This window comes from Panthera tigris, chromosome B4 (genome assembly GCF_018350195.1).
Source record: "Panthera tigris isolate Pti1 chromosome B4, P.tigris_Pti1_mat1.1, whole genome shotgun sequence".
Classification (NCBI taxonomy): domain Eukaryota; kingdom Metazoa; phylum Chordata; class Mammalia; order Carnivora; family Felidae; genus Panthera; species Panthera tigris.
Window position 1 is genome coordinate 28,336,979 of NC_056666.1, and position 72,089 is coordinate 28,409,067.

Here is a 72,089-nt window from a genome sequence, read left to right on the forward strand (position 1 = left end):
TTGGGAGAAATTTTATAATTTTTTTATTGGTAAACGTATGCTAAATCCGCTTCAGTATTTTATTATGTTTTTTAAAATGTGAGAACTTCTGCACTACAGAATTCCCTTCACAGAGAAGTATAATGCAGTTCCAAAACATGCTAGCTACCTTTTATAAATCCAATCTAGAAGGTAGTAATTTCTAATACTTAGATGTCATAGTGGAGTATTATCATTTAAAGTGTATTGTTAGCCTTAAGAAAGCAGCCGATAGAAGAACTGAAGTTTCTTACTTATGTGGTTTCAAATGGAGTTCAGAAGATTGCCATTGAGTTCTGATTGCAGGGACTAACAGTGTTAATGCTGGGAAGGGCAGCAGAGTCGTCAGAAACAGTGTCTGTAATCGTGTTTTGAATATGTGGTGACAAATATGAAGGATAAGATATGAAGCTTTGTGTCTCCTTTGGCCTTAAGCAAGACCTGTGTGCTGTAAGTGCCATTTATCAGTATTTTCAAGGCTCTAACCCGCCTTCGTTCAGTGTGTGGCCTACAATAACTAGCATTTGTCGATTTGTTTGTTGTATCAAAATTCCAAATAAAACTTAAAACCACTGACTCTTGTCAGAGAAACCTAAACACTGGGACATTTCACCCTTTAATTCCTCAGCATCCATTTTGTGTTAATTGACTTTCAAAATTTCTCTACAGAAATGAAAGGGAAATTTTCTAATCTGCTCTATCCATGTACTTGCATTTCAGACATGGACATGCCATCATTGTTTGGCTCATAACTGTTTCCAAATGTTAGTTATTATGGACCCAGTTTATTAACAACATTAGCTGATTTTTACCTATCAGTATTATTTTATTTCTTTTAGTTTATAGATCTGTGCAACATTTTTGTACTGTACGTCTTCAAACCTGGCAGTATTAATACCCTTCTTACTGACATGTACTTTTAGTTTTAGAAAACTTTTATATTTATGTGTCTTATTTTTATATTTCTTTATTTATTACACAGTGTAGTGTATAATACTGTAGTTTGTATTAATACAATAATATATTTTAGTATGAAAATTTGGAAAGTTGATAAGATTTAAAGTAGAGATGCAATTGGTTCTCTTGCATTGAGATTTGATTTAACAGTGTTATGTTAACATTTATACTTGCCTTGGACTGTAGAACAGAATTTAAATGGGAATGTATTAGTTTTACAACTACAATCAAGTCATTTTACCTTTACCCAGTTTTTAATATAAAACTCTTAAATTTTGAAATTCACTGTGTGACTAATAGCATGATGCTCTGCAGTTTTATTAAGAGATTAGCCTAACCATAAAACTCTCATTTCCTTAGTAAGCCAAATTAGGATAACCTTATATAAACAGTGTTGGGAACAATGTTTAACATTTTGTGCCAATTTGTTCCTGTATTCATGTATGTAAGTTACAAATCTGATTCTTCATTTTTAAGTTCCTTGTTACACCATGGTCATTTTCTAGTTTTTTACCAGACTCCCCCATCTCACAATAAAATGCATCAACAAGCCTGACCTGCTGTCGTTCTTTTAATTCTTATCAAGATTTTCTTTGGAAATCTCTCTGTGAAGTGGGGTATTACACTGTCATCCTGCACTTGATTTACCTTGGGCTGAATCTGGGTAAGAAACTAAATGTTTTAGACACTCACCACTAAATCATGGGTTTCCCTTTGGCTAAGTGTTTCTGGGAAGGTCAGAGTTGGCAACTAAAGGCTTCCTCAGAGGTTGCTCCCTCTTCCTGAAACCCTTAACCACCACCACCCCCACTCTTGATCCCATGACATCTCACCCTCCGGTCACTGCAGGGAAGCCTGGGTTTAGATGCCTTTCCTCTGTACACTCCTCATCCCTTGTACCTTTCTTGCCATAGCTCTCGTGGTTATTTATATTCCTTCCCCACTAGGAAGAGGAACCGCATCTGCCAGAGTCACTCTCACATCCCCAATGCCTAGCAGAGTGCCTGGCACTAATAGGTACAACAAATTCTGTTGATTGAAAATACAATTTGCATGTTAACAGAGTTCGGCTGTGTCTTTACTACTCTTTTACTTCTGATCTAAGAACATGTATATTAAATAAGTCCAGAAATTTAGTATTTTTCTTACTCAGGTCCTATTAAACATTTGGCATCGTAAACAAACAGTAAATTATACCTTCTTTTTCTGTTGCCTGACCTGTTCTGATTTGAGTTCATTTCTAGGTATCTTTTTGATGTTTACCTTCGTGGTACATGACATAAGCATTCAAGGCCTGTGGATATGACTGCTTCCAGCATGGGTGACATGACCAATCTGAGGAGACTCTATTTTAGGACCCACTTCCCTTTTCAGGGCCCCGCATTCCTAAGTACTCATTAACATCATGGTGCTTCATTTCTTGTCACTAAAAACAGCTATCCGATAAACAAATTGACCATATAGGATTAAGAAATAGCCCTTCTTAGGAGGCATTTGTATTGCAATCACTGTAATAAGAAGCTCAAAGAAGGCGGTGCTTGGTGCATACTGATAAATGGCTAACAGAGGAATCTAGGCATTATTAACATGTGAACACTTCCCACTATTTTCTCAAACCACATAACAATAGGGCCATATGTTGTTTACTTGTGCCATGCACAGGTGCTTCACTATCAAAATTAATTTTTACAGAATACACATAAAAATCATGTGCCCATGAACACACACACACACATACATATATGTATGTATTAAGTAGCAGAATAAGGATTTAAACACAGGCCTATCTGACTCTAAATCCATGTTCTTAACAAGCCTGTGTCGTATCTTGTGTAAGAATAGTTCACGCTACATTTAAACTCAAACCTGGCCTTAAAAATTGTGAGAAGAAAATGTCAGCAAGACCAATATACATTTCAAAACATGATGAAAAAGAAAAGGAGGGGCATGAGATTTTTCAAATCTGTGTGCAAACTTAAAATTAGCCTTGAGAACCTGAAATTGTAAACTTAGATTTCTCCTCTTAAGATCAAAGGGAGGGCACATTAGGACAATCACAATATGGACTTTGTCTCTGAACCTTACGAGACAGCAGAAGCTCCCCTGCTCTCATGGATAAATACATTCCATTCAACAGCAGAGCACACGTTTTCCCCCAACGGCACATGGGATATTCATAAAGAGAAGCCATAATATGGGCCATAAACCAACGCTCAATTCAAAAGAATTGCAAATAAAATGTTTCCTTGGATTACAAAAAAATTAAACCAGGAATCTGTAACAAATATGTCTGGAAAATCCCCCCAAATTATTGGAAATCAGACCACACTTTTCCAAGTAACCCCTCAGCAAAAAAAAAAAAAAAGAAACTAACAATTATAAAATAAGATGAACTAAATAAAAATGAAAATGCACTTTATCAAAACTTGGAGTGTGCAGCAAAGCAGTACCTATAAGAAAACGTATAGCATTAAATGCTTATATTTAAAAAGAATAGAGGACTTAAGTATCTAACTACCTTAAGAACTAGGAAATGAATAAAATTAAACCCAAGCCAAGCAGAAAGGAGGCATAAAGATACAAATAAACGGCATAGGAAGCAGAAAAATAATGAATCAATGAAAAAGAAAATAAATCAGTGAAATCAGAATCAGATTCTTTGAAAGGATTAATAAAATTGATAAACTTCTAGCCAGATCAAAGAAAAAAAGACAAAATTATATCAAGAATGAGAGAGAAAATAATCTTGCAGATCCTATAGAGTAAAAGGATAAAAAGGAAATACGAACTTTATCCCAATGAATTTGACAACTATGATGAAAATGACACATGTCTGGAAAGATCAAAAATACCAAAACTCACTAAAGAAGAAATAGCCTGAACAGTCCAAGGTCGAAGAAGTTAAATTTCTAGTTAAAAATCTGCTCACAAACAAGACCCCGGGTCCAGATGTCTTCACTGGTGAATTCTACTGAACATCGAAAAACGATATTATACCAGTTCTACATAAACCCATCCAGGAAAAAAAAAAGAGAGAGAGAGAAAGAAAACACTCCCCACCTAGTCTGTGAAGCCAGCATATACCTGATGCCAAAACCAAGAAATTACAAGACACAAAAACTGCACACCAACATCTCTCATGAATATAGATGCAGCAATCTCTAACAAAATATTAGGAAATCAATTTGAACAGTGTATCAATAGGAAAATAAATCATGACCAAGTGGGATTTATCCCAGAATTGCAAGGTTGGTTGAATTGAATTCAAAATTCAATTAATGTAATTCATCATCTTCACAGAGCAAAAGGAAAGCCCATATAATCATCTTCATAGGTATAGAAGCATCTGACAAAGTTCAACACCAAGTCATAAAAATTCTCAGCAATCTAGGAACAGAAGGCAATTCCCTAAACCTGATGAAAGTCTCTTACAAAAAAACCTATAGTTGATGTCATACTCAATTATAAAAAATGCTTTCTCCTAAAATTATGAACAAGGCAAGAATGTCTTCTTCATGCTTTTATTAAACATTGCCCCGGAGGTCACACCCAGTGCAACGTGACAAGAAAAAGAAATGAAAGGCACACAACACAGGTGGGAACAAGTGTAAAACTGTGTTTGCAGACAGCTTGGTTGTCTATGTGGAAAACAAAGAATTTACAAAACAACTAGAGAAGATGAAAGCAAGGTTATAGGATATAAGCTCGTTATACAGAACTCAATAATATTCTACATAATAATGATAAAAATGGAAATTTAAATTTAAAAAACAGTATCATCAAAAAATGAAATATTTAGGGATAATTTAACAGAATTCACACACAAGAAAAGCAAAACCTGTGCCCTGAAAACTATAAAACAATCCTGAAAGAAAAGATGCAAAGAAAATGAAGATGCAAAAAAATTCCTTATTTATGAATCAGGAAACTGCAATATCATTATGCTGTCAGTCCTCCCCAAATTTATCTCGTCAGTACGATTTTAGTAAAAGTCCTATCCACATAACTGTAGAAATTGACATGCAAAAGACTTCAAGTAGGCAAAACGATTTTGAAACGGAATAAAGTTGGAGGATTTATACTATCTGATTTCTAGAGTTACTATAAAGCTATAGTAGTCAATGCAGAGTTGTATTGGCATGAGAATAGACTATCAGGAAAACAGGATTAAGAGTTGAGAAAACATCCACACATTTACAGTTAATTGGTTGTTGCCAAAGATGACAAGATAACCCATCTTTTCAAAATGTAGTGCTGGTAAATGGACTTGATCTTCATCTCCTACCATACACAGAAATTGTTTCCAAATGGAATACAGACATAAATATGAGAGCTTAAGTTGTAAATCTTGAAGAAAAATTCTTTGTGACCTTGGGTTAAGAAAAAATTTCCTAGATAAGATACAAAAAGGATGAACAAATCATAAAGAAAAGGATTGACAAACTGAACTTCATAAAAATTTTAAACTTTTGCTCTCCAAAAGATACTCTTAAGAAAATCAAAATGGAAAACCCTACTGGGAAAAAATATTTGCAAATATGTATCTTTATACTCAAGAAAAATGAAAACATACATCCAACACAAAAACCTGTATACATTGTTCATAGCAGCATTATTTATAATAGCTAAAAACTGGAAACAGCCCTATTGTCAATCAACTGATGAATAGGTAAATTCATGGTGTGTCCATACAACAAAATATTACTTGACAATAAAAGGAGTGAAGTATTGATGCGTGCTACAACATGAATGCACCTTGAAAACTTCATGCGAATGAAAGAAGCTAGTTACAAAAAAACTACATCTTCTGTTATTCCACTATATGAAACGTCCGAAACAGGCAAATAAATTAGTGGTTGTCTAGGCATGGGAGTGCGGAGAGATTGGGTAGTGACTGCTAGTGGGTGTGGGTTTCTTTTTGGGATAATGAAAGTGTTCTAAATTAGATTGTGATGATATTTACACAAGTCTATGAATATACTAAAAATTATGGAATTGTATACTTTAAATGGGTATCTTTATGGTATGTGAATTATACCTCAACAAAACTTAAAAATATATGTATATAAGTTTTGAATATATAAAGAACTAGACAACTCAATAATGAGACAACCCAGTTTTTAAGTGAGCAAAATATTTGAGAAGATAATTCTACCAGAGAAGGTGTACAGATGGGAAATAAGCACATGAAACAATGATCAACATCATTAGTGATTAGAGAAAGGCAAATTAAAACCACAATGTGCTATCAGTAGAAGACTGATAGAAGACTATCAGTAATACTGAATGTTGACCAAGATACAGAGCAACCAGAATTTCCATGCATTGGTGGTGGTGATTTTTAAAAGTACAACCACTTTTGGGGCGCCTGGGTGGCTCAGTTGGTTAAGCGTCTGACTTCAGCTCAGGTCATGATCTCACCGTTCATGAGTTCAAGCCCACGTCAGGCTCTGTGCTGACAGCTTGGAGACTGGAGCCTGCTTCAGATTCTGTGTCTCCCACTCTCTCTCTCTCTCTCTCTCTCTCTCTGTCCCCGCTCATGCTCTGTCTCTCTTTCAAAAAAAAATGTTAAAAAAATAAAAAATACAACCACTTTTAAAAATAGTCTCTCAGTGTTTTATAAAGTTAAACACATACTTAACATACCCAGAAATCCCCTCCTTAGTATTTACCCAAGATAAATGAAAACATATGTTCAAAAACTTGTATTAAGATGTTCATAGCAGTTTTAGTCATAATAGCCACACTGACAATAACCCAAATGTCTATAAAACATTGAATTAGTAACAAACTGTAGTATTTTCACACAATGGAATATCATTCCACAATAAATAACAACAAACACATGGCTGAGTCTAAAAGCAGATATGCTAAGTATAACATGATTGTGTGTTGGCTACACAGGTATATTTATAAAAATTGTAAAACTTATCCTTTCTGATGTCAACCTCAAATAACCTCCATTTCCTTTATTAGTTAAAAGATCAAAACAACAGGTAAGAAGCATTGGCTTTGTGTTCTAAGTATAAATTTCAATTGTGTGGCCATTGTCTTTGTGCAGTAACTCAATATTTCCTTCTTTTTTTAACTTAAATTTAAGTTGGCTATCATGCAGTGTAGTACTGGTTTCAGGAATAGAATCAAGTGATTCATCACTTACATACAACACCCAGTGCTCATCCCAACAAGTGCCCTCCTTAATACCCATCACCCATCTAGCCCATCCCCCATCCACCTCCCTCCATCAACCCTCAGTTTGTTCTCTAAGAGTCTCTTATGGCTTGTTTCTCTCTTTTTCCCCTTTCCCATATGTTCATCTGTTTTGTTTCTTAAATTCCACATATGAGAAATTCCACATGTGAGTGAAATCATGGTGTTTGTCTTTCTCTGCCTTATTTCACTTAGCATAATACACTCTAGCTCTATCCATGTTGCTGCAAATGGCAAGATTTTATTCTTTTTGATGGCTAAGTAATACTATAACCTCTTACCCTATCACAAAAAGACCTTTGGTTTCTCCCAGTCATATAGACATATGTTTAACTCTCAGAATGTTAGGAATCACTTCTCAGATTCTTCATTTGTAAAATGTACTTAATATACTCTGTCATGGGGATTAAATGAGAAAATGTGTACAAATGTTTTGAGCATGTGCTGCCTATAGGAGACGCTGAATAAGTAGATTTCCTCTTTTGACTATTCATCTTCACGTGCTACCTATTAATCTTTCTTAAAAGGACAACACTGATTACCTGTTTGGCCCATTTGTGTTTAACCATATTGGCTGAATGAATGAATAAATAAGGGTGTAAGAAGAGGGAAAGCAGTATAGCAGGGAGACGTTTCTCAAAGTGTGCTCTCTGGGATATTAATGAATGTGGTTTGGGGTGGGAGACAATTCCATGATAAAATAAGTTTAGGACCTGCTGAGCTGAACAAAAATTAACAGATGTGTTTACTGTATGACTTCTCAGAGCATTTAAGATGCTACTTTTGTTCTGTGACTCCAAAAAGCAGAGTCCTTATGACAGAAGATTGGTGTTTTGAGATTGGGAAACATAATTATGTAGACCACATAAAGTTTCCAGGAGGCGTGGAACATATGAGCTGATTCTAAAAGAATTGCAAAGATTTCCAGGCAGCATTTCATAAACTACAGAGGCAGGAAGGTAGAAGTCTCTTTCAGGGAAGAGCATGAAGACTGTTTATCTCCAAGGTTCTTATAAGAGCCTGACGGGTGGCAGGGCCAGGAGAGGTCGTGGAGGAGTCGCATCTCAGACTATGGTATTTGGCCTTTACATATGATGCTGTGAAGATTTCTCTACCCAGAACCAATGGGATAAATGGTGACAAAGGGAATCATTGGTTTTAATTAGAAAGGCATGCTACATGTGTAATGGTTTGCTAGGAAGAATTCCATATGCTGCAAAACCAAATGAAGCAATCTCAGGTTTTATAACCAAGGCGATTTGTTTGTCACATTACTAAATCCATAGTCATAATAAGGCTTCTGTTATGCTTAGTGTTCTAGTTTTCAGTAAGTGTCATGGGAAAGAATCTATTAAAACCCTATTAGGACGAGCAAATTATTTGGTATCAACTTCTTTCGAACAGAAGCCGTAAATCACATCCTCTCAATTTCTTGGCTCATTTTTAGCTCAGATTTGCAGCCTACACTCACATATTTGGCACAGCTGAAGTTTGTATCCTTTAAGCAAACCTGGAGCTTATTCACTTCAAGAGATACTTACCAATCGTGGATATCATCTTTCAAACAAAAAGCTGGTATATGGCATGAGGTACACAGAAGTGCCAATGTGCACACACCACTTCCTGGATAAATCAAGGTACAGCATCATTATGCATTGCTGCTGAGTTTGTACTCTTGGGAAATGCTGCTGGTTGCAGACTGGAAAATTTCCTAAACAGCACCTTTTCACTCAAATTAAATGAAAGGCTATTTTATAAGTTGAAAATATATTAATCTTCAACATTGGGAAATGGGAAAGATTGAACAAATTTTAATCCAGATATAACGTGTTCCTTTGGATTATGTCATCCCAAAGAACTTTTTTTTTCTTGTGATAAGAACTTTCAAGATTTACTCTCTTAACAAACTGATGGTTACCAGAGGGGAGGGAAGGGGGGGGAAGGGTGAAATAAGTGATGGGGATTAAGGAGTGCACTTGTCGTGATGAGCACCAGGTGATGGATGGAATTATTGAATCACTATACTGTATACATGAAACTAATATAACACTGAATGTTAACTACAATGGAATTTTAAATTAAATTAAAAATAATTTTGTAGAAAAATAATAAAGTGTTTATTCATACACCCGCACAAAGATTTACTCTCTTAGCAACCTTCAGATATGCAATACAGTACTATTAACTATAATCATAATGTTGTACATTACATCTCCATGACATTTATTTTATAACTGGAAGTTTGTACCTTTTGACCCCCTTCACTCAAAGCATCATTTTAAGTTTAAAATATACTTTTATTTTAAACCACCATTTTGAGTTTTAGTTATTTCAAATCAATGTAGGAACGATTTCAAACTCTTCTGAAGACAGTATTTGTTATGGCACTTGCAGTGAGAGAGAAGTATTTCCTGAGGGTATGATCACTTATTAAAATCTGTCTCTGTAGTTCCTCTCAGGATGCAAATAAGATTTATATCTTTCAATTTGTCTTTTGTTTTTTTCCAACTGTATTTCATACCTGTTTTAGTTTATAACCTAGTGCGCATTCTCAACACTACTCTAAATATACAACCAACCTCACTGTGTCAGACTTGAGTATAGGAATCCCTGGATATATTTATTTTTCTTTCTCTTCATTCAGTCACACTGGCTCCCTGCCCAAGGACCTTTGTTCATGCTGTATCCCCTTTATAAAATGCTATTCTTTCTCCTCCTCCCCAGGTTAAGTCTTATCATTTACAAAGAAAAATCTTCCTTTACTGTCATAACTGAGTAGTGCCCCTTGCATCACCTCTCATAGCCTTTCCCTGCTCCTTAAAACTTACCACATCTGTAATTTTTGTTTTCAGGTGATTATTTAATAGTAGCCTGATTTCCCTTAGACCCTAGTCTCCCTGAGATAAGAGATCTGGTCTGTCTCTTCTGTCATATATTACATGAAATTGCATTTAAATTATATACTTTAAAACCTTTAATGTGACTCCCAAGAATTTATCTGGTTTGGAAAAGTCCCAAAGAAAATTGAAAAGAGAACAAGAACTATCCATAAGTGGGAAAGGTTTTGCTGATTTTTAAAGAAAATTGGATCTTCTTTGGCTGGTGCAAACAAATTAGAAGATGAATCTGTCTAATCAGGTACACATACCTCTGGCACAACCATCCAAGATAAAAAGAGATGAGGTAAATCAAATCCTGAATTAAAGGAGGATTAACTATGACACAACAGAAATATAACAGAAGCAAAATTATTAAGAATCCAGCCTTAACAAATGTAGAAAATCTAGACAAAATGAATAAATTCTGGAAAAACATAAATTACAAAAAAAAAATGGCACAAGAAGAAATATTGAGTAGACCAATAATTATTAGGGAAATTAAATGAAAGATTCCAAAAAGTACCCAGACCCACAGGGTATGGCTATGGATTGAATTTTTGTATCCTCCCAAAATTCCTATGTTGAAGCCTAACCCCCTGTGTGATGGTATTTGGAGGTGGGGCCTTTGGAGAGTGATTAAGTCATGAGGGTGGAGCCTTCATGTTGGGATTAGTATCCTTATAAAAGAGACCCCCCCACCCAGAAAGCTCCCTTACTCTCTTCATGCCATGTGAGAGTACAACATGAAAATCATTGTCCATGAACCAGCAAGCAGACCTTCATCAGACAGTGAATCTATTGGCACCTTAATCCTGGGCTTCCCAGCCTCCAGCACTGTAAGAAATAAACATTTGTTGTTTATGCCACCCAGTCTATGGCATTGTAGCTATAGCAGCCTGAACTAGGCAGGTATTATGAGTGCATTCTATCAAAGCAATAGATCATCCCTCTTGTAGGCTTGATTTTGAAATTGGATAAGGAAAGCACAAGAAAAGAAACAGCTGTTTCCATTCATGAACCCTGAACAAAATATTAGCCAACAAAGTCCAATGGGTGTTGTCAATGTGGCAGCATCAAAAAAAGTTTATCTTGGAAATTTAAGCATGAGTTAGCATCAGAAAAGCACCCACGTTAAGAACTGAGGTACTAAGGACTAAAAACAAAAATATATTGTAACAATATATGTAGAAAAGTACGAGGTAACATTCAACACCTGTTAATGATTATTTTTAAACAATTCAAAAAGCTATGAATATAAAAATACTTCCTTATTTTGACAAAATCTAAACAGAAAAAAAAAATATTTAGTCAACAAAAGCATCTCACTTCATCCTTACTACTTAATATAAATCCTGGGGTACTGGCAATCATTCTGAGACCAAAAAAAAGGAAATAAGAGCTAAAAGAATTCAAAGAGAAGAAATAACACTATCTTTATTTGCACATTTGATAATCTACATAGATTATCCAACAGGACCATTAGATGAATCATAAGAGCATTTATCAATATTGCAAGGTAAAATATCAACTCACAAAAATTAATATTGTTTTTTACTTATGGTAGCCAACTTAGAAATAAGGTAGAAAATAAGGTAGAATTCACAATAGTTAGAAAGATTATAATGTACCTAGGAATTAAAATAGTAAATAACGTTAAAAAAATATTAATTGATACAAAAGAAAATCCAAGTAAATGGTGAGATATACTATGTTCATGGATGGATAAGTTAACGTTAAAATCAATTATTCTCTAATTAATCTATAAATTGAATGCCTAATAAAATTCCAACTGGATTATTTGAGGGGTTCAAAGATTCTACTATAAAACGTTGACAGAAATATTAAAGCGCGCAGTTAGAAAAGTAAGTCTTGAAAAAGAAGAACAAATCGTTGAGGAATCCATCCTATTAGACATTGACACAATCTAAAACAACAGCTATAAGACTTTGGTGGTGGTACAGGTACATGCCAATAGACAAAGGGACCATGAAAGATGGTTCAGAAACAAATGTAATTGATCCTTATTAATTGTGGATTCCATATTTATAAATTTTCCTACTCACTAAAATTTATTTATAACCCCAAAATCAATTTTCACAATGCGGTCATTTGGGAACATACGCAGAGTGGTGAAAAGTTTGAGTCACTGGACGTACATGTTCCTAGCTGAGGCAAACAAGGCAACACTCTGTCTTCTTGTTTCATATTGTAAACAAACATTTTTGTGGTTTATTCAGTGCCACATTTTTCACATTTCTGTGTATTTTTGGTGATTTCAGTGTTTAAAATGGTCCCCAGTCATAGTGCTGTCTAGTGTTCCTAAGAAAGTTGTGATACGCCTTACGAAAAAACATACATCTTTTTGGTAAATTTTTTTCAGATACGTGCGAAGGTGCTGTTGTTGGCCATGATGAGTTCAATGTTAAAGATCCAACAATACAATACAACCACAAAAAGGACAAGGAAATTTGTTAATCTGTACACCAGGCTGCTCAGGAAAGCGTTAAAGTAACATCCAGAGTGTATGATTAAGCTATGGAAGAAGGAAAGGCAGCCACATTTCTGGACTCATGCGATGACGACCCATAAAGAAAGCAGAGTAGACAGCACTGTTGTGAGGCTAAAAGCCAAAGAAATTTACTGTCACATTACCCAGAGGCAGGGAATGCTAAATCCTTCTTGGTTGGTTCTGGCTGGCTCACAAGTTTCAAAAAGCAATACGGAGTGAAAAATGTTAAACTTGCAGGAGGGGAGGTTCTGTAGATCAAGAGGCTGCAGAAGAATTTTAAAAATACCTGCAAAGTGTTATGCTGGAAAAGAGTTGTGTGTGGAAGAGCAGGTTCTCAATGCTGATGAAACTGTCCTGTTTTACCAGGATGTTGGTAAATGAACCTATAGAATGTGAGAGGCCTCCAAAGCCTCTGGCTTTAAATATTCAAAGACAGTGAATTTAATTATTTGTGAGAATATATGTTAAACAAGGTGTCTTTAAACAGAAAGACTTAGGGGAACCTAGGTGGCTCAGTCATGAGCTCACGGTTCAGGAGTTTGAGCCCCGCATCGGGCTCTGTGCTGACAGCTCAGAGCCTGGAGCCTGCTTCAGATTCTGTGTCTCCCTTGCTCTCTGCCCCTCCCCTGCTCATGCTGTCTCTCTCTCAAGAATAAATAAACATTAAAAAATTTTTGTTTAAACAGAAACACTTACAGTATAAGATTCTGTGTTGATTGGTTGAATGAAACCTTGTGATCAGAGGCTCAAAGAAACTTGACCTTGAATTCCCCCTAGGAACAGTGGTTCCCTGGCTCCCCAATTTTGTATTAATTTAGCACTATTCACTAATTTGGCAGAAGAAACTACAGCAGATTAATTAAACAGGGAGCCCATTAGGCTGAGGTGGATGTAATGCGCTGGCACCTACTTAGGCAAACCAAAACCTAAGCCTATAAATACTTCAAGGTCATGAAATTGAAATGCTAGGGACAACCAATCACAAAGAGTGAACTAGGCTTTAAGCTATAGCCAATCAAATATTTTCCATTCTTTGCTTCTGCACCTATGCCCTTCCCCTAGCTCCTATCAGTAGAGTGCCCCTACCCCCTCTGGCTTGGTGCTGCCCTATTCAAATCAATTTTTGCTCAAATAAACTTAGCCTTTTTATATGCCTTTATCTTTTAACAGTGTGTATGTGTGCACATTCAATATAGAGTAAAGTTGACACCACAAGTTAATGGGAAGAGGGCAGATTATTTAGTAGGTGGTGCTGAGAAAATTGGGTCACCAAATGGAAAAATAAAACTAAACTCCTATTTATACCATGCGTAAAAATTGATCCAGGGGAATTAAAGACCATTGAATTTTGTGGGAAAACTATAAGGCTAGTGGAAGAAAATGCAGGAAAATGTCTCTGATATAGGGGCAGAAAAGAACTTAAACAGGACCCCAAAAGAGTAAAACATAAAGTAATAAATTGAAATATTTGACTATATAGAAGTAAAGATTTCTTTATCATAAAAGACATCCTAATCAGAGTTAATTAATGTATAACAGACTAAGAAAAGATATTTTCTCTATCTAAAACTGATAAGAGATTAATATCTAGAATATGTAAGAAATCCCTGGAAATCAACAAGAAAAAAAAAAACACAGAAAATCCTATAGAAAAGTTTGGAAATGACTATGAACGGGCACTTAACAAACAGGAAATCCAAATGACTAGGAAAAATATGAAGAGATGCACAAACACACACAAAAATGCAAATGTAAACAAAAAGATAGCATTCATCTGATGAGGATAAAGTCAATTAAAGTGGATCAAATCAAATGATAGAATGTGAAAAAAAAAAAACACGAAAAATAAAAACAGGAACCCTCCTATATAGCTGATGGGATAGGAAACGAGCCCAGCCATCCTACCAATGCGTAGTGAAGTTAAGTATGCCCATATTACTGACCCAGCAGTGCAACCCCTGAATGTAAAACGCAGAGAAATTCTCACAGGGGTCTTTCCTGGTGGCGGGGAAGAAGCAGTTCTCAGTGTTGTTTGTGATACCAGGAATCTCAGAAATCTGTGTCGATCACTATGAGAATAAGTGAAATACTCTCTGTTTAGTGCTGGGCATCAGAAGCCACAAAACTGATCTGCCTACAGCAACAGGAGGAGGACTTAAAAACAGTGTTGAGCAGAAAAAAAAAAAAAAAAAAAAGAAATAGAACCAGAAATACACACAAGTTCATAGATTTTTATAAAGATGCATACATAAGGGTGCCTGGGTGGCTCAGTAGGTTAAGCGTTCGACTCTTGATTTCAGCTCAGGTCATGATCCACCATCGTGAGCTGGGAATGGAACCTGTTTGGGATTCTCTCTCTCCCTCTCCTTCACCCCTTCCCAACTCAGGCACACATTCACGTGCTCTCTCTCTCAAAAAATAAATAAATAAATAAATGAAAATTTAAAGATGCCTATATAGAGTGGCCATGAAATCTGAAAACATGAATAATAATTTATTTTTCTGCAAATCGAACCCCCTTGATTATTTTTCCTGGAGTATAATAAAGGCACAAGTTCATTTAGTATAAATAAGTCATTATAAGTATAAATAAGTCATCAGAGCCAGCACATGATGGACACAGGTGCAGAGACTGATAAAATGCCGTGGGCATTCCTTGAGATTTTGTATTGAACTATAAATTTGCTAAGGAGGGGTAACACACTGAAGCATACCATGTATTTTTGATATCAATAAATCATTTATTATGTGAGTTTAATTATGTGTCTAGACTTTATAGACACACTGTGTGCTTATGGGCATGTCAAATATAGTAGAGTGCATGTCTTTGACGAATGCAAGATTAGGAGGTAGGATTGTGAATGAAGGAAGAGAAAAGTCAAGCAATAGGCTTCGCATGGATTGATGATAAAAGCATGCCCTAAACTGAGTGCGATCGACTCAACCCTTTGTACGGGAGCCTGGAGCCCAGCTGCAGCCGGGTCTGACAGATGTGCTGAGAGTGGCCTTGCCCGATCATTAAGGGACACAAATTAGAGCCCTTTGGTCTACATGTTTTGTTCTTTGTGTGTTTGTTTTGTTTATGTTTTTGCTTTTGTTTGGTTTGTTTTTAAATGATTGTTACTGTAGACAATATTGGTTAAAAGAAAGTTGATCCTCTGTCTCTCTCTTTCATGCATCTCTCTCTCTCTCAAAAATAAATAAGCATTAAAAAAATAAAAGTAAAAAAGACCAATCCAAAAACAAAAAAAAAACGGATAACCTGGATTTCATCAAAATGAAAACTTTTGCTCTTTAAAAGACATCACTAAGAAAATACGAAGACAAGACACAAACTGGGACAAAAGACTTGCAAATCATGTATCTGATAAAGGACTGGTGCAGAAAATATCGGAAGAACTCGAAACTCACAAAACAACCCAATTTAAAAGTATAGACAATGTCTCTGAACAGATCCTTTACCAGAGGAAGAAGATGGCGAATGAACATATACAAACATGATTAACATCACTAGTCGTTAGGCAGATACAAATTAAAACCACGACAAAACGCTGAAATACCCCTGCACACTTATTTAGAATGAAGGGGGGAAACCCAGAACTTGACAACACCAAGTGGTGGCAAGGACAGGGAGCAGCTGGAAATCTCGCACGGCTGTGGGTGTGCAAGAATGGTACTTTGGAAAATAGTTTGGTGGTTTCTCATTAAGTGACACATACTCTTGCCGGTAACACCAGTGTTCTCACTCCCAGGCATTTACTCAAACGAAATGAAAACCTGTGTTCACACAAAATCCTATATGCAAGTGTTTCTAGAGGCTTTGTCGGTGATTGCCAAAAAACTGGAAACAACCCAAGTGTCTCTCAGTCGTGGAAAAGAGAAACAAACTGTGGTTCATCTGTTCAGTGAAATAGTAATCAACAAGAAAAGGGAACAACATAAATGAGTCTCAAATGCATTCCGCTAACTGAAAGAGGCCAGACTCAAAAGCCGATGATTCCATTTATATGATCTCCTGGAGGAGACAACACTGTAGGAACAGAAAGCGAATCAGTAGTTTCTGGAAGCTGGTGGTGGGGAGAAGGGGCTCAGGGAAATTTTGAGGTCCAGGAGGGGGTGATGGAATGTTCTATATCTTGATTGAGATGGTGGTTACACAACTATACACGTTATGCCAAAGCTCACAGAATTGCCCACTAAATGGGTTCATTTTACTGTATGTGAATTGAACCTCAGTTTAAAAAAAAAAGTAGGGGAGCCTGGGTGGCTCAGTCGGTTGGGCGTCCGACTTTGGCTCAGGTCATGATCTCACGGTCCGTGAGTTCGAGCCCTGCGTCGGGCTCTGTGCTGACAGCTCAGAGCCTGGAGCCTGCTTCAGATTCTGTGTCTCCCTCTCTCTCTGACCCTCCCCCGTTCATGCTCTTGTAGATGCTTAGTAGAACAAATTATCGGGCTTGAAGGGTTGTCAAATCCTGAGGCACCAAAGGGCACACCCATGTCTCCAGCAGGTCTGACTGCTGCCCTGCGCCTTCTAGTGTCCACTTCTGTGCCTGCTGAGTCCTGTTCCTCCCTGGAGCATGCGTCAAAGATGGCCGTGAGAATCTGTCCCCTTGTCTCCATAGCCCCTTCAGCCCAGTCCCTAACATGCGCACACAAGCACACACAAGAGACTGCCCTTTCTCTCTCCTCCCTCCCCCCTTCTCTGTCACCCCAGCTTTCTCCAGCAAGTCTCCAGCTCCCACCCTGCCTCAGAGGGAATCAGCACCCAGCTCCTGAAGAAAGCTTGGGGACCAAGGCCACTGTTAGTACTGTGCCCGGCCACCTTGTGGGTCAGTCAAGCTTTCGTGGGCCGACCCAAGACCCTAAATTACCAGCGAGCAGAACATTGTTTACGCCGGGAAACAACCAAATGAATAAAGACTGTTCAGAGCACACCGTGGGTCTAAGCTGAGGACTATCTGTGCAGTTTCCTTGGAACAACTTAGTCCCTTTGGGGTTTCAAACCAGGCCAGGGATGTAGGCAGGTCTAGGTGAGGGAGTCATCCCCTCCCGCCTCTGCTGGGCCCCGGGAGAGACACCCCACCCTGAGCGTCTGCCCAGACAGCCCGAGAAGCTGATGGAGCTTAAGGCCCTTTCCTTCTGCTCCTCCAGCCCTGGGGCAGCGCCCACCTCCTCCCTGGGGTGTCCAGCACCCTGGGGCCTTCCCACACTCACCGTGCACACCTCTCTCAGGAGAGTCTCATGCAAACTCTCCCATACCAAGCGGCAGAGCCTCATGAGAGTGGAGCGAGGTCTTTTCCTGGGACCTTCTCTTTACTAGGGAAAGAAGCCTTCTCTCAGGTCAAAGCCTCTCAGGTCACAACTGCAGGGGATGGGATTTGGGGGAGAGGAGGCAGGAGAGGCTTCTGATGGGCAAAGGTGTCTTCCCTTGGAGAGTGGCTTCTCTCGTATGTTCTAAATCTGGAGTGAAGGATTGTGTTTCAGCACGCTGCCATAGCTCTGTCACAGGACCCTCACCACCACCCTGCTGAGCCTCAGCGCAGTGTGAAGGACAAATGGCCCGGATGTCACTGCCCGGCTTCAGCTGCTCAGAGGTTCCCTGGGGCCTTCAGGACAAAGTGCTAATTTTTGATGCCCCTCTCTGCCCCCCACTTCTTCCCACCCCGGTGGAAGCTCCCCATTCCTCAACGGCTTCTCTGTCCCAGGTGGGGTTCACTGAGTGGCTCCCTCCTGCTCCGCCCCAGGAAGTGGGCACAACACCCCCAGGCTGGGGGGTCCCTCCACTGAACTGCCAGCTCTGAGTGGCACGTGGAAACAGTGCCACAAACCAGTGTCCTTGGATGAAAGGACCTCCTCACCGAACTGGTCTTAAAAAATAGGTCAGGGGCCGCCCAGGTGGCTCAGTGGGTTGAGCTTCACACTTGGGCTCAGGTCATGATCTCACAGTTTGTGAGTTCAAGCCCTGCATCCCGCTCGCTGATGTCAGTGTGGAGCCCGCTTTGAATCCTCTGTCCCCCTCTCTCTCTGCCCCTTTCTCTCTTTCTCTCTCTCTCTCTCTCTCAAAAATAAATAAACCTTTTTTTAAAAACTAGGTCAGGCTTGCCTGCCTGTGATGACTTATGAGTAGCCTACCTAAGGGCAGGGGGAACAGCAGAGAGACTCATGAAGGCTGAACTCGGTGCAGGCCAAACCATGAGCAACAGATGGCCCCTCATGATCCGGTCTGGAGGAACAAGTGACCTTTTAATCTCGAGTTTGTGGACACCACAGTGGAGAATCCCAAGAAACTTCCTTTCCCCTCAGATTCTCATTTAGCAGCGCAGTCCTGGGCATTTCATCCTCGTGACTGCAAACTGTTTGGGGAGGAAATCCAGAGTGCACACCTTGCTGAAAAGAAGGTCTACAGCCCTCAGGAGGGTCTGTCGGTGGGAGAAGGTTGGAGGGGTCCCGGAACATCGACCAGGGAGATACCACCACACTTAGGGTAATAAGGGCTTCACTCGTGGTGCAGCAGGTGTCCAGCTTGTCATGGGTGGCCCGTGTCACAAGATGACTTTGGCATGTCTGTGTTTGAGCTGACTCTGCCCGGCCCCCCCATGGTGGGGCATTTAGGCCAGGGCCTCAAGACTTCCCACCTGGGACAGGGCTCCTCAGTTCAAATCTCAGAGGCTTTGGGGCATACTGCTGTCCCTAGAAGCCCAGTTTGCTAAGATGGCCGAGGCTGGACCATGGTGCGATATGGTCCACTCGACACCAGAGGTTAGGGCAAGTCCAAGGAGGATATGGATGAGGAGGCACCGAGATTTGAAACTTCAAGGTGGGCACCCAGTAGGATCAGCATGACCTTCAATAAGCCACTTAACCTCTCTAGACCTCGGTGTCCTCGTTTGTATTCTGCATGGGGAAGATGACAGTCTTTATGAGGAAATGAGAAAATGTATATGAAAGCAAGTGAAATCCGTAGTATGACAGAAATATAAAGTACTTTTTGAGGTCCCTTCCAGTCCTAAGCTTTATGTTTCTGTGAAATCCAGACTCAGAAAGGCCTGTGACTTGATGACTTGGCAGAGGAGGTGTGGGCTGCATGGCAGGAGGAAGGAGCTGGGTGTCGACAGGCCATCTTCCCAAGGACGCAAGCACATGGCCATCACGAGGGGTGATGTGGCCCCATGGAGAAATGTGAGCACATCATGAAAACGACATGTGCGGTCCTCAGCATCTGAGACACCTCTTTGAGGACCTGGGGATATTTTCCTATTGACTGGTTCACCCCTAAGACCTGAATCCATCATTGATCTTTCTAGCACAGCAACATCAGAAACCAGTACGTTGTGACTGCTGGCTGCCATGAAGAGCCACAGGGTGGCCACCATGTTTGGAGCACAGGAACACATCAGACACTCTGCGTGTCCGTCTCTCACGGCAAGACCTTCACAAAGGCCACCGACCTCCAAAACTTCCCAGCACTGAGGGAGGAAGCGTCGCCATGGAGAGCCCGAGGACAAACAAGCCAAGAATGGGAGGCTCTGAGGAGGCCATCGCAGTGGTGTGTCTGAGCTCCAGCTGAGGTGGCATGGCCATCGGTCCCTCCAGCCAGGCTGTGGTTGTAGGGAGCCCGATCCAGGCAAACTCTGCTTCGAAGGACACTTTTACATCTTCAATAGCTATTCCCTCTGTGAAGACAGCAGTGAGTGGTTTCAAGTGGAAAAGAGGGACCTAAAAAGTGTTGAGGCTGAGGGTGTGGTCAACGAGGGAAGTCAGTGAAGCTCTGGACACCTGCCCATATCCCACATGCCAGGGCTGCGTGGGCGGGAAGACCCAAAAGATGCTTAGCCCCCTGGAAAGAAACTCTCCATCTTGTTTTTGTTTACATGGGCCTTTTCCCTCGAACTCTTTGAAAGAGTGGACTGAGTTCGTCCAGATTTTGACCTTTGGCGGCACATATCATAAGTTTGGTTTGTATTTCATATCTTTATGTTGAAAAGAACCGTGTGGTTATTCTTTTTTGTTCACTTTTTTCCAGCTGTGTCCCTGAGGGCTGCCTACTTTGACAGAGCCGCTGGAGGACAAAGACTAAAAGGGGAACTTGGCTGCCTGGGTTTATTTCTCCATTTCTTTCAGTCATTTCCCCTCTGGGGCAAACCTAGAAAACGGAGTGGCTGTAGCTGGTTCGGGAGCAGAGATGCCAGGGGCCCCAGGGGGTTTGCGAGCCTCTGATCTCTCAGCCTCCCTCCCTCAGTTCTGAGATTTATCCAGAAAAAGCGCTTTCCTGTCCATCTGTGGAATGATTATATAAATGTAACATTTCATCTACATCAGCTCCTGGAGGCTTTGGCATCAGATTGACTTTAATGCTGAAGGAACAGAACGCAATCCATTTAGGGGACCAGGAACATCTCAAAAATGTCCTTTCTTCCCGTTCCAGCTGCGCCATGATGACATTTACACAAAATGAGATAAGATAATAACATTTTTTGAGAACCCTGATTCTCCGGCTCTGTGCCACAGAATGAAATTAGCTCAATTTAATTACACATAACAAATGGCTGTGTTCATCTCCGTGGTGTGCAGCAATCCCCAGAGTCCTCTGTGGGCTTCCTGCCTCCACCCACCCCCATAAGACCATCTGGGGGGGCCCCGACACGTCTCCCTCAGGGCCATCCCCAAAAGGGAGCAAGCTGTGATCCAGGCGTCCTCTGCTATTTATCTTAGTAACTGTTGCTAGGACCAGCCAGCAGATTGCAATCCCCTGGAGCAGAACTGGGGCTACAGAAATAGGGTGCAGGGCTCCCGGCCCACTGCCCCAGAGCACATGGGGCTTCCATTGGGCACAGCTGCTCACCTAGTACAATGCACAGCCTTCTCATCCCTCGTGGCCAAGTCGTGGGGCAAACATGCAGCTAATGCCCCCATGTCCTCCAAAAGCCTGCCCCAGGGGCTGATAGGGTGCCTCGTGGACCCCTTCTCCTTGAGCTGCAGCCCCTCTTGGATCCCCTATCACAAAAGACATTGGGTTCTTGGGCACAATCATTCCTGACCTGTGACTTGTCTGTGAGCTCAGGGTCTCCTTACATTTACCCAGCAATATTTATCTAGCACTTTCTGGGCCAGCCCCTGATAGGTGCTAGGGATTCAGAAATATGAAGACATCATCACTGCCCTTTAAGGAGCTCAGACTCCAATCCCTCATAACAATCTCTTGCCCCACAACAATCGAGGGTTACCCTGGAGGATTTTGTTTCCCTCCTCTTCCAAATTCAGAATATCCCAAATATAAGAGCTTTCTGAGCTGCTGAGCAAAACATACAAGGCAGCCTCTGGCCTCTGGCTTTGCCCTGACGGGCACAAAGTCAGCACTTCCCAAAATGTGAGAAAAACAACAGCTAAATATAAGCTCCCAAGTAACAAAGGGTAGGTTGATGGGAATGAGACGTCCCCATGCAGCAAAAGTCAATGGCAGATAAAAGGGTGAGACCCAAGAGCTTTGAGGCTGGTTCCCAGTCCTGGCCCTGCAGGCTGGGCTGGGCAGACCGGCACAACCAGGCCGAGCAAAGCTGATGACCAGTTAGCGCCGACAGGCCTAAGTGAGGAAGGCAGTTTCTGGAATTGAAGTTATTTAGTTATAACTGATTTGTCTGTGCCCAATGACAGCAGTTTTTTTTACTAGATGACCCAAGATACACAGGATCCCTAGACAGGAAAGAAACTGCCCTCCTCTCTCCAACTGCATGGATCATTCTCTGTCTCTTTGGCTGTGAGTAAAGCTGTTTGGATAATGGTCAGGTCATTCCATATGTCTGGGACACAGCTGTAAGTGTGGGGGAGGTAGCGTGGGGGTGTGTTGCATCCTTCCAGGAGGTAGAGACTTTGGGAGTGGAGATTCCAGGAATCCAGGAAGCTAAGTGATTTCTGAAGGGGGTGTGGCTGCCTGCCAGGAGCAGACCTGAGATTCTTATGCACCAACCCTCTTCACCGCGGGCCGAACACCCCCAACAGCAAAACAGGATGCCCTGCAAAGTGCTGAGCATGGACAAGTGTTAGCCTGTCGTCCCCAACATCCTTCCCCTTACTCTGCTGAGACAGAAGGAATGTAGGTGGGGGGTGAGCACTAGGCTTGTGTGAAAGGGAAACAGGGGCCCCCTTGGCGCTGGAGGGGAAGGCAAGGGTTTGGGGGGGAGGTGAGTCGATTCTGGGCTCAGCACTCCATTTTGTCACTCCCTGGCTATCGGGCTTTAGTCCTTAGTCCCCAATCTGTGAATGGGGCTGAAATCTCCAGACATGTCAGCCTCCTCCCTGCCTTGGCCAGTTGGGAGATGGATGATGCCTGTCATCCTGTCCGGCTGGGCACCGCCCCCCCGCCCCCAGTGTCTAGCATGCTGGGAAGATGGAGGAGGAAGAGGGGAGCAGGAGGGAGCAGGCCCTGCTTCTCCACCCCCAGCCACCCCAACCCTGCAAAGCTCTCCTCCACTTGCCACTACCCTTGCCAGCCCACAAATCATAAGCCAGGGTGGTGACCCCATGAGCTCTCCAGGCTGCACACTGGGACCAGCAAGGACAACCCAAGCCAAAAAGCTCAGACATAAGGCCAAGTGCGGGAATGTGGGTGATGGGAACAGTTCGGGGGTCCTGGTAGTGGGTGCTAGTCCCCAGGCCCTCCTTCAGCCTTCCTCAGTGAACTTGGCCAAGCCATGCTCTCCCTGAGCCTCAGTTTCCTTGTCTGGACCATGGGGAGTTGGCCTTGGGGACATGGCCCATGAAAATGGCTCTGTGAGTCAGGGCTGCAGGCTTAGTGCTCTGTCTGCCTGGCCACGGGGCTGGGAGGGTTCACGTCCCTCGTAGGGTGCCCAGACCCATTCTTCTCACCTGTGAATCCTCTTTACAGTCCTTCTCAGGGCAGGGTGGCTTGCTGTGAGGCAGGCACTGTGATTCCACCTGCTTCTCAGCGGAAGCAGAGGTGCCCTCGTCCCTTTCTCTCCAAGAGCAGGTGGAATGAAGCACATTCTCTGCTACTAGACCGGGGAACAAACCAGTACCTGGAAATCACGCTGTCTGCTCTATACCCTTCTCCCCCTTTCTCCTCTTCCTTCCAGCAGCAAAGGGGAGTGCTATCAAGGGCCTGTCATTCTCATTTGTGACTGGCCAGTCTGCAGATTATGACAATCCATAGTGACCAGGTAGAATCTATTGCAATTTTAATTGTACATATCCTTTAATCAAGTATCCTACAAAAACAAATACCTAAAGATATGTGCACAAGGTTGTTTCTTGAAACATTATTTATAGTGACAATAAAAGGAAATAACGTGTATATTCTATTGGAGAGTGGTGGAAGAAATTATAGTGACCCCAACTAAGAAATCTATATTATGAGATATGCAGTTATTAAAATACACAGGTTAGAGCCACATATAGTAAATAGATTCATTATAAATTAGAAATAAGCAAATTGTAGCAAATATTGTGTGTAGGATGATCTCATTTTAAAGTATTAAAAGTGAGGGTGCGCCTGGGTAATTCAGCCGGTTAAGCGTTCAACTCTGGATTTCAGCTCAGGTCACGTTCTCACGGTTGGTGAGATCGAGCCCCGAGTAGGGCTCTGCACTGACAGTGTGGAACTTGAGTGGGATTCTTTCTTTCCCTCTCTCTCTGCCACTCCCCCACCTGGACTCTTTCTCTCTCTAAATAAACATTTTTTAAAAAATAAAAACTAAAAATTAAAAGTGGGCAGAGACACAGAAAGCTTTGCATATGTTTTAATTACTCTCAAGAAAGGCACGAAAGAATACACATCAAAATGTTACTATTAACTGGAACAATTAGTTTCAGGTTGCGGGAGTGGGGAGAGGGTGGTGCATAGGGGTTTTTCTTTACGTATCTTTGGATCACTTAATTTGTTATTAGCAAGTATTTTCAATTTAAAAAAAAATGATGTAGTACTAAGATTTATGGGAAAAAATGAGGCTGATTGCTGTCCCCTCAATCATCATTGACTCTTTCTTCCACAATAATAGATCTGTCAATATTCAGCTGGGTTTGTGGTCACTTTTCTCTGCCTTCCTGTAGCCAGGGACTGCTGGCCAATGGAGTGTGAAGAAGGGATGTTTGGAACCTCTGGGACAAGATCCCTTAAAGAAAGGGTCATGCCTCTCCTTCCTGTGTCCTGCATCCTGCTCTGGGGGCATTGACTCATTCTGGACCTGGAGGCATCCACAACCATGCCCTTGGGATGGCTGAGTAGGCAGCCTGGAGAGCCTGATTTGGGGACCATACATACTGCCCTCATGTGCCTTCATGCAGACTTTTACATCAGAGGGAAAGAAACTTGATCTTGTTTAAGCCATTGTTATTTGAGATCTCTTTTACACACAGGCAAATAAATCCTCCCTAATGTAAGAAATGGGAGGGATGCCTGGGTGGATCTCACGGTTCGTGGATTCAAGCCCCGCGTCGGACTCTGTGCTGACGGCTCGGAGCCTGAAGCCTGCTTTGGATTTTGTGTCTCCTTCTCTCTCTGCCCCTCCCCAACTCATTCTCTCTCTCTCTCTCTCTCTCTCTCTCTGAAAGATAACTAAACATTACCAAAAATTTTTTTTAAAAATTAAGTGGGAAAATTGGACTCCTAGCCTTATCATTAGTGATTCTGCCATGATGCCCACTCGGGGACACATGGGAACACATCCAGGAACTTGACACACTGGCAGAGAACAGGCCATGTTCTACAGGTGAGAGAGAAGCCTGAAGCCCAGAGCTGCTCAGAGATTCACTAAAGGGTCACACAGCTAGCAGTGGGGCACACGGGCTCAGGATGCAGGATTCTCTCTGCTGGAATACTAGTTGGCCCAGAGCTGTGCTGCCTTCAGTTCCCACTACCACAGGACCTTCCAGGAGGAAAAGCCTGGTGACCTCAGGAATGTCTGGGGGCCAAAAAGGGGCCCTGCAAGAGAGGCAGTCCTGGGCATGGATGGGCTGCTCGGTCCTCCCAGTGCGAGTCTAGGTGGGGTGGCAACTCTTTTATGCCTCCCTTCCCTTGCTTCTCTGGGCAAAGTGCAGTATTTTACCATTAATAGTTCAGTGCCTTGACCTTGGAGGTCAGACCTTCTGGAAGGAAAGGCAGTCCTGCAGTGAGTTTTGACAAAAACAGCTTTAGCTCCTCTCTTGGCTGTAATTCACCCCTGCCATGGGGAAGTCTGGGGGAAGACATGGACTCTTTCCCAAGGAAAGCTGCTAACTTGGATGCTGCAGGCAAAATATTGCTCCCTGCTCAACAGCAGCAGTGTGGGGCCCTCTGCACTATGTGGTTTCTGGATGACAGTGAAAGAAGGGAGGGGAAGCATTCTCATCCATCAAACAAACCAAGACCCAGAACCCAGAATCACCCTCCCTCATCTGTCTTAGTCAAGGAATGTGACCTCTTAACTCCAATTGCCAGCACTTTCTAACTTGGATTTTGGGGTCAAGCTTCAAGATTCTCTGGAAAGAATCTGATTAATCTAATGCCATTTGGGACCCCCAAGTCCTACATCCATCCCACATGGACTGTGGGGCTGATTGTTGAGGGCTTTCCAAGAGAAGAAAGATGAAATGTTAGATTCGATTATGGCAGACAGCCCAAGGCTCTCTCCTGGCCCTCCATGAAGAACACACACATGGCCTTCCCTCTTCTGTGACCACCGGCAGCCTTGCTGAGGGCCCTGGAGAGGCACAGTGGGATTCGGGTCTGTCCTTCCAGCCTAGAGTAAAAGTTTGATCATTTGTATCCAACTTATTTGACATTTGTGACTATTAAGAGAGGGGTAATGCTATTTATCATTGGGACATATCTATCTCTTGAAACACAAAATAATACTTTAAAGAAGATATGATGATGTTTAGTCTACTTTAAAAAAACTAAAATCTTCAAGCTACCATTTGAATATCAGCAAGTACTATGCTAATTACAAAGTGTGCTTACCTAATTATAAAAGCAAGTCTAACAAGAATTCATTAAATGTTGCATCTTGTTTTAATTGATTGAACATATTAAGACAGAACTTAAGAAATTTTTTTATTTGGTTTTATCACTGATTCAAGACAAAAATTAAGATGTTCCTCACTAACATCACTCCTCGAGACTCCATTGGAAAACTGGTGCCAGAGTATGTTTGTGGATGAGAAGGGAGGACCATATCTGGACTTTCATTACATCCCATTCTACAGGAACTGCTGTTCTGACCCCTACCCATCAATGCAGTTTGTCTTTCTGTGTGTTTATGCACTTGAATTTTAGATAGATCAGATCACAGTTAGAAAGCAAAAACCATGAGAACATGGCCCATTGCAAAACACCTGCTCAGGGTTCTTGGGTTCCAAGGTAAACCTGGAAAGTATAATCAGATTTCTTTAAGGACATTCCATTTCTCAGCTATTTTGTATTAGCTGAACGCTTTCTGTATTGGTTCCCTACATTTTACACTAAATGACCATAAATTTAATGGCTTAAAACCACAGGCATTTGTTATCTCAGTTTCTGTTGGTTCTGACTCTGGACTGAGTCCTCTGTTTCACCAGGCTGCAGTCAAGGTGGTGGCTGAGCCACATTCTCATCTGAAGGCTCAACTGGGGAAGACTCTGCTTCCAGGATCATTCAGGTTGTTGGCAGAATGCATTTCCTGTGACTGTATAGCCAACAGTTATGTGCTGGCTGTTTGCTGGAGGTCACCCTTGGGTCCTAGAGGCTGCCCACAGTTCCTTGACATGTGAGCTTCTCCAAAATGACTACAACATTCATTAATCTCATAAGGAGAGTGTCTAGCCCCAGTTTTCTAAGAGACAGTCTTATATAATCTGATCTAATCATGGGAGTGGCAGTCCATTACCTTTGTCATATTCTGTCAGAAGCACAGGTACCACTTACACTTATAGGAAGATTATTCAAGGTCAGGGACACCAGGAAGCAAGAATCACAAAGGCCACCCTAAAGTCTCCACCAGACAGTATTTAGAATTTGTTTTTGAGCAATGTCTGCAGAAATAATCCTGTAGCAGTTTGGAGAAACATTACACTAGGGAAAAAAAGGGTCAGGGTCCAGTGAGATGACATTAGTAATCCATAGCCCATGGGCTAAGCAGTAGTCTGCAAGACCCCAGAACTCACTTCCTTCCCAGCCCTGCCCAGGACAATCTGGTTTAAATGAAGATGACTGGCTTGGGTGTATTGTGTTGTTGTTTGTATTCATCTCAAGGTATTTTCTAATTTCCTTTGTGATTTCTTTTTTGATCCACTGATAGTTTAAGAGTGTGTTATTCAATTTCCATATATTTGCAGATTTGTCTATTTGCCTTCTGTAATTGAGTTTTAGTTCTATTTAATTATGAGCAGAAAAGATACTTTGCATGATTTCAATTTTTTTTTTAATTTATTGATACTTGTTTTGTCATTTCACATATGGTCTATCCTGGAGAATGTTTCATGTATACTTAAGAAAAATGTGTATTCTGCTGTTACTAGGTGGAGTGTTTTATATATACCTGTTAGATCTGGTTGGTTAATTTTGTTATTTAAGTCCTATATTTTCTTGTTGATCTTCTGTCTGGTTGCTCCTTCCATTATTGAAAATAGGATATTAAAAATCTACTGTTACTGCAGAGCTTTCTGTTTCTATCTTCAGTCTGTCAATGTTTGCCTTATATATTTTGGGACTTTGATGCTTGGTTCATATATATTTATAATTGCATATCATCTTTGTGAATTGACTTTTTTGTCTCTTACAATAGTGTTTGGCTTCACATTTACTTTGTATAATAATAGTATAGCCACCCCAACTCTCTTCTGTTTACTATTTGGATGGGATATTTTTCCCATTTTTTCATTTTCAATCCGTTTTTTCCTTTAAATATAAAATGAATACTTTGTAGATCGCATATTGTTCATGTCTATTTTGAACTATCTGACAACTTATTTTTTTATAAAAAAAGTATCTTTAATTTTAATGTGTTATCACATTTCCAATAATTATATTTTATTTTCTTTCCTCAGGGTCTTTACAATGTGAGAGTGGGGACATATTGTAATAGATGTATGACAGATTTTCACCCAGTCCTTCTTTATTGTGTAACATAATATATGCATTTCATTGGAGAGTTTTATCCATTTACACTTAAAGTACTGACAAGGAAATACTTCTGCCATTTTGCTTTCCCCTCCCCCTGTCCCCCGGATGCCTTATTGGTCTTCTCTTCTGTTAAGGCCTTTTGTGTTGACTGTTTTTTGTAATGACATGTTTCGAATCACTTCTCATTTCATTTGTGTATGTTTATATTTTATTTGTAGTTACCTTGGGAATTATTTATGGCATACTATAGTTATAACAATCTAATTCGAATTGATGTCAATTTCAATCACATACAAAACTACTCCTATACAGCCTCATCATTCCTCTTTATGTTATTGATGTCACAAATTACACTTTTATACATTGTGTCCCTGTTCTTAATAATAGTAATTCACAACAGCCACACTTTCAGTTTCATGGAGGAAGATTTTATTAATGATAAGGGAAAGGGAATATAAGGAATTAAACAATTGTAGTAAACATAAATAAGGAGAAAGAGAAAAACAAAGAGGGCTTAATACAAAAATTGAGTACTGACAACATCCAGCTTTCTGGCTGGAAAGGCCCAGCAGTGAACAGCCTGGTTGGAGTCCCTATTGAGGGTTCTGGGAGGAGTGTCCTTCTCTCAGGTGAGACTTCCAACTAGCTATTCCCGCCAGGGCAATTCATATACTACCCATGTGTGATTTATGGTTAGTCATTAAGTTTGCCTAAGTGCAGTCCCAAGCAAACTGTTTTTGTTTTTGTTTTTTCTATTTCTCTTATCATATCTCACAATCTTAGAAGCCTGGGAGTTTCCATATTTCTCTCCCCTCCCTGATCCATTCCAGGGGGCCAGCCTGGTTTGGCTCAAGGTAAGGCAAGTTAATCCTTCTTGGCAACAGGAACAGAAGGGCCAGTTTTGATCCTGAGGCCAGATATGCAGTACAAGTCAACTAAACACCTCCATGATTGTATATGTGCGGCTCTGGGCAGAAATGCATGAAAAGTCACATAAACAACTTCTATACAGATCAGTCCCTAATAACCAATTTATAATTATTTTTATGCACTTGTCTTTTAGATATAATAGAAAATTCAAAGTAGAGTTACAAACCAAAACTGCAATAATACTGGATTTTATATTTGTCCATATGTTTCCCTTTACTAGAGATCTTATCACATGAAACTACTGTCTAAAATCTTTCACTTCAATCTGAAGAACCCCTTTTAGAATTTCTTGGAGAGCAAGTGTAATAGTGATAACTCTCAGCTTTTATCTTAATTTCTTATTTTTTGCATTTTATTTTTTTTTAAATGTTTATTTATTTTTTGAGACAGAGAGAGACAGAGCATGAGCAGGGAAGGGGCAGAGAGCGAGGGAGACACAGAATGTGAAACAGGCTCCAGGCTCTGAGCTGTCAGCACAGAACCCAACGCGGGGCTCGAACTCACGAACTGTGAGATCATGACCTGAGCCAAAGTCGGACGCTTAACTGACTGAGCCACCCAGGCACCCCTATTTCTTATTTTTTGAAGGACAGTTTTACCAGATAAAGAAATTTTGGATGACAGGTGTTTGTCTTTTAGTACTTCAAACAAATCATACCATTGCTTTCTGATCTCCATGGCTTCTGATGAGAAATCACCTGAGAATCCCTTATATGTGACATGTTACATTTCTCTTGCTATTTTCAAGATTTTCCTCTTTGTCTTTGGCTGTTGATAGTTTGATTATATGCCTCCTTAGGTTTATACTATTTGGAGCTTATTGAGTGTCTTGGATTTGTAGATTCATATCTTTTCTCAAATTTGAGAAATTTTTGGTCATCATTTCTCCATACAATTATTCTACCTCTTTTGTTCTCTTCTCCTTCTGGAACTCCCATAATGCACAAGTTTGTCCACTTAATGGTGTTCCAAAAGTCCTTTATGATCTGTTCACTTTTCTTCATTCTTTTTTATCCCTGCTCCTTAGATTCAATACTTTCAATTATCTTATCTTAAAGTTCACTGATTCTTTCTTCTGCTTGCTCCAATTTGATGCTGAACCACTCTAATGAACTTTTATTTTAGTTATTGTGCTTTTCAGCTCCATAATTTCTGTTTAGTTGTGTTTTATAATTTCTCTTTGTTGATATGCTAATTTTGTTCATATATTGTTTTCTTGATTTCATTTAGCCTTTTGTCCATGTTTTCCCTTAGCATTTTATGTACATCTAATATAGTTGGCTTAAAGCCTTTTTCTAGTAATTCTGATGTGTGGGTTTACTCAGGGAGGGCTTCTGTCGATTAATTTTATTCCTTTGAATGAAACATATGTTCCTGTTTCTTTATATGCCTTAGGAATTTTTTGGTTGAAAACTAGCCATTTGACTATCATAAACTGGTAACTCTGGAAATCAGATTCTCTTTCTCCCCCTATCCCAGAGTTTGCTTTCTTTCTTTCTTTCTTTCCTTCTTTCTTGTCTTTTTTTTTTCTGGTGGTGGTTGTTGTTGAAAGCTGCAGCAATACATTTGTTTCAAAACTTTTCCAAGCTGTTTTTGCAAAGATGATATATCTTGTCATGTGTAATCACTGAAGTTTCTATTCCTTTAGCTTGTGTTTAGGTAGTGTTTGGATAGAGGTTTCCTGAAATGCTAGGAACTAAAACACACACACATACACACACACACACACACACACACACACACACATCAAAATGAGAGAACACCCACTACTTGCAGTCTTTGTGGAATGCTTTGGTCCTAGAGTTGGTCCTAGTGTCATCCCTTCACCATTTAGGTAGGCTTGCTGTGAGCCTAGGGATTAGTTCAATGTGGAAGATTAAGTTCACAAGATTTTTCTTAGCATGCATCTTCCCTGGCATAAACATGTATTTATAAATTCCCCTGTATACATGGCTACTTTTAAATGCCCTAATTTCCCCAAACATCTCACCTCAGTTTATCTTCCCAGCCTTAGATGGTCTGCTGCATGTTTCCACTCAGAATCTCATACTCCCGATGTCTGTAGGTTTGTAGCCACCTTGTAGCTTTTACAAGCAGTGCCCATTGCTTTTCCTACTTGCATTCCAAGTTCTGTGGAACAGGGATATTGCCTAGCATTAGCCTTAGCTAATTAGTCCTTCAGGTATCCCCAGACTATTTAGAACAGACATACACAGTAATTAGAAAATAAGATTCTACTCTGCTTCCTCTGGTGGGGAGAACTGGGAGCTAGGCTGCCACCTGCTTAAAACCAAAATCACCACTGTTCTGGGAAGGGTGAGGTGGGCTGAAGCAAGCATGAGTAAAAACACTGTAAAATTTCCTACCATTTTGAACATGTTTTTTTCATGATTGGGCATTATTTGGTTGCTATCAGACTTTGATCATTTTCCAGAGTTCCTACAAAGTTGTTTAAGATAGCTTGGGTTTTTGTTTTGTTTTGTTTTTATGTTTTTTAAAGAAAATGAGGACTAGGAGTTTTCTAGTATTCTACTTTGCTGGTATCAGTCTCTGCTGCATGACTCTGGACACAGATGCTGAGGACCTAAATTAGGCAGGACAGCTATCATGCAAATTGAAAGGAAGGGCTAAGTTCACTATTGAATTTAACAAATACTTATTAAGCACTTACTATATGCAAGGCACAATTGCAGGTGCTGGCACCTAGAGCAGCAATGAAAAAAAAGAAATGAAATATTTTTATACATTTATTAGTTCATATAATAAACATTTACTGAATTCCATCCATACCCCAAGCATGATAATACAGTGATAAATAATGCAAGCACTATCCATGCTCCCACAGAACTTACAATTTAAGTAGAGATTCGTTCATGCTAAATCACTGAAGTGTAAAAATTAGACATATTACTGCCAAATGACTAGAGAAGAGAAAGTACAGGGGAATTTGTCTTAAAAAATACAGGAAAGAAAGAAGGGTGAGAACAGAATGAGGAAATTAGTAGAGAAATAGCACTGTAGTGAGATGCAGGCAACTAAATAAAGAGGCAATGGCAATTCCATGTGATAAGTGACATGATGGGGAAAAATAAAGGTGTTATGGGAGTCTAAAGGCCAGGAGCAAGGAAGGCTTTGCAGGGGCAAGTATAACTAACTAGACAAGTCCTTAAAGATGAACAAGAGGCAATCACATGAGACGTGGTAAAGCTGTCCTGGCAGATAAAAAAATATGTGCAAAGACAAAGGATCAAGAGATACTGTGGTAAGCTGTAATCATCAAGACAGCATGCTATTGGCACAAAAACAGACACATAGACCAATGGAATAGAATAGAAACCCCAGAACTAGACCCACAAACGTATGGCCAACTAATCTTTGACAAAGCAGGAAAGAATATCCAATGGAAAAAAGACAGTCTCTTTAACAAATGGTGCTGGGAGAACTGGACAGCAACATGCAGAAGATTGAAACTAGACCACTTTCTCACACCATTCACAAAAATAAACTCAAAATGGATAAAGGACCTGAATGTGAGACAGGAAACCATCAAAACCCTAGAGGAGAAAGCAGGAAAAGACCTCTCTGACCTCAGCCGTAGCAATTTCTTACTTGACACATCCCCAAAGGCAAGGGAATTAAAAGCAAAAATGAGCTACTAGGACCTTATGAAGATAAAAAGCTTCTGCACAGCAAAGGAAACAACCAACAAAACTAAAAGGCAACCAACGGAATGGGAAAAGATATTTGCAAATGACATATTGGACAAAGGGCTAGTATCCAAAATCTATAAAGAGCTCACCAAACTCCACACCCGAAAAACAAATAATCCAGTGAAGAAATGGGCAGAAAACATGAATAGACACTTCTCTAAAGAAGACATCCAGATGGCCAACAGGCACATGAAAAGATGCTCAACGTCGCTCCTTATCAGGGAACTACAAATCAAAACCACACTCAGATATCACCTCACGTGAGTCAGAGTGGCCAAAATGAACAAATCAGGAGACTATAGATGCTGGAGAGGATGTGGAGAAATGGGAACCCTCTTGCACTGTTGGTGGGAATGCAAATTGGTGCAGCCATTCTGGAAAACAGTGTGGAGGTTCCTCAAAAAATTAAAAATAGACCTACCCTATGACCCAGCAATAGCACTGCTAGGAATTTACCCAAGGGATACAGGAGTTCTGATGCATAGGGGCACTTGTACCCCAATGTTTATAGCAGCACTCTCAACAATAGCCAAATTATGGAAAGAGCCTAAATGTCCATCAACTGATGAATGGATAAAGAAATTGTGGTTTATATACACAATGGAGTACTACGTGGCAATGAGAAAGAATGAAATATGGCCCTTTGTAGCAACGTGGATGGAACTGGAGAGTGTGATGCTAAGTGAAATAAGCCATACAGAGAAAGACAGATACCATATGGTTTCACTCTTATGTGGATCCTGAGAAACTTAACAGAAGTCCATGGGGGAGGGGAAGGAAAAAAAAAAAGAGGGTAGAGTGGAAGAGAGCCAAAGCATAAGAGACTCTTAAAAACTGAGAACAAACTGAGGGCTGATGGGGGGTGGGAGGGAGGGGAGGGTGGGTGATGGGTATTGAGGAGGGTACCTTTTGGGATGAGCACGGGGTGTTGTATCGAAACCAATTTGACAATAAACTTCATATATTGAAAAAAAAAAAAAAGAGATACTGTGGTATATTCAAGTAACTAAAAGAAGCCCATTTGGGCCAGCCATTTGAAGTTGTAGGTAGTAAGAGATGAGCCAGGAAATATGAGTAGGACCAAGGTCATGCAGGATATTGTAAGTCATATAAAGCAGTTTGAAATTATCATAAGCGCAATGGAAAACCACTGAAGGGTTAATAAAGGAAGTGATGTTAAAGATGGGGATTTAGAAAGATTACTTTGGCTGTCTTGCAGGTAATACACTAAAGAGGTTTGTTAGGAGCTATTGCAGTAATAAAGACGATAGATGGTGGTGATGTCAACTTGGGTAGTGAGAGGGAAAATGGAAAAAGTAAATGGAGTGATTAGGAGATTGAATACATGTTTTGGAGACTGAATTGACTGAATCAGAATTGGAAAAAAAGAAAGGGGACAAGCATGACTCCCAGGTTCCTAGCTTAAGCAACCGGTGGACGGAGGAGCTACTTACTGAAATAGTCTTCGAAGATGTTGGTGTCCTGCCCGGATCACTTTACAGGCCACTAAAGCCATCTGCCAAATACCAGAAAATGGCCCTCAGCCACACAGAATCCAGTAGCTGCCTCAGGCAGGAGGTCACACCCCCAGACCTGCAACTAATGACCAACAGGTATAGAGGTACAAAAGGCTGGCTCTTTTGTTTCAAGGTGGGACTAGTTCTGTGGGACCCTTCATGCTCCAGGGATACCTGAGAAATGAAGCCATAACTAGACCCCAGCTCTATGCTTAGGTCCTTCCTCTGGTCTGTCCTATATCTCTTACTTCCTTTCTCCTAAGAGCACTCCTTCAGTAAATCACAGTAGCCCAAATCCCTATCTCAAACTCTGCTTTTAGGAAACCCACCCTAGATAGTTGGTACAAAGAATACTCTTCAAAGCAGATTATAAAGATGAGATTCTGGAGTTGATCATTTGCCAACTAGCTGGCAATGAGGACCTCACTGTTGGTGGTAAGAGTGGCAGATTTGAAAGACCTGGCCTGATGTAGCAGTACCTTTGCTGAGGTTTTCACCTGTGGCAAGCTGAAAGGGATACAAATTGAAGGAGATGCACTGGTTTGTGCAATATCTCTGGTGCCTGAGAGGTATGGGACAGATAATAATTAAAGGGCTGTGGAATTGGTGGTTATTGCTGATCAACATTAATGGATTAAAGAGAGAAAATGACAGGTTCAGGCAATCAATTACCAATTCAAAGCAACATGTGAGAGACAGAGGCTTCCTTGGCAATGTTAAACAAACAAACAAACTAATAAACTAATAACAAAATATCTCCTTTACTCAGAAACTAATCCAGCTGTAATCCAAATTCTCAAGACTTTAAGTAAAGCAGATCTCTTACATCCGTCAGGGCCTGATACAGATTGGAAGGGACTGAGTGGGACTGAGATGTGGACTGGGTGTTTCTGGGTAAATGTGCTAGAGAACCTTCCAGTTGCCAGATTCCCCTGAACGTTTTCAATGGATAGAAGTGTCTCACTCTGAGGAGAGCAGCTTTCCCTTAACTGAACATTTTGCAGAAGCCTCAAATGAGGCAAATGCCCATCATATCATGCTTATTCTTTTAGCATATTCCTTCCTCCCTTTCTGCCTGGCCACCAGACCAATGACTAGGGCTAGGTTCAGGGTGACTAAGCGCTGGGCCTGCTAAGGGAAAAAAAGAATTATAGAACCAAAAGAATTATATACCAAGGTCGCTGTGGGATTGGGCTAACGTGTACTGGAAGGAACTAGAGGTATATGACTGAGATGCATCTCAACAGTGCTGGATCAAGAAGGGAAAACTCTAAATAAAGGCAACTTTATTGCTATGGAAATATTCTCTGTAAAATGGAATTTACATCACAGCAAGGGTTTAAGATAAATGAAGGAAGTCCTGATATGTTACTGGGATGGCTCTTAGGGGCTTAGAAAAGGCAATGCCAGAATCCTCATGACCAACCACAGAGGAAGGGATCAAAAGGCCATAGAAGTAGATGTACTAGAACAAGTCTGCAGACTAGAAAACCCACCAGCTGACTTTGTCCCTCAGAAGGTCTCAGAGGACAAGCATCTGCCAAAGTGCTAAGAAAAGCACTGTTGAGAGGGGCGCCATCACCATGAAGAAACTTTAGTTAGTATTGACTTCCTCTGCAGTCCAATGCTGGTGTAGACATGTGGTTACAGGCTGGGGTTTTCATTTAAGTTTTTATTTCAATTCCGGTAGAGTTAACATATGGCATTATATTAGTTTCAGGTGTACAATATAGCGATTCCACAATTCCATCCATCACCCAGTGCTCATCATGACAAGTGTACTCCTTAATCCCCATCTCCTATTTCCCCCATCTCCCTCACCTACTTCCCCACAGACTGGGGTTTTTGGTAGTAATGAGTATGATATTAGATTCCAGAATAACCGAGGCCAATGGCAGCACTAAGCCATCAGAAGTAATATAGATATTCTTATTGTAACGGCAGCAAGTACGGAAGGGCAACCGGAGATCCCAATCTGTACTGAGCTATGGGAATGACTAACAAAACATGATGTTCCCAGAGGCAAGGTAGATGGACAACCAACAAAGGTATTACCTAATGTATATATAAGCAAAAGAGATCAAAAATAGCTAAGCAGAAGATCGTTGACGGCCCCAGTGAAAAATCACAATCTTTTCCCCAGCTTTCAGATCTGAGCCATTTTTCAGACCTGTACCCATCAGCTAAAGGAAAGTCTGGGTCAGCAGTGATACCTGTCTTTCCTCCAAAGGGACCTATGGCCATTTACCCAGATAACTATACAGTGGGGAAAGCGGAATACCCAGACATTTTGAGAACAGTTGGGTACAGGATCTGAGTTGATGCAGATACCCTGGGTCCCGACATGCCATTATGGTCCCCTGCTACTACAGTGTTACATGAGGACCTAGTAATAAAGAGGCTGTTGGCCTACAACTGCCTCATGACAGGTCCACAAATCTTGTTTCCCGGTTTCCCAAATGTATAATGGGGGTGGATGTTAGCAGTCGACACAATTGCTAACAGTTCTGGAAACAACAGAATTGGTTTCTTGATCTGTAGAGTAAGTTTTATTATAGTAAGAAAACCCAGGTATAAGCCAATAAATGTGACCCCACTACTCAGCCAAAATAGTAAACTTTAAGAATCTCATCCTGAGAGGAATGGCAGAGATTGACACTATGTTCAAAAACTTAATGAACTGGTCTTTTGAAGGGGATGGTCCCCATTATATCTCTATTTAACTCACTATCTGGTCTCTACAAAAACTGGATGTATGATAACAGCTGACAATGGACCACCTCACACTGAACTACTAAGTAGTAGCTCCAACTGCAGCAGCTGTGTGGCATTTTTTCCAGAACAAATTAACACAGCCTTTGGTACATGGGATATAGTTACTGTTCTGGTAAATGTATTATTTCCAGTATCCTTGAAGGAGGAGAATCAGAAACAGTTTACATTCACATAGGCTGAAAAACAGTATACATTTACAGGCTTAGTTAGTCTACAGGAACCTGGGCCATCTGAACCATCCATAGAACCTTGTGTTTATCCACCATATTGATAACTCCTAGAGATCTGGAGAAAGGCCATGCATTCTGTAGCAATGACCTCTACGTCATTTGAAAAACAGCTTCTGACATGCTACTATATTTCAGAGATTGAGCATCTGCTGGGGCGCCTGAGTGACTCAGTCAGTTGAGCGTCTGACTTCAGCTCAGGTCATGATCTCACAACTCGTGAGTTCCAGCCCCTCATCGGGCTCTGTGCTGACAGTGCAGAACCTGGAGCCTGTTTCAGATTCTGTGTCTCCCTCTCTCTCTGCCCCTCCCCTGCTCATGTGTGCTCTCTCTCTCTCTCTCTATGTGTCTCAAAATAAATAAACATTAAATTAAAAAAATTACACAGATTGAGCATCTGGTGATGAGCCATCAAGTGGCTACATAGCCTGAATTAGGTACTTTTTTTAATGTTTATTTATTTTTGAAGAGAGAGGGAAACAGAAACAGAAACATTGCTGTAACAATGTCTCTCCTTTGCTTCACACCTATGACCTAATGGAGGAAGAAAAAGTCTAATCTTGGCTCATGAAAGGTTGTCTCAAAGTGGAAGCACCTCCATGGTATAATTCATCCTTCAGAGTTCCCTGTAGGATGAAACTAGACTCCAGTTGAGATCACATCCATGCTTAGCTCTTTCCCCTGCCCTATCCTGCTTTCTTCCTTCACTTTCTCTTTCCTGAGAATGTTCCCTCAATAAATCTCATGCACCTATATCCCTGTCTCGGATTCAGCTTCTAGGGAACCCAATCAGAGACAGAAATAGAAGGGAATGAGCTCAGTTTACAACTAAGTAGAAGTGCCTATGACACATTCAAATAAAATTAATAATCATCTGAATCATAGTGAGGATTTATGGAACTTTTACCAAGTTCTACAGCACTGAGTCTAAGCTTGACTTGCTAATTTTTCCCAACAATACTATAAGATAATTATTATTATACCTATTTTAAAGATGAGGAAAGAAAGGCACAGAGAGATTAAAGAAGTAACTTATCAAAGATCACTGTATTGGTCAGGGCTCTCCACAAAAATGGACAGGAGATAGATAGATAGATAGATAGATCATTTATTATAAGCAATTGGTTCATACAATTATGAGGGCTGAGAACTCCCAAGATCTGCAGTCAGCAAGGTGGAGATCCAAGAGATCTAACGTATAGTTCTAGTCTGAGTCTGAAGGTCTGAGACCCAGGAGAGCCAATGGTACGAGTTCCAATCTGAAAGCTGGCAGACTCAAGATCTGAGAAAAGCTGATGTTTCAAGTGGAATCCAAAAGCAAGGAAAAAATGATGTCACAGCTCATCAGTCAGGGAGGAGGAGTTCTCTCTTACACACAGGCAATCAGTCTGTTTGTTCTCTTCAGGTCTTCAAGTGATCAGATGAGGCTCACCCACATTAGGAAGGGCAGTCTGCTTTACTCAGTGTATTCAAATGTTAACCTCACCCAGAAATAGCCTCACAGACACACCCAGAATAATGTTTGATAAAATATCTGGGCACCCTGTGGCCCAGCCAAGTTGACACATAAAAATAACCATCATAGTGACCCAGCTGGTAAATAGTGGATCAGGATGTGAACTCCATTGTCAGATGGATATGAAGATTTTGACGTAAGGGGAAATATCTGGGCTAGAAAGAGACAGAGACTGGGGAGTGACCAGCATGTTGATGATAACTGAAGCCACAGGAGTAAATGAAATAACCAGGGAGGTCACGTGGTTTAAAAAGAGAAGACAGCCTAAAACAAAAACCTAAGGATTCTCAGCATTCAAGAGATGGACTGAGCCAAAGACACTAGGGAAGAATGGCCAGAAAGATGCAAGGGAATTCAGGGGAGACACTAAAGGGAAAGGATGTTTGGGGGGGTGGCGGTGAAAGGGCAAAGTGACCTAATGACCCTGGCAAGCATCAATCCAGGGGCACTGTAGGCCAGACTGCAGTCATTGAGGACTCAAAGAGAAGAGGATAAATCCAACTAGTAGATGCGTATAAGTTTTTAAAGGAGTGTGTCTCTGAGGAGAGGTGAGAGAAAACTTGGAGCTGAAGGGAGATGTTGGGAAAGGTTTGTCAGCTTGTTTTTAGGATGGACAGACTTCGGCATTTGGGGTCAGTGGGACTTGGGAGCAGCCAGGCTACCAGTCGTTTAGTGGAGGGAATCTCTGAGACATGGGATAAGCCCAGGATTTGAGTCTGAGTCCTGCTCTACCACTCCCCCATAGGCAGATGCTTTTGCCTCTCCAGGCGTCATTTGTAGAATAGCCTATTTCAAAATACTGTTGCAGGTAAATCAGAAGTCATGTGAAGGCCCTCTGCCAATAATAATCATTATTTCCAAATAAGAAAGGCAAAGGAAGACACTTCCAAGCTTTTGAAGCCCAAGAGTCTGTGTGGACAACTGACTCAAGGAAATCCTGAAGCAGGAAAAGCTTTGGAGAAGAGACAAGACTGGTTTGTGCAGGCTGATACTGAGGTCATGGCAGGAAATCAAAAGTGGAAATACTTAGCAGATATGGGGAGACAGAGACCAGATGCAGGAGAACAGTCGGGGATGGTGAGAGAGTGCTGGCGTTCCTCAGCCCAGAGGTGAGCATGAGTCAACACGGGATTGTGTAATGCTTGGCAAAGTCTCACAAGAACAACCATAACTGCTGTGCATTTAGCAATTACTTTGTGTCAGGCGCTTTTCCTATATCTTCCAACGCCACAATTATCTGCAGTTTACAGGTGAGAAAATGGAGGCCAGAGAGGTCACCCAACTAATAAATGACTCAAACACAGTCACTCTGGCTCCCAAACCTACATTCTTTCCACTCCCTCATGCTGCTCCAAAGCACGGTATCTTAGGGGACAAAAGGAAACAGCTCACTGGGCCGAGGAATGTCGAGAGGGTGTGATGTATGGAGGCCCAGAAAGGGTAGAGTTTCAGGACTGTGGAACGGGCAGACAGTGCCACATACTGCAGACAAGGAGGATGAGCTGAGAAGCACTACCGATTTGGTGAGCAGACGCTTCCCAGAAGGGCAGATGGCTGAGGGCAGGGACTGTGTCAGGAGAAACCAAGGTGCCCACATAGAGCAGGACTGCTCGGGTGATCCCGCAGTGGTGCTGGTGGAGAAACTCCTACGGCAGGCAATTCAGCCATTGTTTGATGGCCACTTCGTGTGGCTAAGTAGGGAAGGAAAAGTCAAAGCACTCGGCCTCACACAGCTCACAACTTAATTAGGGACACTGGCTTTCAAACGTGACAACCAGAGACCATACAGCCTGGAGGGAGTACGCGTCTACCCCAAGATGCCACCCATTGCCATGACTTCTGTCAGCTTCTGGGGGCGGGGGGGTGGGACATGAGCTCCTGAGAGACAGCTGGGCCAGTCATCTGTATGGCATCTGTGTGTGATGGCAGTGGAAGCCCAGAGGGATGCTGACCTCCCCAACAGCGTGTGCTGCTGGAGTAGAAAACAGAGTACAGGACAGATCTCCAAGTAGCACCCGCATGTCCGGGACAGGCAGAAACAAGTGGACCCCTAATGACACTGAGAAAGAGTGGCCAGAGGGGAAGGAGGACAGGCAAGACCCTAGGTAGGGAAGATATGAACTGAGGCTGAATCCCTCATTTGAGTGTCCCCTTTCAGCCAGAGCCAAGAGGGGCCACTTCTCTCTACACCTGCCTTGGCGGCTCATTGCTCTCCTAGTCTGTCCAGCCAATTCAGCAGTATTTCCTCTTTCCCGCCTCATTTTCTAAATGTGCAGGCCAGTGAGTGTCATCCTTGTGAGAGAAACAAGACTCTAGACTCTTCTCTCCTGTTGCACTTCCGCCTTCCAACTGCCTCTCACCTGTTGCAGGTCAAGAGAGGACACACAGAATTCCTCTGCTGGACGGCCTCGGCCTCGGTTGCCTCTGCCAGAGAAGCTTCCAGCTGCCACAGTGCCTGAAATACCAGCATTCTCATCAGTTCCTCCGGTGAAGAACTATTCTCCCCTCTGGTTTCGGTCTTAAAATGTAAATGTACCTGGAAAAGTAACAGATTTGGTCTCTAACACTCTAGAGCAAGTCCTTGAGAAGACCTCTTTGACATGCCTTAGAGGATTCAATACTTTGGGAGCCCTGGGCAGCTGAAGTTGGCACCGAGAGATGGCTTAGGGAACAGAGAGGGAAGGTGGAGGGGCTGGGGAAAATCGGAGCCCATTACGCAATTTTATCCTGCATTAACCTCATCCCTTGGCCTGGGTTCAGGGCAAGTTGTAATAATTCATTTGTGGCTGAGGCTGTAGACGCTTCGGCCATATCCCCTTGGCCTACCTCAGAACTCACCTGCAGACATTTTCCAAACAACAGTGGGGAAGGTTGGGTGATCTGGAGAGTTAATGTCCTGCAGAAATAAATGGGGATCCATTCCTAGGAGTGTTCTATGTGCTCTCTCAGAGGGTCCCCAGCCTGACTGGGCCCCCCAGTTGCCCACAGCAGTAACCCCTTCATTAGTGCACTTTTAATTGCTTACCTTTCAGTGTGCTTCTGGGATCACCTCTGAAAAAAAAAAACACTATTCACACCCAATAGATATAATAAATATTCACACGCCATACTATTCTTGTTTCAGATTTTGCTTTGGCGGAAATAGGAACCAAGACACCATTATTATAAAGGAGCTCACCCTGTTGTTCCTAGTACCAATGGAGGAGAAAAAAAGCCCACTTGCTTCTGAAACAACCCAGAGACCCAGAATTTAGAAATGTACATCAAAATCTCAAATGCCCCTATTCTTTGACCCAGTAACTCTAGAAGTTTCACTTAACTTAAAATAACTAACAGACTGTATGCAAAAATGTACGTGTGAGGATGTTTATTCCCACAAAGAAGAGTAAAAATTGGGAAGCAACTTAAACTTCCAGCAGTAGCAAATGCTTAATAAGTTATGATAATCCTATGTTGCCATTAGAAATAATAAATCGATTTTTCTTCCCGCTTTCCCTATCTGTGGTAAGTGACAAAGCATCATGTGCAGAGTAATCTACTTTTGTAAATACTACATTCACGTGTGAACATGCGTTCAGGACGAATCTGGAAGGATGACAACAAAATGTTAATAGTGGCTATCTTTGGGTGTAAGAATTGGGGATTGGGGATCATTTTCATTTCCTTCTTTACACATTTATTGATGGGTTAAAAAGTGTTTTTTTCTTTTTACCACTAAAACAACTTTTAAAACTCCAAAAAAAAAAAATTGTAAAAAATAAACTAATGGCCTCAGCCACATAGAACTTGAATTCAGCCGCGAGCCAGAACAGAAGGGAACCGTCCCACTTAGCCAGAGCCAGGACACTGCTCTAAGCAAGTCAGCAACTACATCTGCTTACTGGCGGCCCCGGGAAGCACGGCGTGTCACGTGTCCAGCATGTGCGGGCCCCACCTGACTCAGAGGAAACACGCGCAGGCCGGCATCCACGCTTGGGGTCGCCCCTCAGGCCCGGTCGTACCCCGGCCCTCCCCCTCCCCGCCCGCCCTCTGCAGACCACCTCCCCTCCCCCCTCGGGCCTAGAGCCCCAGCTGGCACTCAGCAGGTCCCTTTCCAATTTGCTGCACTTTCGGGAGTTCGTTATTCCCACGGGAAGCGAGGACCTCGTTGCCATGGTGATGTGAGCCTTCCAACCCCGAGACCCGCCCGGGAGGCGCAATCCTTCCTTGCGCGGCCCCGCCTGAACTCCCGGGCTAAGGGCGGCCTCGGTGGGCCCGCCCTGCCCTGTGGGAGAAGGGTTTTAGGCTCCAGATTCTTTGGGCTGGAGGGAAGGGGGGACATTAATTAAGAACCCAAGGGAAGAAGGTAGGGGAAGGAAGACGAATGGATAAGAAGGTTGTTTTTTTTTACAAGCCACTCTGCCCTTTCCTCCCACCCACCGGGACTCTTCAGTCAAAGGCGGTCTCTCTGGATCAGGAGCATTTGGGTGGGGACGTCGGACACTCTGCTTTCCTCTCAACGTCTTCCAGGAACCCCGGGGCATTTTTTAAAGGTTCTGGAACGTAGCTCACTGGAATGAAGCTTTAACCTCTCCTGCCCCCCGAGCCTGGGACTGAAAAGAAGCGGGGGAGCGAGCGGGTCGGAGCGACCAGCCGAGCCCGGTAATGGTGGGTGGAAGGGAGGGCGACGCCTTCGGCGCCCTGCGCTGCGCCGCCCAACCTGGGACCCGGATCACCGCGCAGGGAGCGGCCGGGGTCAGGTAGGAGGCACGCGGCCCACCGGGACCACCGTCGTTCCCCGCCCCCTGCCCCCACGCCCAGCGGGAGGTGGTGCGCCGAGCCGGCCGGGGTTGGGGCGGTCACGCGCGCCGCCCGGGTGCTGGGGCCACGCCCCGTCGCCCTGACCACGCCCGCTTAACGCCCACTGGCTGCCTGGGTGCCTCCCTCCGTGGCGGCGTGGAACTCGCAGACCTTAGCTCTCAGAAAGAATCTTGTCTCCTGTTACTCACCCCAGGGTGGCTGCCCGGGGGAAAAGCTCCAAGCATATCACTGACTGGCCTGGAAACCCTTTCATCTCTGCTCCATCAGCAGCAGCTCTTTGATTAATTGAGTCTCCTGGCGTTGGAGCCTCCAACCATTGCCACGCTGTAAATCCCTGGGTGCCTGCTGGCTCAGATCTGGAGCACGTGTACACCCAGGCGCACCCCCTCTCCGCAGCCCTCTTCCCTCTTCCTGCTGCCTCCCTATCCCTGACGCTGTAAGACACGGTTGCAAGGAAGCTTAGGTTTTTCCAAGAGTCTTTTTCCCTCCAGCCTCTTTTCGCACCGACCTACTCCAACACCTGACATTTTCCTTCAACCACACCCTCCCTCCTCTCAGTGTCCACACATACACACAGGCCTGTTCCCTTCCCCTCCATCAGTCCAGTGAGAAGTCAGTTCACCCACAGCAAGAGCACAGACAGTCGACAGCTGCCCACACAGCCCAGGAGAGCTGCACACCCAGCAGCACGCCCATGTGGAAATAGTGCTTTTGACAACCCCAGGCATCGTATTTCATGAGTGAGCCAAATGTAGAAAGGATTAGCTGTTTCACCCAATAAGCCCACATCTGTAGTTACATTCTGATGGGGATAAAATTACTCTGGTTATTAATCCTTCTGCTTTAGGGTATAAGCTGATCACCAGCTGGGCTCAGGAAAAAAAAAATCTATCCCAGCTCGCGCCAGCCTTCTTCCCCACCTTCACCTGCCCCATCTTCTGTGCTGCATTGTACACATATAGGTCTGTATACCAAGTTGAAGGCCACCAACTGAGGCACCTCTAAGACAGAACAACCCCAGTCTGTCCTGTAGAGGACACGCATTCAGTCACGTATGTATTGAGAATCTACTTTATGCAAGACATCATCGGTCTTCACTGTGGCAAGAAACAAAGATGATTCCTGCATGGCCCATGTCTTTTTCATGCTGAAAAAAGCTGAAGTGGGCGGTCTCAAACTGCCTGTGGTTTCTGGGACTTCCTGCCTTGAGGCACCCTGGGTGTATCAAATGGCCTAGGGGAATCCAGTTCAGTATGGGCAGTATTTTCTAAGCCATCTGCCAACAAAGAATGTAACCATTTTCTCTAGCCTTTGCTTATGTGGCTTCCCCTACGGGGAACCAGCAGGACAGGGTAGCTTTGTTTCTATCACTGATCCTTTCTCTTTGGACCCCAGATCTGCAGGCACTGGTGACTTCCAGGAGTCTCCATTCACACCAAGAAGAGAGAAGCAGTTTGAGAGCCAGAGTTTACTCCTTCCAGATCATCAGGCCTGCAGCACCACACACAAAGAAGTGACATTACTGAGAGACCACTTGCCCTAGTCACTTCAGACCTGACCAAGTATGAGCTGACTAAGATCAAAATTGGGACCTCTCAATAGTGAAAAGAGGTGCCATTGATAATTACATGGAACTTTCCTCAGCAAACCACAATGTGCCCGCCTTACCTGAAGGGTCATTTCCATTTGCAAGGGCCATGATAAGACGCACTACTGAAACACAACAGTTGGTTAGCTCCTCCCTGAATCTTTAAGCCCTTTTAAGAATTTTAGATGTGCATCCTGAGAGAATTTCTGTTTTCTACGGACATTTTCCTAGCATCCTTTTGCTGTAGAGAACTAGCAAACTCCTCCAAAGGAAACTAGATTAAAATGCATTTTAAGCCACTCCTGTTTTTAATACTGTTCAGTTCTCATTGCTATGTTGAATTAAATACTCCCTTTTAAAATGAAAAACAAAACATCAGTCCCGGTCTGTATACCAAGTTGTGTGGACACTTACTCTTGTGTGGACACTTACTTCAGCCCTTCCCCTCTCCTCCACTGGTTTGCCTCCTTTCCTGATGCATCTATATTGCCGCTCTCCAACCCTGGATCAGCCCAACTATCTGCTTTTATTGGTGCCATCTATGTTTAGGATGCTGGGAGATAATGGAGGTTGTCATCAATAATGTCCATTAAGTGAAAAAATCAGTATTGATACCATGACACAACAATGCTTCCTACCCTTGAATGCATGTCCCAGTTGCTCAGTTGCTCTGCTGGCTTTCTCATTTTGCATTGTAATATTCCAAGCCCTCAGTAACTCAAATCTCCATCGACCCCCTAACTCTTTGCAGTGGCCCTAACTTCTCCAAGAACAAAAAACAAAACAAAATAAGCTTGAGTTATGAGCTTCTCAAATTTTCTAAACTCTCTTCCACCTCCAAACTACACACATTAATGAACACCCCTCTTCATTGAAAACTGCTCTCCTTTCCATTCCATCTGCATGACCTCCATAGGTGCTGGCATGTACTTACGTAGGACCTCCTCCCCACAGCCTCGATACAAAATTTTTGACCCTTAGTTGGGCTCCTAAAGACTCAGCTGGATCAGTGAGAACCTTTCCATGGAATTTTGGGTTTGGGGTGAAGAGGGTCAGTCCAGTCTGTCTCCCGTGGCTGCAGCTGTCTGCTTTGTTTCCCCATCGGACTGAAGAAGATGAGGACCTACAGGGAATATAAATGTGCTCATCTCCATATTAAGAAACTAAATAATAAAGACTTTCTTTCATCTCTGCTCCTCCTCAAGTTTCCAGCCCCTTCCCTTCTACCTTCATCTTCTTACCTCCTACAATACCCAATCTACTGCTATAGTCTGGCTCCCTCTCATCTTCCCTCGGTTGATCTAAATAAAGAGGTAAACTGAGGCAAGCTCAAATCACCAGAATTTAGATTTATTTGGGAATAACAGCACAACCAAAATTCAGAAAATGCATTCCTTAGCAAGCTACAGGCAAGTCCATTGAGGGTTTGGGGCAGGCTATATTTATGGGCAAGGAGTGCAAAGAGGGGGAAGTCCAGCCAAAGTCCAAGTATAGAAAGTTCATGGACTTGAACATAGGAAGGGATTCTTGACAGATGTTCTTGCTGAGGAGTTGAGGCTCACTCTTCTGTAAATCAAGCATTTACAGAAAATCAGTATCTTGGTTCTGAAATTCCATTCTTCTGAGGGCAAATGCATGGGATTCTTTATTTCATATCCTGTGGTTCCAATTTAGATTGAAATCCTTTTATACCTCTTTCCTCATGAGCGGTATATTACAAACTATGCCCACTTCCTTGCATCCATGCCACGTAACCCGCAGCATCTGGCATCAGCAACCCCTCTCTCTACCTTGAATCTTGCACTTACCTTGATGGTTTTTCTCCTGGTCCTTGCTCTAACACAAAGAAATTTGACCTGAAGATGCTGTACCAGAATCTAAATGTACTAAGGATCTAAAGCTCTAGGTTTTTCCAAGCTTCTCACCCCATAGAAATGCAATTGGCCTGTTCCCACTCCCCTGGTGCACACGGATTGTAGTGGAACAAGACAGTGGAGAGCAGGGATAGGAGTGGAAGAGGGTGCTAGGGATATATTCCCTAAGCAATGACGTTGTAATGACATTTAAGTTTTGTATTTTCACTTCATGTTAATCAGTGCTTGATTGTGCATTTTAATTTACTATTCCGTTGGCACCAAGGGATCACCCACTTTTAGTGCAATGTTTTCAGGATGTAATGTATTCTCAGTGTCTCAGAGAATTTCTACTCCTAAAGTGAGTCTCTCTGCTCCTCAGATTGAGAAGTACTGACTCAAGGAACAAGCTTCCTTAAAATGTGAGTGCTGTCTATCACCCAGCAGCATCAAAAGGAGAGACAGAAATGTAACACCTGAGTCTTGCCCTCAAAAACTCATAGGCTCATTAGGAAATGGACACAGGAACACTTAAATTAAATACACACATGAAGTAACAATGTGGGACATGTCACAAAGTGGTATGTTATTAAGTGATGTGGCAAGAAAGCTTTCCCTGTATGGGAATGACCATGGAGGCTTCCCGGTTTGGGAGGGTTGGGCCATAATTTAAACAGGGCTGTAGATGAAAAGTAAAAAGTTATGTAGACAGAGAAGAAAAGAAATATTCTGGCACAAAGGAAGTTCATGAGAAAACAAAGTCCTGAGCTTGGGACCGAGATCAGAGCCGACTGAATGGAGGGTTCTTATGGGGACAAAGTGGACAATATGGGTTACCCTCTATCAAACTCAGCACATATGCAAGACATCAACACAGCAAGGACACCAACTTTTGCTTAAGAATCGGTTGCTTGCTATTTTTAAAAAAGCATCAAGAAAACATTATGGAGAAAATTAGAGTTGTGTTCCTTGTACTTATTCTATGGTTTTTAATATCGTATATTCACTTCTATGGAGAGTAGAAATGAGACACCACGATCATGACAGTGCTGCTTCCTCTAAAGGTCTAATGCAGCTTGTTAGGAGAAAATCAAGTTGGGGCCACCTTCTGGGAGACTTGAACTCCAAGTGAGGCAGTCAGACTCTTCAGGGCTTCAAGGACAATGACAACCTCACATTCTCTGGGTCTCTGAGGTTACACCACTAAGTCTAATCCTGGGCTTCAGATCCTTTGCTGCGGCATACAGCTACAAGGTCATACTCACGAGAGTCTTCTTTATTGCGGTGATTTATGCCTCTTTGTTTCGTTGCCATTGTTGATTGGCACTGGTTGGAAGAAATAATATCCTCTTGAATGCAAAGCCTCCCTTGCAGAATATCCCCTAAAACAATCGGTGATGTTTATTGCTTTTATCAACTTGACAGTCTGGAGACAATATTGATGATATTTATACAACTTTTTCATTCCTCCAGGTTAGCGGGACACCACTTTGTTGCCGTCACCTCTACCCACATCGTGCTTGGGAAGCAAGGATATGGCAGTGCAATGCCGTGCATCCCAAATATCTGTGAGATAAGTAAATGAGTGAATAAGTGAATAATTAAAGAGGATCTGTGCTAAGAAAAGGCATCCCAAGGTTGGCATTGTGAGGGCAGCTGGAGCAGACAGTGGCTAAGGCCACCTCTGAGCTTAACAGCTCTCCTTCTACTGGATGCAGGTCAGGGAGGACGTCCAGTTCGCCAGTCATCTGTCAAAAGAGATCCCCATTCTGTCCTTTCCTCGAGCTCTCTGAGAAACATCACACCACCTTCATGGTAGTGGATCTCTGCTTCTCCAAACCTCAGGGAAGACAGTTCTCTCCAGTGGCCAACTCAGCTCCCTCTAACCGCAGTTTCAGTGAGTCCGTCTGCCTGCTCTGTCAATGCCAACGGCTCTTCTCAGGGTCAGGGTAAAACATCGTGAAAGCCAGCCCGGGATGAAAGTCCACAGAAGGACTTGGTGGAGAGGAGGGGAGAGGCATGTGCAGAAACACCGTTCAAGGTGATGGGGATCTGCAAGAGGCAGAGAGGGGCCCCGGGGATTCACGCGGGAAGAGTAATTACATGCAACACAACAGCTCTCCGGGCCAGCATCACTGCCCAGAGCGTGGCCCTGAACGAAGGTGGATTGCTTCAATTATCTGGGCATCTTGATGAATGGGCCCTGCACACGCTCTGGGGAAGATGGAAGGAAACTAGCCACAGATTAATCACTCGTGGCATCACTGAATGGACGGTGTTTAGAGCCTGTGAGCGCCACGGGCACAACAGGTTCACAAAAGCAGAGAGGGAAACGGAAAGCAGTCAGGCCGTGATTAGAAAAAAAAGGGGAGGAAGCAAATATAACATTAAGACTCCTCTTTTGGGGGCTAATTTGCATAAAGATAGTGGCAATTGAAGTAGCCCAAGTAGGACTGGACAGTGGAGTATAGTCCTGGAATTGCCTGGCCTAAAGTGCAGCCAGGAGCTGGGGCCCTAAAGGTAACCCTGAACCAGAGAAGGAGGGTCTCAGACGCCAAAGGAGGGAGAGGCGAGGGAAGGAGACAAGAACTGCTGACGCCAACCCAGGAAAGGTTTCCAGAGAAGATGAAGCCATGTGCCGATCCAGCCTCTTCTAGGACTTTCACAGTATGCACCATTAGTGGGGTCTCAGTGCTTCTCTGCCCCAGATTACTATGGGGTATGTGTGTATTTAAATAAAGAGAATTATTTTTCCCTTGGGAAATATCTGATCGTGTGTGTCCAGCATTCAACATATGGTATATCATAAATGTTTGTTGAATGATTGAATAAAAATAGCGTTTGTTACACTTCTCCTGTGTCAGACAATATGCTAAGTGCTTTACACAAATAAATTTAATGTAATTCACACAATCTTCCTATGAGGTGTTTTTCAATTCCTCTTTTAGGGATTGAAAAAAAAAAAAAAACCTGACGCTCAAATAAGTGAAGTAACTTGTTTAGCTAGTGATGGTATGTTGGATGGAAGAAAAGAAAGGCGAGTGGGGCACATGTGAGACGAGGGGAGATTCAGAGAGAGAGCCAGGGTGGGGGTGGGGAGGAGAGGGAGAGGGAGGGTGGAAGGGACATCTCCCGAAAGGCTGTGAGGAGTCTCAGAGAATTTCTTTTGAAAATCATCTGACTTAACCAAAATGTGCCTGGCACGCGGATCCACTTAAATTCGTCTTTCGTACCAGGTGTTGAGTCCTGTGAAGAGCTGTGAAAACTAGCACTGCCTCACATGGGACTGAAAGAAAATAAACCGACAGGGCAGGATTTTCAATGAACTTACAACCTACGACAGAAGCGACCCCAGCTCTTTGGGCCTCTGACTCCTGAAGCCTTTGGCTACTGCACACAGACAACGGGACAGAGGGGGACCGGTGTGTCCTTTGTCCAGCATCCTGGTTGTCGAGACATGATTCTGTGAACCTCACACAAGGTTCTGTTCAGGATAATAACAATAATAACTGTTGAGTGACTGAAGGGAAATGTGAATAAGAAAAGAAAAGTCAGATGACCTCACAAATGTGCACACTAAACGATCTGCCTCAGGTGCAGGGAGACAGGACACGATTTGGACTCTGAGCTACCTAGCAGCCTAAGCAATGAAGGAAATAATGAATTCCCATGATATCCATGGGACAAAAATAAACCATGGTTTAGAGCACCATGTGGTATTACTATCAGTGGGTTTCGTGTTTATGTCCCTGGACTCCACACTGGACATTCCAAACCTACAGCAGCAGTAGTCTCTGAGGGCAGGGCCACAAAGGCATCACAAGACCCTGCTGCATGGAAAGGGCCATCCTGCCTCCTACCGTTGCTGCCACTTCCTTGGAGCCAAACCCCAGAGTAAGAGGAGCCTCAGTGGGCTTCAATGCTGCCCAGGGACACCGCTCTTGGGAGCTTTGTTCCCAACTGCAAGCTGCAGCTGTCCTGAGCCTGAGTTTCCAGGCTCCAGCCCAGGGATGGAGCGTTCAGTAACATGGGAGAAAGCCCCGACAACCAGGGAATAACCCAAAGGGAACAAGTAGAAAATGGTGAATGCCTCTGAGGTATTGGAAAATGCAAATCACAGGACAGGACAGGAGCCATCAAAGGCTGTCCTGTCAGCTCGCTTCAGGAGGCCGGGACAAGAAAGGGAATCCCTCAGGGCCAGTTCCAATATCAGATCATGGCCCTGGTGGGGGTCCTACAGATGCTACAAGTCAGATTGTAACTTTGATTCAATTACCATGGGCTGAACACTCTTTACACACCTGGGACCGCTGGGGGAGCCACATGTTCCAGCTCAATGCATCCCCGCTCTCAACTCCGAGGCGGGCATTTTTATGATTCACGTTTTCAGAGTAGGAAACTGAGGCTCAGAGAGGCAGAGGCCTGAGAAACTCACATCCACTGGTGTTATGTCACTGCGGCTCCTGCTGCTGCTTCTCTAAGGCCACTCATCAGAACGCTCCATTTCCCCGGGCTGGTAAGGACAAGCTCAGCTGTGACTGCGTGTACAGTCCTCTTCCAGTTCACGACAAGTCTTGACAAGTCATAAACGGACCTTTCGAACAATACAAAAAAATGAGATTGCTGGATCATGAAAGTGCAAGCAACTTTGCTCCCTTTTGCATTCTCTTCTTCCTTCCAATGCAAGTATTTTATAAAGTGTGTGCCATGTCTCCCTCCCAGGCACGAAGGTCTAGGAGGTGAGCACCACACAGGCCCTGTGCTCGAGAGCTCACACTCCACTGAGGAGACAGACAAGCAGTTGGGGATTTCCACACACCAACAGGAAGGGCTAGCACGGGGTGCCATGAGGCCACAGAGGAAGCCCCCCGCCCCCATGGGTACACGGGTTCCACCTGCCCGAGAAGTTAGATGTGAAGAAGGTGGAGGTGAGGGATCACACAGATGCCGAGGTTGTGAGACAGGCCCTGGCAAGGGAGTTGGTACAGAAGTCACCAGAGGCCTGGGTAGGGGCTCAGGGACGCTGGCTGGTTCCCAGCCGAGCACAATTTTGTCTAGAGACAAAATGTCTGTAGGCATTTTTGGCTGACGCAACTGGGTATGTGTTGAGGGAAGTGGGGGAGGTCGGGGCGGGTGATACTGGCATCTACCAAGAGGCCAGAGATGCTGCTAACAACCCTACAGTGCACAGGACACTCCCGCAACAAAGGATGATCCAGCTCAGAATGTCCGGAATTGAGGACCCCTGCCCTGCAGTCAAGAGGAGCCACTGGAGGCTCTGGGCAGGGCCGGGAAATGATCAGAGCTGTGTTCTTAGCTCTCTTGTCCAGATTGAAGAAGTTAGGAAACTGATCTTTTTGTGTTTTGTTTTGTTTTGTTTTGTTTTAAGCGGAATGCAGCTCAGAGATTGCCTGTTGGACGCAGGGAGCTGACAGTCTAGAATGGAGAGTCCATCCTGAAAGAACATGGTACCGTGAGAGCCCCCAGAACATCTATTTCTTCATCTATAAAATGGCGTGTGAGATTTACTGAATTTTATTTTATTTAATACATTTTTATCGAATAAATTTTATTTAATACTGTTCTTGATTTATTCCTGTGTTGCCATGATGATCAAATACAATAGTATTTATGAAAGGCTTTGTGAAGTGAAAAGAAATGTGGGTGACAGATATTTTTGTACTATAAAGAGCACCTTTTAACAATTACACAACTATTGTATGCTAATTATATTAAAGTGGAAAATATAATTAAGTGAAAAGAGGACAGTAAAGTTCACCCATCATTTCACTATCCAGAAATAGCATTTTAACATTTAAGTGTATATTTTTAGCATCCTAAACTTGCATGTGTATGTGTGTGTGTGTGTGTCATTTATTCAGTAAAAACTGAGATCGTGGGGCACCTGGGTGGCTCAGCCAGTTAAGCATCCAATTCTTGAGCTCAGCTCTCGTCTTGATCTCAGGGTTGTGAGATCAAGGCCAGCATTAGGCTTCATACCCAGCATAAAAAAAAAAAAAAAAAAAAAAAAAGATATATGCACCTTTATAGGGGCACGTGGGCGGCTCAATCACTTGAGCGTCTGACTCTTGACTTTGGTTTAGGTCATGATCTCATGGTTGTGTTAGAGCCCTGCATCAGGCTATGTGCTAGCAGTGCAGCCTGCTCAAGATTCTCACTCTCTGCCCCTCCCCCGCACGCATATGTGTGCACACACACACCTTCTCTGAATTTCTCTCTCAAAATAAATTAATTTTAAAAAACCTGGACTCATGCTTTCCCCACAAATATGCATTACAAATAGCATCCTATATCAATAGCATAGTTTCTATGCTATTATTTTGACAAATGATGTGCTCTGTTCTTCGATAGTTGTGTATTTCAAATTTTCTGCATTTACAAACAACATTTCCTGGGATTTGCATCTCCTTGAATTTAATTCAGTGAAATGAAAGGGTGGTGCTGAGAAACGCACAGCATAGCCAGCCCCACCCCCATCTGTGCCCTTACTACTGCTGATGGGGACATTGTAGGGTGGGATCCTAGAGCTTCAGGCAAATGAGAAGCAGTAAGTACTTCCCTCAGGGATGGAAGAGGTGGGTGCACCTTTGTCAGGATAACTTTGCTTCCTGCTCAGGACTGGGGGGAGGTGGACAGGTGGCCCACCCTGAGAGGCACCTGGTGCATTTCAAAAGGGCCACAAATGTCCCCTAAAATCTGTCCCAGCAGTCCCAGCTAAGGCCATTTCTCCAGAGCCCACCCAACTGGGAATGATGAGCCTGTAACTTGCTTTACTCCAACAATTGATCCATTGACTTAGAAACTACAACAACAGTAGTAATCTGTGGCACCCTTCACCCAGAAGGGGCTGAGCCAGCCCAGCAATGGTCGTGGATGCGCACTGACTCATCCACACTCTTGACACAGTTTCCTTTACAGCAAATGGCACAGGGTCAAAAGATGGCAGCCCTTCACTGAGAAGGGCACTTTCGGGATGAGCACTGGGTGTTGTATGTAAGTGATGAATCACGGGAATCTACCCCCAAAACCAAGAGCACACTGTATGTACACTGTATGTTAGCTGACTTGACAATAAATTTCATATGTATGTATAAATAAATATATATATATATATATATATATATATATATATAAAGATGGCGACCCTTGTCTATGGTGCTGGGCTAACGTAATGCAAAACTGGTGGTACACCTCTCCCAGAGACAAATTCAAACTGTGAAAAGGCTATACTGCAGAGAACTGAAAACGCAGAAATCACCTAATATCCAAAACAAACCATGGGACTCTTGTCCATTGTCCATCCATTTCCTGGAATATTAATCTCTCATGTTCACTGATAACTGTCAAGGCTATACAACAACATCTAAAATTCTTATGACAAAATATTAAATGAGAAAAGGAGGGCACAGAATCGTACTGAGAATAAAACTACTACTGTGTTTAAATTAGCATTTTCATATGACAAAAGGTAAATAGAAATAATCCTCAAATTGTCCCAGCTGCTTTGTTAAGTGAGATCATGGGGATTTTTTTTCCTTCTCTGTTTTCAAATGTTCTGTAAGTGGTTATGATTACTTTCATAGTGAATATGTCTGTGTGTGTATATGCGTGTGTAAGTAGGATACTTATGTTCTGAGTCCTCTCTTCACACACTGTAGGAGTAGAGGTGGAGGAATGAGAAAGGGAGAAGGACCATCCAGGCTCAGCAAATGCTAGTCACTCCCCTGCTAGAGGGTAAGCAGAGGAGTCACAGTAAGGGTTGCCCATGTCCCTGGGTAGCTTGTTTATGTCATCTGTGAGGATCATGCCTGGGCCAACATCTCCAAGACTGGATTTTTTTTTCCCTGTAGAGATAGCTTTGAAGCAGACAAAAGAACTAAACCCTGACTGGGCTCTCCATGACATCCTGTAGATAAGCCACTCCAATATCACAGACACTGTTGGGATCTATAAACCCTGCTTTCCCATGGCCCTTCAGTGTCCACCAGTGTCCCAATCACTTGGCCCCACATCAGACGAGAAGAAGACAGCATCTTTGGAAGGCATTGGTCTGCTGGCTGGCTGGTCCCTTGGCTGAGTCTACTGGGCTCCAGAATTTTCCAGCTCACTTGGACACAAATGGCGAGGTTCAGGAGGCTGCACCCGCTCTCAGAGGCACCCTTCCCACAAGCCAGCCCTGGGGTGGGCAGGATGGATGGAGAAGTCTCTCCTCCCTTCCTTTCAACCTGGGTTGGCAGTTCTGGAAGAAATAAAGGGGGGGGGGATCCCAGTCTCAGGTCCCGCCTGGAGTCCCAGTCCCATCAAACAGCCATGAGGTTGGCCTGGGGTACGGGACAGTCCGTGGGGCTCTGGAGACCTCGCTGCTCTACTCTCCTTCCTGCTGAGGGTGGCTGTATGCCCCTGCTCTTGCTCTCACTTCCCTCTCTGTTCTCCACCTCAGGTCATTGTGTCTTGCTGATTACCAGCCTCTGATACGCTGTCTTCCCTTTCTTGGTCTCTCTTTCTCCTTCTTAGCATCTTTATTGTGTATCTACTGCCAGCCTCAGTCCATCATCCCCTCTGAGAACCCAGTGCCAGCCCTCCTGGAGCAGACAAGGCTAACCTGTGCCCCGTGGGTCAAAGACCCACGCTGCTGCTCCCCCAGCTCTCCCAGCAGGAGAGAGGCCGACTTCCAAGCAGAAGGACATGGAGGGAGGAGGCCTTCCATCCTGTGGGGCTCCCTTGCTAGGCTGCCGAGGGAAAGGAGGGGAAGTGGCCTCTTACACACTGCTGACTCTCTGCACTTCCTTTTTTGCTTTTTCATACTAACACTGCACAACTAAGGGATTAGGGGCAAGGAGAGGACAGAAGAGGAAAGGAGTATAGTTTTGCATCTGTGGAAAGAAACGTCCTTCCTGGCCCAGGTTTTGGCAACAGGCACCACTCCCCTCTGGGGTTTGACAGAAATGAGGTCACAGGGAAAGGAGAAGAGAGGAAAATGTCCTCCATGTCTGCGTGCCCTGAGTTTGAGTCCCACGGTGGCCCTAAATGGCATAACCATTTGTGCACTGAGGTGAAGCGGTGACACGGCAGGCCCAAAGAGGAAAGGCCGTCACACCCAGCGCTCCAGGAATTCGGAGGCCTGGATTCTGGAGCACATGCGGTGTGTGTTATTCTTACCACAAACCAGAACTATGTTCCTTTTTGAAATGGTTGGCTCCACAGCTGTTTGAAAATCCCCTGGTACTTGGAGACAAATGATCCAAGTCAGGCTGTGCTAACAGGCCAGTTCTGGAGCCAGGCGGGAGGTGTGACCGATGTGGGCCCACGGCTCTGTCCTCGGGCCCATCAATCACTGCTCGGTGGAATTCCCGAGGGGCCACCGGACTCTCCGACAGTATTGTTTGTATTAGAACACGACTGTGAAACTTCCAGAAAAAAGAGTGGTGGCAGAAAGCACACGCATCAGGCCAGCTGAGCTGCCTCGCCCGCGGGGAGGCAGAACCGCTTCAAGGCCTGGCCTGTGGGCTGAGCCCCTGCCAGGCTGTCCCTGAGGACATGCCGGGAACATTCCCTAACGTGGGAGCCAGAGCCACCTGGGAGGGGAAGGAGGCAGGGAGCTCACCTAAACGGCTCCACATGCCTGTCACGGTGTGGTTTCCACTGAGCTTAACACCCCCCACCTCCAAAATCACGTGAATTCAGCCAAAGGCACCTGCTGACAGAAAAATATTTTTCATTTTTACTTCAGACTCTCACAGCTACGATGCGGGAGTGCAATGCTTTGTACTGGGCCAGGACAGCTGGGGAATGTCGGGAAGGCCCCGAACAGAGGAGCATTTGGGGAGCCCCAAAGACGGGAGGAAGGCACAACCACAGAGGCCCACAGACATGGGGAGCTCCCAGCTGCTGCAGCTGACGAGCTTGGCTAAAGAAGGATTATGCACCTGTTTAATCTTGAGAGAAAGATTGCAAGTTACGGCTGTTTTGCTCTAACACACCCCATTAAATATTTCTGGAATCCAAATGCAAGAGGAAAAAATAAACCACTTTGAAGCTCCAGGCAAGGGGTGATCTGGCAGGGCAAGGTCCAGGTACAGCTGGACAGTCTGGGCAGGGGAAGATTCCTCCCCTGGCCGCTCTGGGCTCTGGACAGGTGGTAGGTGCCACGCCACCCCTCCCCTGCCCCCTAATTGGGTGTGTCTGGGCATCAGTTGGTCCTTGGATCTGCAGGAAGTTGGGAGGAGAGAAGGGTGGTGTCTTGGGGTGCAGCTGCTGCCTACATTGGAGGGGACCAGGCTGAATCTGGGCACGCTTACTTCCTGGGAGCTTACACCGCCCTGCGTCTCTAGTAAAGCAAACGTATGTATGGTACTCACGAGGAGCTCACTGCTCTAAATCCTGCAGGCATATTACCTCATTTAATACACACAACAAACCTGGAAAATGGGTATCATTATTGCCTCTATATTACAGATGAGAAAACTGAGGGACAGAGAGATAAAGTGGCTTTTCCAAGGAAGATAGTAAGGGAGTGGAGGGGCTAGGATTTGAACCCACAGTCTGACTCCAGAGTCCCTGCTCTTAACCAGGAAACTCCATTGTCTCTTTAAGTGAATTTTAAGACGAACTATTCTGCCCAAGAGGCAGACCATACCCTGCCTGCACTGGCTCTCACTCCGAAGTCTGACTGGCTTTCTCTCCAGGTGGGAGCCCTCCTGCCCACCTGAAAGTCACTTCCTAGCCAGAGGCCTGATGAATCATCCAGAACCCTGTGTTGTTCCCCGCCTCCAGAAGCAGAAGAGTTTTACAAAACTTGGTTGCCGTTAAAAAGCAAGCACAGCAAAGGTATCCAGGGCCTCCACTGGCCTGTCCCAGGATTTATCAGGATTCATAAATAACTGAAGTCTTAATTTCTTTAAAGGCTCTGCAAAGGCAGTCCCCATCCCACCCCCCTCCCCAACCCCTGGCCAAGCATCAGGTGCCTTCAGCCCCTCGGTGTGAAAACCAGGAGCTGGGGGGTAGGTCGTTGCTCCTCTCACCTACCCAGAAACCAGACAGTACCGCCACATTTTTTGAGGCCAGAGCTTGTCTTTCCCTCACTGGGACCTTGGGAAAAGGCTTCCTTGACCCAACTCACCCTCTCCATCTGCTAGAAATGCCTGTATTACTGACTCTGTGGAATATGGTCTCCCTGGCTCCAAGTGACTCATCTGGCCTCCTCATTGTTACCAAGAATATCTTTCCAAAACACAAATCAGATTAAGTCTTTCCCCTGATTAAAACAATTTTAAATCTGATGGGGCCAGCTGCCCATAGGATATAGCCCCAATGTCTTATAATATCATGGGAAGCCCTCTGCCGTGCAGCCCGGCCCACTGGCCTCTTCCTGTTTTATCCAGCCAAGCAGAGGTCATCTGCATCAGTAGTGCTGCTTACCCTGCTCAGTGACCACCAGCCCACCCCCATCCGGCCTGGATACATCCCCTAATCAGCCCTCAAAGCCGCATTCGAAAGTCTCTTCCAAGACTACACCCAACCACCCGTCTGTAGGGGAGAAAGTACAGCATAATCCCTAGCACATACATCTATCATATCCCCTTGTGTCATATTCACTTATTTAAGTGACTGTCTCCTCACTACAATGAGCTGCTTAGGAGAAAGTAGCTTCATTTTTGTATTGGCAGCACCTGGTGCCTACAATGCTATTAAAGTGCAAGTATTCGAGAAAGAGAAACCCACTCAGCCAGTAATATGCACTAACCTAACAACACGAATGCTGTTCTTTAGTGAGCTCTGGCAGGGAAGCATTCTGAGAGCTCAAGAACTACATGTGACAGTTTGGATGTGACAGGAAGGAGACGTGCGCTGTGATATGGTCTTGCCCAAGGAGGTCTGGGAGGCAGGCATAGGGTCTGGGGCCCTTGAGTGGGTGCAGGCACCTGGTGAGCTTGAGGACTTCATAGATGGGTGAAAACCAACCTCTCTCAGCCTCACGGCTTCCCCCGGGGCCAACCTTGCCTGAAGCAACTCATTATGCCTCCTGATTCGTCTATCCTAGACCCTGCCCTTCCCACTGAGGCTTGATCTTAGCCACTCGCGTCCTCTCCTGACCTTGAAGTGGCCCCTGGGCACCCCTTTCAGTCCATCAGAGGAAACTCCAGTCATCCCCATCTCCATCTTCTTCCAGGAGCAACATCTTCCCCTCCCTGCCTCCTCTGGTCTGAAGGTAATCACAGCGGCCTTGCTGGAAGAACTGCGGTGCCATAGGAAATACTGGCTTTGCAGTCAAGTCAATCTGAGCTGTTATCTGACTGGTCCAGGTGTCCGTTTCCTCACCTGCAAAGAGGTAGTAGGTGAAAACCATCCCTGAGGGTAGGTATGAGAAGTTGAGATAATGCATGTAGAGTCTCAACTAGCAAACAGTAGACACTCAGCACATGGTGGCTCCGGGGCCCAACGGCCGCCTTGCTCCTCCTTTCCTGTTGGTAAACAGCAATTAACTATGATATTAAGTCCATGGGCTCTTGTAGCGCATGAGGGTTACGTCCAGGTCACCTGTGAACCACGGCATCCACAGCATGAATGTACGGGATGGAAGCAGCCCAGCGCTGGGCAGGGCACAATACCATTTCTGTAAGAAAAATTAAAGTTATACATATCAATGAATATGCCCAGAGAACATCTAGGATAAATTTCAAAACATTAACAATCGTAGGGCTATGAGAGGTTTCTTTTTCCTTTTGTTATATATTTATCTACTTTTCCCCCCAGCGTTGAACATGCATTGAGTTAACAATAAGAAAAAAAAAAAATTAAACCATATGTGGTAGAAATCTGCATGCAATATGGGCCTTAAATTCAAAGCACCATCTGGGATTTGCGTGTCAAAGAATCGTGGTTTACAACTGCAGATGTCCATAGCCTCCATGTGGAAGGAATTAGGGTAGCTGAGCATGACCCCACCCTAGGAAAGTCCCCGGTGGAGAGAAGGCAAATGTCACTCCCAAGTAGAGGCTTCCGCATAGCTACTACATAATAGAGGGGTTTTGTAAATTTGACAGCATTAGCACTTGAAATAAATTCTCCATTAGATAGGTAGTATTTTGAAATTAAGTTATAGTTTTAACCCATTTGGTGAACTCTATGTTTAAAAGAACACTCTAGGAAACTGTAAAACAAAGCCGTTTCTTGCAGTTCAAACTCTCACTTCCCTGAATCTATTTTATCAATTTGCACATTACTTTGTTTTCTTGCAGCAACAAATGCCTCCACACACTCAAGAAAACTGGTTCTATAAGGACAAAAGCCACCACATTTATTTCAGGATAAAACTCTGATGTCGTGCCTCCTTCTTTGGCATCGATGTGCTGGAATGCACCGCAGCAAGGGAGGTGATGACATTCTGTGTCTATGAAAAGCATATGAACAATTTTATGGGGTAGTTTCTCATCAGGCCTGCTTAGAGTCAAGGCAATAGACTCAATTAACTCTTGACAGCCTTTTCAGTTCTGTAAGTCTATCAAATTTATTATAGAGATGTTTTAAAAAAAAATTCCTTACCCTTCTGTGGAGAATAGAGAAACATCAGGCCTGAATCATTGTAACACAAAAGTCAGCCGTGTCAAGGTGCCAGTGATTCAAAATAAGAGTTATAAATAGTGATAAAAGTAATCTCTTCAAAGTGAAGCAAAGTGAGCCACCATCTAAGACTCTCTAAAATCTATTTACAGAGGAGAATTCTATGGTGTAAGGTAGTTAGCTTTAGGGTTGGTTAATTCACCTGTGCGATGATAGCATCAATAACTTGGATTCTTTCTGTTTTTCTACTCTGCTAGCTCTGACATTTTGCCATTCTCCCAATGGTCTCTTGGCTGCAACAATTTAACCTCACTAATGCTCAAGCAGAAATATCCAAAAACCTATTCCTAAATCAATCACTGGTGAGAAGAATGCCTTTATCATAATTGTCTTAAATGAATCATCAGTCCCTCCTTAGCATTGGGGAAGAGAAGCCTCTTCCTTCTAAGTAATGGTCTTGACTCTTGAACACAGTCAAGGTTTGGTAGGAAGGAAGAAGAAACGAAGAAGAACTAGGCTTGTAGCCTACTACCAAAAGCTGTCATTAAGATAGTTATGAGATTTGTAAATGACAACACTAAATGACAGAAGACAGAAGAGAAATTCACTTACAGTTCTAGGTGAGAAATATCTCAAACCTGAAATCTATACTCAGCCAAACTTTCAACCAAGTAAGGAATAAAATAAAGCAAGCTTTAGGTAAGGAAGAATCAGAATCAACTTATATAAACTTTTCTAAAAATTAAAACACCATTAGAACATGTAGTCCATCTGAGCAAATAGGAATCCAAGAAAGAGGAGTATCTGTGATCCAGAAAAAAGTGAAATCAACCCAAGAGTGCAATAAAAATAAGCTTGAAATTAGCTTGAAACTCTGCAACAGGCCTGTAATTAATGTCAAATAATGTCAAAATTAAAATGAGATGTATCAAAGGACTCCACCACGTATGTCTTCAAAATCCAAATGGTTTCATTACACAGTTCTATGATGAGGAACCTAGAAATTTTTAATCAGATAAAAGCATATGCTTCTGTCAACAACAACAACAAATAAAACAGCTATAAATTCCAGAGAAAATAAATAGCCATACAACATCATAGCAGAATAATATATATATATAAATATGTAACAGAATAAAGGTGGCATGACATTGAGCAAATAATCATAATTGTAAATAAAACAGAATCCATGTGGCCATGAGGTTAACAAAGATTTCCTTACAGTGGTTCTGGGTAGTAGAAGAAGATTACATTTCCTTTGCTATGGATCTAGTCATACTTTTTTGAGGCTCATCAGTAAACGATACTTATGTAATTATAATTTTACAAATGCTGGTTTTTGGTTTACAGTTTTAATAATCAGTCTATAGACAAAGTCAGGAAGATTAATCATAGTCACAGAACCTTATAATGTCAAGGTTAGGTCTTGAAGATTTATAAAAGTAATGTTATAGCTGACAGAATTGAGAAAGTTGAAGGAAAAAGTAGGAAAAAAATGAAGGTGTGCTAAATTTCTCATTTACTGGAGGAAAGGGGTAAAGAAATATGGTCTGAATTTTATGGATTTAAAAATAAAACTTTGGGGTGCCTGGGTGGCTCAGTCGGTTAAGCGTCCAAATTGGCTCAGGTCATGATCTTGCAGTTTATGAGCTCGAGCCCCGCGTCGGGCTCTGTGCTGACAGCTCGAAGCCTGGAGCCTGCTTCTGATTCTGTGTCTTCCTATCTCTCTGCTCCTCACCTGTTTATGCTCTCTCTCTCTCTCTCAAAAATAAACATTTAAAAAAATTAAAAAATAATAAAAAGTTTAAAAAGTTTAACAATGACCAAACTAATAGCAATGAACATTCAAATGTTCAAACTGTGATCTCCAAATACCATTTTCTACTGAAAGCAACCAGAATTCCTTGGAGAAATAATTAATCCAGGCCTGGGTCAGCAAATGTGTCACATGAGCCAGGAACCTCTACTCCTTAGAAAATGATGAGGGTACCGAAGATTCTTGGAATCAGGTCAAGAGGATTCAGGAGTAAATTTGAAGAGGCTTTCATTGGCCGAAAACAAGACAGTTTCAACATCAATAAGAATTGAAATACAGTGACTTGAAACATATCAAGTATGGCTTCACCATGATGCTAATAGAAAAAGAAAGCCAATGTTAACCACTACAGGATGTTAGGGAATCAACTCACCACTTTCAGGACTGGTAATTAAATAAGTTTTAACCTAAGAGTCAAACAATCATTTCTACTTTTCCTCTATCTTCAGATTATCAAATAGCCAAAGGGGCAATTTCTTTTTATAGAAGCATTCCAACTATTCAGTGAAGAAAAACTGAGAGTTCATCACTACCACTAATGAATTAAAGGATCCAGACAATAGTTATCAATGGCTGTTGGAATCGTGAAGAAAGATACAACCAGACATGATATACCGTCTGGCAGAATTTAATAAAACTATGTACGAAGTGTTCTTGCCATAAAATCAAATCTCAATCTGAGCAAGTCTCCAGATCTAATTACCAAGTTACAGGAAACATAAGGAAATGCAAGGGGAAAACGCATTAAATGACACCATCAAGATGTAATCATGACGATCCAGACAGTGGAAACTCTACAAACCAAACAACACAGTTTCTTCAACAAATTACATTGCAATGAGAAGAAAAAGCAGGGTGAGGGACCAATAGATTGAGAGACTAAAGAAACATGTCAACCAACTGTAGTATAAAGATCTTCTAGTATTTGGATCCTGATTTGAATAAATTGAAAAAGAAAAATGATTAAAATCTCAACAGGAGCTCCTGGGTGGCTCAGTCGGTTGGGCATCAGACATCAGCTGAGCTCAGGTCATGACCTAATGGCATGTGAGTTCTAGCCCCACATCAGGCTCTGTGCTGACAGCTCAGAGCCTGGAGCCTTGCTTAGATTCTGTGTTTCCCTCTCTCTCTGCCCCTCTCCTGCCCACACTCTGTCTTTCTCTCCTTCAAAAATAAACATTAAAAAATTTTTTTTGAAATATCAACAGTAACTGGCTATTAAGGAATTATTGTTCATTTTTTTAGGTGTTGTAATGGCATTACAGTTACATTGTGGGTTTTTTTATTCTTATTTTTAAGAAATACATACTGCAATATTTACAGATAAAATGATACAAAGTCTAAGATTTGTTCCAAAATAATCAGTAGAAGGAAGTGAGTGGGGATGTGGATGAAATAAGATTGGTTATGGGTTCACAGCAGAAGCTAGGTGCTAGGTATAGCAGCTTACTATACTCTTCTTTCTACTTTTATATGTGTTTGAAAATTTCCATATTAAAAAGGTTTCAGAAGATAAAGTTTTAAGTGTGTTATTTAAAGCTAAAAATTAGGGTTACCTGCGTGGCTCAGTCAGTTGAGCATCCGACATTGGCTCAGGTCATGATCTCACAGTTTGTGAGTTCAAGCCCCACATTGGGCTCGCTGCTGTCAGTGCACAGCCCACTTCAGATCCTCTGTCCCTCTCTCTCCCTGCCCTTCCCCCGCTTGTGAGCTCTCTGTCTCTCAAAAATAAATAAGCATTAAAAAAAATAAAGCTAAAAATTAACCACTAGAAATTCCAAAAGTATAATGTAAATATTGCAATCAGGAGACAGAGGCAGAGGGTTGATAGGAGTTAGTGGACATACCCTCGATCCCTCATCCATCCCTAAGAGGAGACCCCAGACGCTATCTACAGTGGGAGGGTCAAAGCACAGGTATACACACGGGTGATTTAGAATTATGTAGACAACCACTAGAAACAACTTAAAAGTGTTTATTAGGAGGAGGAGAAATTCCCTTCTCATTTTATGCTATTTTATATTATGCAATGCTTTTAACTTGCACGCATACTACTTTTTCTATTGTGGTAAAATACATGACATAAAATTTACCTTTTTAGCCATTTTAAAGTGTGCAGTTCAGTAACATTAAGTACATTCATCATGTTGGGCAACCACTTCCGCTATCGATTTCCAGAACTTTTTCATCATCTCAAACAGGAACCTGTTAAACAATAAATCCCCATTATGCCTTTCCCCCCATCCCTGGTAACCACATTCTGTTTTCTGTCTCTATGAATTTGCCTATTCTCAGTGCCTCATTTAAGTGGAGTCATACAATATTTGTCCTTTTGTATCTGGACTATTTCACTTATCATATTTCCAAAGTCATCCATGTTGTATCATGTGTCTGAATTTCATTCTCTTCTGTTGTGGAAAAATAGACATAAAATTTACCATTTTAACAACTTTTCAGCATACAGCTCAGTAGCATTAAGTACATTCCAATTGTGGTGCAACCGTCACCACTTTCCATCTCTAGAACTCTTTCATCTTCTCAAACAGAAATTCCATTCTCATTAAACAGTAATTCCCCATGCCTTCTCATCCCACCCCCTGAAAAGCACCATTTCATTTTCTATCCCTAGGAGTTTGACTACTCTAGGTACCTCCTACTAGTAGTCTCATACAATACTTGTCTTTTTGTGTCTGCCTTATTTTACTTAGCATAATGTCTTCAAGATTCATTCATGTTGTAGCATGTGTCAAAATTTCTTTTCTTTTTAAAGCTGCATAATATTACATTGTATATACCACATGTGCTTTATCCATTCATCTGTTGATGGGCATTTGGGCTGCTTCCACCATTTTGTTATTGTGGATAATGTTGCTGTTAACATTAGTGTGCAAGTATCTGTTCAAGTCCCTGCTCTTAATTCTTATGGGTATCTATCTAGGAGTGGGATTGCTGGATCATAGGGTAATTCCATGTTTAACATTTTGAGGAACTTCCAAACTGTTTTCCACAGCATTTTACATTTTCACTGGTAATGCACAAGGGTCCCAATTTTTCTACATCTTTGCCAACACTTGCTATTTTCTGGGTTTTTATTTGTTTGCTTGTTTGTTTGTTTGTTTGTTTTTGATAACAGCCATCCTAATGGGTGTGAAGGATCATCTCATTGTGATTTTGAGTTGCAATGCCCTAAGGACTAGTGATGTTAGATACCTTTTCACATGCTCATTGACCATTTTTACATCTTCTTTGTATATCTTTTTTGGAGAAATATCTACTGGAACCCTTTTTTCAAGTCCATTTTTGTATCAGTTGCTTTTTGTTATTGTTGCTGAATTATAGGAGTTCTTTATATATTTTAGATATTAATCTCTTCTGAGATATTTAATTTGCAAGTATTTTTCCCATTCCATAAGTTGCCTTTTCACTATCTTAATTGTATCCTTTGATACACAAAAGTTTTCATTTGAAGAAGTCTTGCTTATATTTTCTTTTATAGCCTATGCTTTGGTGTCATATCTAAGAAGTATTACCAAATCCAACGTCATGAAGCTTTCCCCTATTTTCTTCTAAGAGTTTTTATAATTTTAGCTCTTATGTATAGGTCTTTGACCCATTTGAGTTACTTTTTTGTATATGATGTAAAATAAGAGCACATATATTATTTTTAAAGTTTTAAAATAAACATTGGTAAAAAATAAAATAAACATTAGTATATATATATATAAAATCACTCAACCATAAAAAAGAATGAAATGTTCACATTTGTGACAACATGGATGGACCTAAAAGGTACTATGTTAAATTTCACAATAAGTCAGAGAAAGACAGATGCCATATGATTTCACTTATATGTGGAATCTAAAAGACAAAACAAATGAACAAAGAAACAAAAAGCAAAAGCAAATCCATTAGTACAGAGAACAAACTGATGGCTGCTGGGGGGGTGGGGGAGGGGAGATGAGCAAAATGAGTGAAGGGGAACGGAAGGCACAGGCTTCTAGTTATGGAATGAATAAGTAATGGGAATGAAAAGCACAGCAGAGGGAATATAGTCATGATATTGTAATAGTGTTGTATGCTGACAGATGGTAGTTACACTTGTGGTGAGCATAGCATAATGTATAAACTTGTCAAATCACTATGTTGTACTCCTGACACTAATATAACATTGTATGTCAACTATAATTGAATAAAAATAAACATTAATGAAGATAAGACATAAAATTATTTTTAAACGTTGGGGATCATTCAACAGGATGTTGACTATCATTTAAAAATTACCCTTGCATTGTTACTTTTTTTAATTCTCAGAAACTCATAGCTTTGAAAATCACATTGCTCTACTTTTTCTTCCTTAAGTTTTGCAATGGCCTTTGGTTGAATTGTATTGGAAAGTCCAAAATAGTCACCGACTTTAAGGTCAACAATGACTTTCCCACAGTGCTCTGGAAAACCTCAACCCCTGACAGGAGCAGGTGGTTTCCAGCCTGCTCAGTTCCAGGGAAGTTTAGCTTCTCATTTGGTTCATGAGGAAGAACAAGAATAGATTCTCTAAGCCTAGTGCATTCCACACAGTAGGTGATCAGTAAAGTCTGTTCAATGTTTGTCTGATTGGTTTGTTGACTGTCAAATTCCTGGAACTGAGCACATCCCATTTACTGTCATGCTGGCCGGTGACACAGATGAGATCAGCCTCTGCTGGGCCTCCACTAACAGATCTCCCAGCTTAGGGAATGAGGGACTGTGCAGATTTGTCCAGATTTGCAATGTCCTCTTCCCTTCAGTCTGTGAGCCTGGGCATTTAGGATGATTGGGCACTTGGAGGGTAAGAGCTTCCCTCACATTAGCACCACAGACATAGGCTGTTTCTGTGAAATCATCACTTCTCCATAGACCTGCCTTACAAAATGCAACAATGGCTTCCTTTTAGTGAGTACTTAATTGATTCTATGTGACTATGTCATCTAATTCTAGAGAATAAGCTAGGAACTTGGTTGGTTTTCATTCCATCTTACAGATGAGCATACTGAGGATTAATCAGTGTATTTCAGGCTATTCAGGTAGAATTCAAACCCAAGTCTGGCTGGCCTGAAGACTCTTCTCTGAACCATCACAGTATCTACACAGTCCTGATTCTAGGTTGCATTTCACTGTTCTCATCCTCCAATACTGTCAAATTATCTCATAAAAGACCAGTTCCCAAAGGCCTAAATTCATTCCTTGGCTTCCCAGCTAAGATCCCTTAGCAAAGCCTTCAAGAACTCAGAAGACGCAATAACTGCCTGGAGAAGGCTGATCAATGAGATTGTTCTGGAAGGCTCCTGCGGGGCAACTTAATACTAGAAAATAGGGCTCTCATCAGCTCTCCCTGAAACAGCTTTAAAAAAATGGTAATCATCGCTAAAACCCTCTAAGATTCTGAAAAAGCAAATACAATTATGAAGGAAATATATATTTTATTTGCAACAGCCTGAAAGGATAGTTTGGGAGGTCCAATTTATGATACAACAGAGTTTTATTGTGTCGGCCCTGTGTATTCTTTAGATTATATACCAGCTCCTGTATACCGATATGGCAAGTACACTGAGATTCCCAAAGGAAGGCAGCAATAAATAAAAGTTGAGAGACTAAGGTTTCAGTGTTTTATTGCTGCCGAGCCTGGTGAATTTAGGTTAACCACTTTAGAGAACTAAAGATTATTTTTAATTAGTTCATTCATTCTTTCATTAAGACGGTCAAAAATTTATTAGGCATCTTCTGTTCTAAAGTGTATACTGTGTGATTTTAATTTATGGAGGTGACATATAAAAGCCAATGCTATTGAAAGAAGGATTAATTCTATTTCTCAAGAGAAAGGAACACATGACTCCAAGCAAGGCCACAGGGGAAGCATCAGGATGGTGAGGAGACAGAAGACAAAAGTGATGGGAAAGTCTGAGTTGGAGTCTTTATTGAGGCTTCCTCAGGAAAGGCAAAACAGGGTGGGGTTAAAGGGCTTAGTATTGACTAGATGGAATAATTACATTGGGCTTTGGACAATAGGGATGGTCTCTAGTTACCTGGTACTGGCCCTGGGATGATGTAGGGCAGAGGAAGTATTGGCCAGGTGTGCGGGAGTTCAATGAGCAGTGGTGAGGGCTGTAGACCTGGGACTGTCTGATTTGCATGTGAGAGAGGTGTTCCTGACCAAGTGGTGTGCTTACTAGTCCTGGCAAGGGTATTCTCTCCCAGAGTCTGCAAGATCCCCAAATGCCAGTGTATCAAGAATGCAGAAAATACAAAAATATACTTAATAGGAGTGACATCAGCAAGATGGCAGAATAGGAGTTTCCCTCACAGAAGCATCAGTTTGAACAACCATCCACCCATGAAAACACCTCAATAAGAGCCAAGGAATCCAGTGAAGAGTTTGCAGCACCTGAGTAGAGCACAGAAGTGCAGAAATAAGAAAATGCATTGAAGAGGGCAGGAAGGACAGTTTCACATTACCCATGTGCTATGGTCTGAATGTTTGTGTTCTCCTAAAATTCATATGTTGAAACCAATGTCCCCTGGGAGGGCATTAGGACATGGCGCCTTTGGGAGAACTTTGGGAAGCAGAGCCCTCAGGAATCAGATTAGTACCCTTATAAAAGAGGGCCACAAAAGCTCTCTTGCCCTTGTTACCATTTACCATTTTTTTTAAAAATATTTTTGCCATTTTTACCAGTGAGAAGTCAGAATTCTGCAATGCAGAAGAGGTCCTCACCAGGACCTGACCATGCTGGTAGCCTGATCTTGGGCTTCCCATCTCGAGAACTGTAAGAAATAAATTCCTGTGTTTATAATCCTCTCAGTCTATAGTATTTTGTTATAGCAGCCTGAATGGACTAAGACACCACACCACCCCTCCCTAACTCTTTACAGTGAAGCATGGAGAAAGATACCCACTGTTTGCAGGGGAAGAGTGACAATGAGCACCCCTCTTTGCCATAGACCACAGCATCAAGATTGCCTCAGTGAACCCAGGCAGCAGGCTGGTCTATGCAGCCCCAGTGCCAAGCCATCCCCTTACCCCAAGCCCCTGGCCTCCTTCCCCTATGGAGCTCCAGGTAGCTCCCAGAGACTCAAGTTCCAGTTTGATCCCAGCGCCACGCTGACCTCCATGGATCCAGGCACCAGGCCCACTTCAGTAAACCCTGGTGTCAAGCCAGCCCCCACAGACTCAGGACCAGTATTATCCCTGTGGATCCAGGCATGAAGCCCATTCCAGTACCAAGCTGGCTCCTGAGGACTCAAGCTCAAAGCCTGCCTCAGCACCAGGAGGGCCCCCACAGATTCAGGTTCCAAACACATCCCTGCAGACTTAGTCTCCAGGCGTGCCCCTTGGACCCTAGTGTCAGGCCAGCTGCTGCCAATCCAGGACTCACCCACCCCAGTATACTCAGGTTCCAGGTGTGCCTTTGTGGACCTAGGCACCAGGCTCACTAACCCACTGACCCAGGCACAAGCCCAGACCCACTGAGGAATCTAGCACCAAACTAGCCCATGGCCCCCACAAGCTGATCTATCCAGAATTTCTGAACAGGCTGACTGCTGAAGAGCTTTTCCTGCCAAAGTCAATCTGTAAAAACTGGAAGAGGTGATTATCTCTTCAAATGCACAGACATAAACACAAGGCAACAAGTATCATGAATAATCAGAGAACTATGACATAGCAAAGGAATAAGACAATGTTCTAGTAACTGATCCTAAAGTAATGGAAACCTACAAACTGCCTGGCAAAGAATTCGAAATAATTGTCAAAATAAAGAAGCTCAGTGAGCTTAAAGAAGACACAGATAAATAACTAAACAAAACCAGGAAAATAATACATGAACAAAATGAGAAGTTCAACAAAGAGACAGAAACCATAAAAAGGAACCAAATCATTTTAGGAGCTAAAGGAGACAATGACTGAACTGAAAAATTCAAGGGAGCTTTAACAGTAGACTCAATCAAGCAGAATGAAGAACAACACTTTATCATCAGATAGGCTTTGTGTTAGGTGATTTTGCCCAACTGCAGGCTAACATAAGTGTCCTGAGCACATTTAAGGTAAGCTAGGCTATGATGTTTTTGTAGGTTAGATATATTAAACGCATTTTCAACTTAAAATATTTTCAACTTAAGATGGGTTTACATAATCCCGTCATAAGTCAAAGATGTAGGCACATTGTTAAAGACCTAGGAAGAGCAGGAAAAGAAAAAGGTAAAGAAAACTTACTTAAAGAAATAACGACAGAAAACCTCCCAAATCTGAAGAGGTACTTAAACATCCAGATCCATGAAGCCCAAAGAACTCTAAATAGATTAAATATAGGGGTGCCTGGGTGGCTTAGATGGTTAAGTGTCCAACTCTTGATTTCAGCTCAGGTTATGACCCCAGGGTTGTGGGATCAAGCCCCATGTCAGGTTCTGTACTGTCAGCCCAGAGCCTGCTTGGGATTTTCTCTCCCTCTCTGCCCCTCCCCTGCTTGCTCTCTCTCTCTCTCTCTCTCTCAAAATAAATAAATAACCTTTAAAAAATAAAGTTAAATAATAGATTGAACATAAAAATATTGTCACCAGAACACATTATAATCACATTCTCATAAGTCAAAGAGAGAATTTCAAAAGAAGCAGGAAAAAAGTGACTTGTAATACAAGGGGACCCCCATAAAACTGTCAGTGGATTTTTCAGCAGAAATAGGCCTGGAAAAACTGGGATGATACAGTCAGAGTTGAAGAAAAAAAATGTAGACCAAGATTACTATACCCAGTAAAGCTGGCCTTCAGAAATGAAGAAGAGATAAAGATCTCATCAGATCAAAAAAAGCTGAAAAAGTCCATCACCAGTAGACCTGCCTTACAAGAAATGCTAAAGGGAGTTCTTCAAGCTAGAAATGAAAAAATTACTAATTAATAACATAAAAAACATATGAAAGTCTAAAACTCACTGTAAAGGTAAGAATACAGTCAAATTCAAATACTTTGAGTACTGTAATGGTGGTGCATAAATTATTTTAACTCTAATGTAAAAGTTAAGACAAAGTATTTTACTAAAGCTATAGCTACAATAATTTGTTAGTGGATTCACAATATTAAAAAATGTA

At 42.6% G+C, this 72,089-nt stretch overlaps 1 protein-coding gene across 5 annotated transcripts in view; it reads left to right on the plus strand.

Annotated features, from left to right (window-relative positions):
• Positions 1-1,531, plus strand: part of ZEB1 (zinc finger E-box binding homeobox 1) — a 197,956-nt gene extending 196,425 nt beyond the window's left edge. For all 5 annotated transcript variants that reach the window (XM_042991330.1, XM_042991334.1, XM_042991331.1 and 2 more), the window contains one exon: positions 1-1,531. This exon is cut by the window's left edge and continues 988 nt beyond it. The gene's annotated coding sequence lies outside the window, so the exon portion shown is untranslated.
• The last annotated feature ends 70,558 nt before the right edge of the window (positions 1,532-72,089 follow it).